The sequence below is a fragment of the Gossypium arboreum genome, chromosome 5 (assembly GCF_025698485.1).
Source record: "Gossypium arboreum isolate Shixiya-1 chromosome 5, ASM2569848v2, whole genome shotgun sequence".
Classification (NCBI taxonomy): Eukaryota; Viridiplantae; Streptophyta; class Magnoliopsida; order Malvales; family Malvaceae; genus Gossypium; species Gossypium arboreum.
Genome location: NC_069074.1, coordinates 42,626,843 through 42,698,931, shown reverse-complemented (window position 1 = coordinate 42,698,931; position 72,089 = coordinate 42,626,843). Strand labels below are relative to the sequence as shown.

The following is a 72,089-nucleotide window of genomic DNA, read 5'->3' as shown; positions in this document are numbered from 1 at the left end:
ATGAATAAATTGATAAATTGAAATGACTACTGTTAATATATGATAAAATGTTTATGTTATATTATTTTACTTAAAGTATTCAGATTATAAAAATACCACTAAGTTTATACTCAGCGTATGGTTTGTTATCCGTGCACGGGTAGGTACTTAAGTGTGATCGTTGATCCAGCATTCATCAACGATCATCAACGATATCGAACTCAAATGTGGTGATATATGTCTTTTTTGTATCGGCATGTATCTAGGGCATCTAAATGTTAACCATTTTGTGTATGGATTGTAGATAAGAATATAAATTAATATTGGTTGCTTATATATATAAGTATATGTTTTATGTTAAAGTTATGGAATGGTATGTTTCATTTAGTGCATAAATGTTCATTAATTAGGTAAATGTTGATTGAACTAGGTAGGTTTAAAATATGAATTATATAGATGTTTTGATGGTTAGTTTTGATAATGCAATTGTAGTACCTTTGAGGGTATATTGGTTAGATATCTAGGCTAACTGTTTTGACATGTTTGAAATGTATTTGATTGTGTTTTGAATTGGTTGAACGAATGGTTTTTGAGTTGCTTGGTGTTCAAGATTGCAGGGTATGGTAAACTTGATATTTAAGGTTCATTTTGAGTCCACACGGCTAACGCATGGGCGTGTGGCTTGGCTGTGTGTTCCCTGCAACTTTAAAATTTAAAACAGAATGCTTAGGTATTTTCACACGGGTAGAGACATGGGCGTATGTTTTAGCCGTGTGTGATACACGGCCTAGCACACGGACGTGTGTCCCTTATTTCTTTGAAAATTTTTGATGTTTTCGAAAAAATTTCTTTAGTACCCGATTTAGTCCCGATTTACTTCTAACACATATTTTGGGCCTCGAAGACTCGTAAAAAGGACAATATGATTAATTTATTATATGTATGTTAATATGATATGTAATGTTCGTATTTGATCTGAAAAGTCCAGTAATGCTCTGTAACCCTGTTCCGGCGATGGATAAGGGTTAGGGATGTTACAATATTCCTATCATACGGTAGACCATAAAATAATATTAAAATAAATTTTCTTCCGGACTCGGATTTGTAGTCCCAAAACCATTGTTCCGATTTCACTAAAAATGGGGCTATTACAACTCTCCCCCTTAAAAAATTTTAGTCCTCAAAAATCTTACCAGTAAAAAGGTTCGGATATTGTTTTCTCTTTGTTTCCTCAGGTTCCTATGTAGCCTCTTTTATACCGTGTCGTTGCTAGAGGACTTTTACTAAAGCTTCCTTTTTATTTCTCAATTTTTTTTACTTCACGTGCAAGAATTTTGATCGGTTTTTCACTGTATAACATGTCAGGCTGAATTTCAACATCTGTTGGAGAAATAACGTGTGAAGGGTCTGACCTATATTGTATTGACACATGAAAAACATTGTGAATTCTGTCAAGCTCTGGGGGTAGAGCCAATCGATATGCAACAGATCCGATTCTTTCAGTGATCTCATATGGCCCGATAAATCATGGACTCAGTTTTCTTTTACGACCAAACCGAAGAACTTTCTTCCAAGGCGAAACTTTCAGGAATACTTGTCACCAACTTGAAATTCTATTTCTTTCCGTTTAAGATCCGCATAGGATTTCTGACAATCAGAAGCTGCTTTCAAGCTGTCTCAAATCACTTTTACTTTTTCTTCGGCTTCACGGATCAAATTAACTCCATGTATCTTTTTCTCACTAAGCTCATTCCAATACAATGGAGTTCTACATTTATGACCATACAGAGCTTCTACGGTGCATTTTAATGCTTGATTGGTAGCTACTATTATATGTGAATTCGACTAATGGCAAATATTTTTCCCAGTTGCCTTCGAAATAAAAAATACAGTACCAAACCATATCTTCAAGAATCTGAATCACACGTCTGAGGGTGCACTGAAATGCAATTGAGTACCTAAAGCTTCTTGCAAAATGTTTTAGAATTGGGAAGTGAACAGTGGATCTCTATCAAAAATAATGGAGACTGGCACTCCATGTAATCTGAAAATCTCAGAAATATATAATTCTTCCAATCTGTCCAGAGAGCAATCCATACGTACCAGAATAAAATGTACAGATTTTGTCAAATGGTCGACGATTACCCAAATAACATCTTTCTCTTTTGGAGATAGGGGTAATCTTGACACAAAATCCATAGTAACTCTTTCTCATTTTCATTCCGGTATCGTGACTGGCTGTAAAAATCTTGAAAGTACCTGATGTTCAACGTTAACTTGCTAACATATCAAACATGTAGATAAGAAATCAGAAATGTCACGTTTCATCCCTGGCCACCAGTACATCTTTTTCAGAGCATTATACATTTTATTACTGTCCGAACGAACAGACATAGTACCATTATGAACATCATATAAAATCTTCTGTGCAAGTTATGAATTCTTTAGTACACAGACTCTGCCTCGAAATAATAGACAATCATCAGGTCCAATCTAAAATTCTAAATCAGAAGTCGATTCACACTGTACCCTTTTAGCTTGTAACTCATTATCACTTTTCTCAGCTTCGCAGATCTGCTGTAGAAATGTCGGCTTAGCTTTTAACTCAGCTAAGACTGAACCATCATCAGACAATGAATTCGGGTATTCATCACTCATAATGTAAACAAAAATTTTCTACTCAAAGCATCAGCAACTTGTAATGCCCCCACGCCCGAAACCGTCACCGGAGTCGAGCTTGAGGGGTTACCGAACATAATTTATCAAATTAAGAACTTCAAATCATTTGTTTCTACATTCACAGCTTTCTAACTACCCCCGTCACAGTTACAAGAAAAATCATATCTCGAGTTACGAAACTCGAAATCAAGATCCGTAAATTTTTCCTAAATCTAGACTCATATATCTATTTACTAATTTTTTTTCTAGAATTTTTTGTTGTGCCAGTTAATACAGTTTATTAGTTAAAATCTCCCCTGTTTCAGGGTTAGACTGCTCTGACCTCTGTGTATTACGAATCAGATATTTCTCTATACAGAAATTAAATGACTATGAGGTTTGTTTCTCCTAAAACTAGACTCAATAAGAAATCTGTACATATAAATAATAACTTATAATTATTTTTGTAAAATTTATTATGAATTTTTAAAGTCAGAATAGGGGATCTAAAAATCACTCTGGCCCTGTTTCACAAAAGTTTAAATATCTCATAAAATATAATTTATATGCCTGTTTTGTTCAATCCACATGAAAATAGACTCATTAAGCTTAAATTTCATAACTTATTCATCATTCAGTTCCATTTATACTATTTTTAGTGATTTTTCAAATTCATGTCATTGCTACAGCAATATTCTATTTTAAGGCAAGTTTCATCTTTCCATGAATTTTTATGAACTAGATAACCTATTAAACTTCCATAATATCAAACATGATCTAAATTAGCCATCACCATGACTTATCAATATCAAACATTTTCTCAACCAAACATGGCCATATCATAAAATTATTTACACAAAATAAGTATATTGCTATACATGCCATACTTAAGTTTTACAAGCCATTTACCCAAATGAAAGTCATTTGGATAGTGTGATCGAACCTTGGACCCGTCCCGATTCCCGAGCTGGCTTGTTCAAAACTACAGTAAATAAAGAGGAGGGAGTAAGCATAAATGCTTAGTAAGTTCATATGTAAATAACAAGTAACATAACAATACAAATATACCAAACAACTTTAGCATGGTATCACCAAAACATATCTCACACTTCTAAACATCATTCATCATCTTACCACCTTATCGTTGTTGTATCTATTTTCAACCCGAGGGTTAAGAACATACCTGTCCAAAGTGTCCATTTCACAACACTTACCAAAACGTCGCTTGCATCTTAAGTGTTCTTCCATTTCACTAGAAATTTCACCCGTTGAACACATCGGAATACAACTCGGATACACGGATAATTTGCACATAAGTGCCTCATATGTAATCAAGAAATCATGTAACCCGCCCCTAAGTGAACTCAGACTCAACTCAATGAGCTCGGGCGTTCGCATCCATAAGTGAACTCGGACTCAACTCAACGAGTTCGGATGCTTAGTTACATCTCACGAACTCAGACTCAACTCAACGAGTTCGGACATTCGTATCCATAAGTGAACTCGGACTCAACTCAACGAGTTCGGATGCTCAACCATCCTAGTGACATGTCACTTGTATCCTAATCTATTCCTAAGGTTCAAACGGGATTTTCCTCGAACACATACCCTTGCCATCTTCCGTAAAATACCAAAACCAATACTCGGTAGTACTTTATATTTAACAATTAATACACATAATTTGCATTTTATTCGAAAATAACCACAAAGCATATATTTCATAATAAAAAATCAGCATATCATATAATTAACATCAATAACTTAAAAATAACAATTATGCTACATTATTTACACATGAACTTACCTTGGTACCAAAATATAAAGATTTTGCAATTTAGTCCACAATCTTTTCTTTTCCTCGATCGCGACTTGAATCTCGTTTCTCTTGATCTATAATGCCAAATTAATCTTATTTAATACATACATTCATCAAAACAGCATTTAATACGAACTTTGGAAAAATTACACTTTTGCCCCTAAACTTTTGCATAATTACACTTTTGCCCCTAGGCTCGGGAATTAAAATTTATTCCTTATTCTTATGTTTTATAACATGATGATCACTTTTCCCTTCTATGGCAACATCAAATTCTCTCTCTAACATATACTTGTGACTAAATTTTTGCCGATTAAGCCATTTTACTCGTTTTCACTCAAAACCGAGTAGCACAAGTTGTCTAACATAATTTAAAACCTCATATTCTATCATAAAACATCAAAATACACAAATTTAACCTATGGGTATTTTTCCAAATATGAACCCTAGGTTGAATTATTGCTAGCATAAGCTTAATCGAGCTATCGGGATTCTAAAAACGTAAAGAACATTAAAAACGGGGCTTGGAATCACTTACTATGGAGCTTGGAAGCTTGAAACAAACCCTAGCTATGGAGAACCCTTGAAATTTCGGCCTAATGAAGAAGATGGACAAAAATTGGCTTTTAATTTTGTTTTTATTTCATTTTAATAACTAAATGACCAAAATACCCTTACTACTAAACTTTCCAAAAATTCCTTCCATGTCCTAATTTTTTCCATGAACTTAAAATTGGTAAAATTTCTATTTAAGACCTCCTCATTAATATTCCAAAACAATTTCATACTAAAAACTTCTAGAATGCAAGTTTTGCAACTTATTCGATTTAGTCCCTACTTTCAATTTAAGCACTTTAGGCATAGAATTTCATCACGAAATTTTCACACAATCATGCAATCATATCATAATCATCAAAATAATTATAAAATAATTATTTCTATCTCGGATTTGTGGTCACGAAACCACTATTCCGATTAAGCCCTAATTCAAGATATTACACAACTATATTTACTTTTCTCGGATGATAGTTGATGACCAAATCATAGTCTTTTAGTAGTTCAAGCCACCTGTGTTGTCTCATATTCAAATATTTTTATGACATCAAGTACTTTAAACTTTCATGATCGATGAATATATAACACTTTTCACCAAACAAATAGTGTCACCAAATTTTCAATGCAAATACAATAGCTACTAATTAAAGATCATGTATCGGGTAATTCTTTTTATGTGGCTTAAGTTGTTTAGAAGTATAGGCTATTACTTTACCTTCTTGTATCAAAACACAACCTAAGCCAGTCAATGATGCATCACTGTAAATCACAAATTCCTTACCCGATTCAGGTTGAAGCAGAACTAGTGCTTTGGTCAACAGGGTTTTCAACCGATCAAAGCTTCGCTAGCATTTATCAGACCACTCAAATTTCACATCTTTTTGCAACAACCATGTCATCAGCGAAACTATAATTGAAAACCCTTATACAAATCTCCGATAGTAACCGGCTAATCCCAGAAATCTTCTGACTTCATACACATTTTTCGGTGGCTTCCACTAACAATAGTTGAAATTTTACTCGGATCAACTCTAATACCTTCAGTCGACACAACATGTCCCAAAAAACCAACTTCTCGAAGCCAGAATTCATACTTGCTAAATTTAGCATACAATTGTTTTTCACGCAGAGTTTGCAGAACAATTCTCAAATTGTTAGCATGCTCATTTTCATCTCAGGAATATACCAGAATATCATCAATGAATACAACAACAAATCTATCCAAATACGGTCTGAAAATTCTATTCATTAAATCCATAAATACCGTTGGTTCATTAGTCAAGCCAAACGGCATCACAATGAATTCATAATGCCCGTACCTGATTCTGAAGGCTGTTTTTGGTACATCCGAGTCTTTCACTCGTAACTGATAATAACCAGAACGGATATCAATCTTTGAAAACACTGTGGCACCTTTTAATTTATCAAACAAGTCATAAATACGAGGCAATGTCTTAATTGTGACTTTGTTGAGCTGTCGGTAATCAATACACAATCTCCACGATCCATCCTTTTTCTTAACAGATAGAACCGGTGCACCTCATGGTGAATAACTGGGTCGAGCAAAACCCCTATCAGTCAGCTCTTGCAAATGTGCTTTTAGCTCCTTTAATTCTGTCAGAGCCATTCTGTAGGGTGCTATAGATACCGGTGTAGTCCCTGGAATAAGATTTATAGAAAATTCAACCTCTTTGACCGGTGGTAATCTGGGTAACTCCTCTAGAAACACATCAGGATATTCACATGCCACTGACACTGATTTAATCTTAGATTTAGACACTTTAATGTCCAACACATAGGCAAGATAAGCATCATAATCTTTTCTGACATATTTCTGTGCTGACATGGCTGATATCACATTAGACAACCCATTCAAATTATCAGATTCAATACAGATCATTTCACCATTCTAACATTTCAACACAATATACTTTTGTTTGCAATTTACCACGGCATCATGCTAGGTTAACCAGTCCATACCCAAAATTACATCGAATTCATCAAACGGTAATAACATCAAATTGGCTAGGAAACAATAACCCCGTATCATTAAAGGACAATTCTTGCAAATTGTATCCACCATCACATACCGACTCAGGGGGTTCGATACTTTAACCACGAATTCAGTGGACTCAACAGGTAAATTTTTATTATTCACTAAATTCGTGCAAATATATGAATATGTCGAATCAGGATCAATTAAAGCAATTATATCAATATCAAAAAGTGGAAAAGTACCAGTGATAACATTTATTTATTTTTAGAGCTATTTATATGTTTTGATTATTTCATAAATAATTATTAATTTTTCACAAAATTATATTTGCTTAAATAAATTCTTTTTTTTACATTTCTAAATAGCAATAATGATATTAGCGGTTTAAATTCATCTTAAATCAATTTTGGTTTAAAATAACAAAATATAAAAGTTTAATTTCCACGTAATTCAATTTAATCATAAAAGTTAATATAATAATTTTATTCAATTTGAGCTATTAAAAATCGAAATTGAAATTTAATAAGGTTGAATCACTTTAAACTTATATAATCTCAACCTAAAATATTTCATTCACAAACTCCAATAATTTAATTTAGAAGTAATTCAAACATAAAATCAACCTTAATTAAATTTAAAATACTCAAATTTTGGAAAAAAAATTAGTCAACCAAAATTAATCCCAAGCAATTCTAGATCAAACGTGTAATTAGGATGGATGGTAGAAACCTTATTTTTCCGAATATTACCATCAAATGTAATTACACAAGGCTCAAACCATCGTATAAGTTTTCGTATCAAGAGTTAGATTGTATTTTATCTTTATACTTAAAAAATATGTAAATTAATCCCTATATATTAGATTAAAAAGCAGGTTGATTCTTCCTGTTAAAAATTTTGTCCATTTAACTGTGTCATGTGTACTTTATGTTGACGTATACAAACTAGATTTGTCCATAGGCCGAGCCACTTGATTTGGCCCAAAGGCTCACCCGAAATATAGGATGATTGGATAAAAATATAAGTTCAAAAAATTAACTTGAATTTAAGAATGAGGGCCTTTTTAAAAATGGGTCAGTTTTTAGTAAAGGAATTTTCAGCTCGGGTTTGGCCTAGTCTGGCCCGATTTTATTAACTCCAAATTTTACCCTTGTTCCCCACTTCCCAGCAGACCTAGTCCTGATATTCTTTCCTTTCCCTTTACAATCCCTATTTCCCCTTAATCCTTAAATTTTTCCTTGCTTCTTTGTCATTGCCACCACTGTTGCTTCTCTTCATTTTGTTGTTTTTCGCTGATTTTAATTTCTTTATTTTTGCAGAAAATATTGATCTTTTACCTACTGTTCCTTTCATTTCCTTTTCACGATCATTCCTTTCCCTTTAGATCTACGCTTCCTTATTTGAACCCAATTTTGTTCCCTTTTTACTACTTTCAAAAGTTTGGGTTTTTTTTGGTTGCTTTGCTTTTTATTAATTTTGATTCCATTTGAATTCAATTCGATCAAGGGAAAAATCATTTTGATTCTCTCTTTCGATACTCTAAACTTGTTATTTTCGATTGAATCGGAAAAAAGAAGAAGAAACAAAAGTTGATTAAAGTGGATTGATGAAATTAGGATAAAAAAAAGTCAAACCTGGATTTAACATATATAATATGGGCTGGATTTGAATAAAAATATCAACCCATTTTTTTGGGCCAGCCCAAGCCTACCAATTGGGACTGAAATTTTTATTGGGCCTAGTCTGAACCCAGCCCATTAATACTTCTAATACAAACTAATTTTTAATAATAAAAATATATAAAATTTTTAATATAACGATAGATTTACAAGAGCTTACTATTTTTATCGGTATTTGCTATTTGCCAATAATAACAACAATTAGGCGCGGCGCGTTTTTGCTTCAAACTGCAACTCTCTCCTCAGCTCGATATATATGTTTTTTCCTTTTCTACCTTTCCCTTTTTAATATTGTAGTAGGGCTTCCCTTCTTTACCTACCTTCAAACATCCGGAGGAGACGTTCAGTCAGCCGGCCCTCGACAGGTGAGGTGAGCCACTTTCGCTTTCAGAAGGCACTTACTCTTTTTTTTTTTTGGGGGGGGGGTGATACGACCAAAAAGCTCATGCTTTTTAGCCGTTCGGTGAAATGCCTAAACCAGAATTTTCGCTGAACCCCGATTTGAAGACAGGTTTACTTTAATTTACTTGAATATTATTTTTTCACTGGGCAGAAGAAATGGACAGCTTACGCCAGGAGAAAGTACAGAAATTCGAAGAATTTGTCGATCGCCGCCTTAAACCTGATCTTGTTCATGCTATTGCTGAACGGTATGAATTGACAACGTTCCCATTTTTCCTGTACTAATATTTAGCCTGCTTTTTTTTATTTATATATTTGAACACCAAAAGGAAAAGGAATAACGACATTGCTAATCATATTTTCCCCATATTTTTGCAGCGACAAAATCTTTGACCAGCAAAAAATTTTGTATCCTTTTATTTAGAGATGAATTTGTTCCTTTTTGAGTAACAGGGACACACTTTAAGAATTTTCAATGCAAATTTTGTTTTTTTTCCCTCGATGGATTTTCTTTTTTGTTGCTGAAAGATTAGAGCTTTGTATCTGTTTACTTTGACACTTTTTCATGTAGCTCTGATTTGCGGAAGAACATAGAAAATTTAGAGAAAAACAGTGTAACTAGTCTTCGGACCTTGGTTAATCTCGGGTCTGAAGTGTACATGCAAGCAGAAGTGTAAGTCTTCTATGTCTATCGTTTTTGGTTTATCATACACCTATTTTTAGTTTTACTTTTGTACTAATGTTCACTCCATTTTCCTTTTCAGAATTAAAAAAAAATACTGCAATTTATGCATTTATGTCGTGATTTCCACATTGTCATGGTATCATGAAATAGGATTATTCATGTTTTATATGCCCTTTACTTGTTTTTGGTTCAAGGGTGAACTTGTATGTAATGTAGGTTAAAACTTAAGACTACTGTTGAACTTTGTGATTGCAATTGGATTTTGACTTAAGAATTTGCTCATCCCATGTTTAATCCGTTATTATTATAATTAAATTTTCTTGGATTTGTGTGTGCTTGTGGTTTTTCGGGGGCTTCCTCTTTTGATGTTTACAGGCCAGATACCCAACGTATATTTGTGGATGTCGGACTCGGGTTTCATGTGGAGTTCACCTGGTCAGAAGCATTAAAGTTTATCTCATTGAGGGAGGAAAAACTGGAAAGGTATATGGTTTTCTTCAATTGATCAAGAAGCCCTGTTTGGAACTTCTGTAGGTCTTACTTGCTTATAGCCTCAAGCACAAAAGAACTGCTCATAACCTACTTCTTTCTAACCAGTCAGATAGAATTGTATATAAATGCTATGTACAATTCAGTCATTGCAAACTCTATCATGTTATGCAAGGATATATTGGTTTAATATCATCATGGGATCCACCAATGTCACTATAAAGTAGTATGAAACTTAAAACTTTATCCATCTTTTCCTATATTCCGGTACAACTCGAGAAGCTGGTTTTGCTGATCTTGACCTTTTTTTTATTTTTCATCATCACTTATGTTAGGTGTAACTTTGGCCTTGACCATCAACATAGGTCCATAGGTGAGGTTAAAGATCAAAGAAGTGTTGTCAAGACATGTGCCTTGGTGCGCATGTGCCTTAGCACTAGACAACAAAAGTCAGACCCTTCCGGACGAGGCCCATTTAATTAGATGCATGCCTGGTGCACCTAGGTGTGCTTTTTTGTAAAGCTTTAGGCATAAAAAAAGCTTGCTTGATTGAAGTTCTGTTTAATTTTTTTTTTTTTTTTCTATTTTCCACTTATCTCTATAGCTATACTTTTACTAGTAAGAAAACTAATATCAGAGTGTATACTTTTCAGTATTTCAACATTCATCTATAGACATGGACCATAAGGAAATCATACATACATATATATAATTTATATTTGATGAAATCATGCATATTGACTAATGAAATATTTTCTTGTTTTCTAGATAACCTAGACCAGACTCTAGAGTTCCATGATATGTTTAGGCTTTATATATAAATATATATAGACGCAAACAAAAACTCAAACATATACATGCTGCGATTTACTTAGGGTAGCTCTTTTTCTTTTTGGTGCCTTACGCCTGAGTTAGCACCTAGAATGTGTCTTATGCGCTTGACAACGTTGGAAGGAACACAATCAGTCTTTGGCCTCTGCAATAGGATGTATTAAGCTTAAATTCACTTAACGTAACACACTCAGTTGTATAGTTTCTTCTTGGTTCTTTTCCTCTCTCAAGTTTTTTTTTTTTTTTTTTTAATTGTCAATTGTACCATGCAGGCAAATAGAAGAGTATACTCGCTTAATTGCATCAATCAAAGCACAAATTAAATTGGTATGTTTGTACATGTCATGTCCCATTGAAAGTTCTCTGTACATGGGTGATCATTTTGTTTTGGTTGGCATCAACAATGAATTGCATACCCTTGCTACAGGTTTGTGAAGGAATTCGAGAGTTGCTTCAGATCCCAGAAGAGAAAACCGTAGAAGGGCGCGTTTTTTAGCGTTTACAACAAGTATACCTATGACTTCTGTTACTTGGCCTTATGACTAACATTGTTTGTGAGAGATGATGAAATAGAGCACAATCAAATGGAACTTTTCTCACTTGATCCCATTTTGCACTGCTGCTACCTTTGCAATGGGAATTTCATTATTAAAAAAAAAAATAGCGAAGGAATAGAATGTGATGATTTTGATAAAGGTTAAAATATGCTACAAGAAATATTACTCCTCTTACATTTGGAATTTAATTTATGTACTTTTATTTTTATGAATTTAGACTTTTACTTTATAAATTTTAAAATTCAGGTTCTAATGTAAATACTGTTAAAATTATTTTGTTAAATTTGTAGTTGTAACATTTTAAAACAAATTGGTAGTAAAGGTGTCTATGAGTTGGGTCAAAATTTAATTCTAAAATATTTTTCAAGCCCTTTTTTACTTGGCTTGCCCCACAAAAAAAAGTCTGTTTTATTATTAAAAAAGTAATAAAATATTAAGAATATATTTTAGTTGTTATTTGATATATTTTTATAAAAAAATAATTTAAAAATAAATTTTATTATTTAAATTTGGGCTGAATTGGGCCTAACTTAGCAAAAATTATTGTTCAAGTTAGGCCCTAGTCAGGACGGGATTATCAGGCCGGGCAAGTTATTTGATTCTTGGACAAGTCTACTTGGAAATTATATAGTAAGAAAAAAAAGATGTAATAAATTTGAATTTAATAAAATAATTTAATGATTTTAAGAACTAGACTTACAGTTTGAAAATTTGAAAAGCAAAGAAATTAAATTCATTGAAATAAAAATAAATGATAAAATTCTAAATAAACAAAAAATGTAGGGACTTGAACCATATATTCACCAACTATAAATGCATATCTCATTGTCATCCATTTACAATGGTGGGATTTAGCTGGGTTTGGATTTAGAACTTCAAAAAAAAAAAATTAACTTTTGATAGTCAAACTTAAAAGAAAATTAATAAAATTTTCAACCATATTGTAGAGGAAAGAAATTGTTAGATAAAACAAAGGATAGGCCTTCAACTGTAGAAAAAAGTTTGATACATGTTTTAAATAATAAAACAAAATTATAGCAACTTCTGAGATTTCCTTATCCAGCTACATGATGGGTGAAAATATTGGTAGGATTGATTAAATTTGGTAAACGTTGAAAGGGAATTTAGACAAAAGATTCGGTATGTACAACGATAAAGGGATCAAAGCTGTACTTTTAGTATGTACATTCACAATAATAAAAGGTTTAGGATGGATGATTTAAAGACCCCAAGTGTAATTTGGGGGATCATCAAAACCAGAGACTGGGAATGAGGTGAAGCTTTGGGTTTGCTTGATACTCCAACCTTATCTGAGAGAGAGAGAGAGAAAAGACCCTTCGTTTTGTAAGAGATGAATGAAACATCAATCAATGTGAAATAGGATACCGACACAAGGAATCATCACCCACCATCAACTCACTTCCCTCCCATTTTCTTTCATTATTTTACTTCATACCCTAGCCCATTTCTTCTATGTCCCAACCCTTCAATGGAACCTTCCTTCTAGGTTATGCGACATAAATTTTGATACCTTTTTAAACAAAATTTTCTATGAAGTTGAGTATGGGTGATATTGGTTTGGTTTGATTTTTTTTTAATATAAATTTTATATTATTTGGTTTCATAAAATGTAGAATTTAATTCAACTTCTAGTGAATTTATATTTTATAAATTGTCTAAATACTTTAATTCAGGTTATTTTTAATTAATTAATTTTTCTCAATTATGAGGACTTTTATCTCTTATTTAGAGATTTAATTTAACATGATTTAATCCGGATTAAAGGTATAGTCAACCGAAAAAAAAAGAAGGGTTTTGGTCTTACTTTAATCAATGTTTTATTTTATTATTAGGTGAAAAATATTTTTCAAAAACATTAATAAACAAATAGCTTTTTAAACGATATTTTAATCTAAGTTAAAAAATAACTTTTAGTTTAAAAATATATTTCTCAATAAAATTATTTTGTAACCTAATGTTTAAAATGATGATTTATCTTTTAAAAATATTTTTATAATAATTATAAACACCATCAACCTTTTCAAAAATAATTTAACATTTTTAAAAACAACTTGTATAACTAAAACTTTAATCCTCGTAATAATCAATAATAATTTAATTTTTGTGAATTTCTATTGACACTTTTGTTAATTAATAATCGAATTCAATCTTCTTTAACCTCTTCGTTAAATAAACAAATATATTTTTATCCCATCAAAATTTAAAAATTAATTTAAATTATTTTAATATAATATATACTTTTAATCTTTTCAATTTTCAATTTTAAAATTTAAATTTAATTGTTAAGGTTGATAAAATTATTTTATTAAATTTAAATTCATTATAATATTATTTTATTTAATTACATTACTACTAAATAAATATTTTTATTTTAAAATGTTGATTAAAATTTAAATTTAAATTTGTGAAACATTTTTAAAAATTTGATAGAAAAACAGAAAACCTGAGAAAGGAGAGAGATAAAGGATGAAGCACGTGTGACATAGTGAGGTAAGAGAGGAACCCCTTATCAGTGTGTATAACCCATGTTTGGTTCAGAGTAGCAGAGTCCTTTCTGTCTCTACTTTAACCCCTTTTCTCAGACAAAACGCAATGTCCAAAGTCAGACTTCACTCCCCTTTTTCTCCTTGCCTTTTCTTTTGTTTTTCTTTTTCTCTCTCAAAAGCTGACTTGGTTTCGTAGTATTTTTTGGACCCTTTTTCCCAACCCTATTCTATTTATCATCATTTCATAAATAATATTTACCAAATATTCATTACAGTATTCTTCTTACCACTCATTTACTCACTCACTTCTTTTTGCTTAAATCATTAATGATTTTAGCTCACTTCAACTAATCCACGTGCTGTCTGCAGTGATTCTGGATATGAATATTTCATGTTTAAACCAACCAAAGAATTTTCATGGGAAGAAAAAAAGTCAACAATATGGAATTTAAGATTTGTCACTTTGCTGCTATGATAATTGTACAACTATTTGCATGACCAAATCCAAGCTCTACCACTTGTAATCACATGAAACTTCGCAATTTGGCTATAAATTCATCCACTACTTTTACATGTGATTGTGAGGATCATATAGTTTTAGCAGTAGAACATGAGTTTCTTAATATTCTCGCTTAGTTTCGGTAATGGTGTTGCCTTCGGAGGAGCTGGACGTGAAATTGTGGGAGAACTTCTCATACAAGCAATGGATTCTGATCGCTCGAGGTAAAGCCTCCCTCTATATGCTGCCAGGTGCGCGTAGTACGCAGGCGGCACCAAAGACACAGGCTTGGTGCATCTTACGAACGTGTAACATAGGTTGTAAACCAGCTTCTGCAGTTCGTCGGAAGTGAAATGGTTTTCATCCCATAACACATGGTAATGAGTCGGGCGGCTAGTACCCTTCACCCCCCAATGACTGCAAAGATAGAAATCAAATTCCTTTGGATGTGTTATCACGGTATCCACTACGGTTCCGGGGGGAATATTTTCATCAAAAGGTTGGTTTTGCATGGAAGAAGGATCGATTTCGAATGGGAACAACCTTGTGTGATGCCTCTTTTGTACTACTGCAAAAGTAATGGGAGGTTTATAACCCGGAAATCTTGCACAAGCTTCTTTAACAGCTTGCAGCTCCTCTTTAAGCACTTTGTAGAATTGAGTTTCGCTTACACCATCTCTGAAGAAGATGATTCTCTTGGGCAGTTTGTTTACTTCCTGGTAAAAGTCATCAAGTAACTCCCCTACCATTGCAGCGAGGTCTTGAATAATTTCTTGTCGATGCGTTTGAGACCTCATTCTAGATACATACTTGTTTGCTGCAGGCCAGTTCATGCTACCAACCACGGCGGCAACTGATGGGCTGAAATCATCGAGCGGGTGAGGATGTGTCACATCGGCACCCATAAAGATCACAGGCTCATTGAGCCGGAGAAGACGTGGAATCTGAGATGGCAACGAGTTGTACAAAGCAACTGTGCAACCTCCAACTTTGGCATTGATCTTCAGGGCCAAATTTGCAAGAAACTGTGAACTGAGTTTCCCAAGGTTCGGATACAAGCAGCACTGGCTCACAACTCCCACACTTGTCTCCGCTATTCGTTTCAAATCCGCATAGCCTTTGTGCTTTTTCTCCATTACACATATGAGCAGCTGGAGATTGTTGGAAGCAGCTCTGTGGATCTTCTTGAGCTTAGATTCCAAAAGATACACATTACTAAGCACCTGTGTTGATTCAAATTGAGGGCTGACGATTGTCCTTTTGTTAAGAAAGATCCCCAGCTGCTCACACCTTTGAGAAAGCTGGTTTATGAATTTGGGGATGTTAGACTTTTGATCAGGGGTGCCCCCAAAACTTATAAGCGCCCACCGTTCTATTCTCGTTCCTTGAAATACATGGCTGTCCAAAAGGTTCCATTGGCGATCGCGGCGGGAAGGAGTGATATCTCTTATGTGTCCACCATCACCAAGCTTGAGCTTGGGAGGTTGAAGAATCCTCCCGTTCAACCGAGTCATTTCTCTCGAAACTTGGAGTTTGAATTCTTCTGCCTGGTTGCCACTGCCAAGAAAAAGTGCAAATCCTTAAGTTTTACTTGCAATCAAATATAATCAAGTAAATTCTTCATAGTGTTGTATAACATTACCTTGTAGGCCCTACTGGTCCTCTCATGATTCCATCAATTATGGCTTTTCGTTCTTTCGGTCTCTGGCAGCCCATTTTAAGGATCCTTGCAGTCTGATCATCTGAAAGCTTCCCAAGAAACTTTTGGCCTTCACAAATCATACAAAGCTCCATGGGAAGATAGCATGGTTTGCTCCTACTGATTTGCAAGCATGGCAAGTTCCTGAACTGTATGTCATAATTGTAGTGATCCTTAAAGTAATCAACAAGCCTCAAATTCTTACCACCCCGGTCAGGGAAGTAAAGATTTTCGGTAGCTTCTTCAGTTAAGCCATGAACACGGTACCGTTGAACTGTTTCTCGATGGCAAACGAAAACTCTGATATTTCTCAATGCCTTCTCCACTTCTTTCCTCTCTTCATCGCTCAAACTCCTTGTCTTTCTTTGAGAAAGGTCTCGGAGAAAGTCCAGCCGCTTTTGCAAGTAAAGGATAACTCCAATACTCTCATGGAAGGCACTGATGGAGAAATCAACATTGAGCGCTAATCCTTGTTGCGTTGGTCGAAGGCTCTGAAAGAAACCTCTCCATCCAATAGCTCCCCCTCCGATTTCCTTAGTACCTCCCATTGAACTCGAATAAAACGACCTCCCTACCGGTATACACTTCTCCATTGGACCCTCCCTAAGAACAACATCCAAAGCATGGAGATAATCCTGAGGGAGTGGGATCCAATCATCACCTTCCTTGCTCAAGTAACTTCTCAAATCCTTTCCATCAAACTTTGAAACATGTCGGATATTGATTCGAAACACTTTGAGCTGATTCTGCTTCTGTGGGAAGCAATTCAATTCCCCAAAAGGTAAACCTGACTTGGTGGTGGGTATTGGGAGACTAATAAAGAACTCAAGCTTATCATTTTGGAACTCGACAGGGCTGTATATATTCTTTCTACCATCATAAGCTGGATGAGCACCTGAGAGTAAACCTGAGTTGTTTTCCACCAGTTTCTGTTTGATCATCCTAGCAACCTCCTTGGAGGGACTAGGAGATATTTCAACATTGTAATGGTAAATTTTAAGAGAGGGGTCAAATTTCACTACAAAATGGTTGGCAAGGAGAGTGATTACTGGCCCTTCAACACCACCAGAATCTGGTCTCCTAGCAGCCACCAGTGCTTCCTTTGTATCACTACTCCTCACCTTCCTTCCTTTATATGGAAAACTTGTTCTCCCATGAAGCCCCTCTGGAGCTGATTGGTTCATTGAACGAGAAAAAAAAAGTTAAGAACTTGAATACAACCACTTGGATAGATAAAAGTTCCCAACAAAAATCAATCAAGTCCAGTAGTTTCAAATATAAGAATTAACAGGGTACATATCATTTATAGGCTCTAGCTATAAATTTATCATTTTTTGCATATAACTAAAGATTGGAACAAAAGGATATAACAAAGATCCTATTTTTAATCAGTTTTGTTGAAGAAAAATAAACCATGACCTTAAAATGATGATACATGCAGATGAAATAAGAAGAACAAATATAAATATTGGGGGGTCACCTGGTGTCATTGTTAGAACTGGGACTTGTGTATCAGGGACGGAAGAGGTGGCAAGTGGAGGAGAATCATTAACCTTACATGGAAGTTTCTGCAAGTGGGTTTTAGTTTGAAAGTTTTGGTTTTGAGAGAGAGGTGGGGTTAAAGCCAGCTGCAAAGGTATTGGAGGGGGTAAAGGGAGCAAAGCAGGGTAGTAAGAGTAACTTTGGAACTGGTTCTGGTTAAACAATCCAAAGTGGCTTGAATATTGCAACAATGGGTGCTGGTAATGATGCTTATGAGGATTATTATTCCCGCCCTTGAAAGTCCTGGTTTTGGTAGTGCATTTCTTGTTCACATGGTGGTGCTCTTCAGTTTCTTCCATTGCAAAAAAAAAAAAAAAGAGAGAAAAAAAGAAAAAAAAAAAGCTAACCTTTTTGTGTAAAAAGGAAAAATATGGGGGCTAATACTATGAGCATAAAAGGGAAAGACCACTCAAGAGAGATATTGACAACTCAAAGGAAAAACAAAAAAGAAAAAAAAAAGATTGGGTTTTTATTTGCTGAGGTTCTTTGTGTCTGGTTCTAACTTCTTACTCATAAGGAGGTTAAGAAGGTGAAGGAATTCAAAGGCAAAAAAGTAGAAGGGGGGGCTGCCATGGCTTGCCTTATAAAAGAAAGTGAAAAGGGTAGCATCAAAGAAAAAGGGTATAATCTGTAATTGTAAGAGTATTTGGCATTTTGCTGCACTGTGTGAAAGAGCATTGCAGATGTTAGGCTTCTGATACATATACCCTTTAATGATCCAATTGACTACCTGTCAAACACATATGCCTACTCTAGCCTTTTCAGTTTTCCCCCACCTTCCAATCTCTTTTTATTTTTCATTCATATAGTTTTTAAAGTCAAATGCAGTGAAAATGTGTATTCTATTAAAAATGAAATTGGGGTATAGTTGATAGTGATTGGACTTTGGATTAGTGATTGGGTCAAATTCTTGTTTTTTAGGCTTATGATTTATTAATGTTGTTGAATATTTCATAGCATCATTTGGTTAATCATGGTCATCATTTCCACTAGACTCTCTTTTTCTGAATATCAATGTATAAAAAGGTCATTTTTTTTCAAACATTTAATTTAGGCCAAAGTTCTATATGATGAACCATAGGAAATAGGTCAAATAAATAAAGTTTTTTTTCCTTTTGCAAACTATCATATGTTGATTAACTGTCCCATTACTTTTTTCACTTTATTAAATCCTATCAGATTTTATTTTTTATATATTTGAGTTACACTCTGTTCGAAATTTTATTTTATATTATTATAATATTGGAGAAAAAAAAGATAATAGGTGTTAAACTTAATAGAAATAAAAACATTATTAATTAATATTATTTTAATTAAAAATATAAAATAAAATTTCACTAAATGGGCGGAATTAATCAAGTTGTCCACTAACAAGTGAAAACTTTTTACTATTTGAGCTGACTTAATCATGAAAAACTTTTTCTTTTATGAAATTCATAATTTATAAATAAAATTGATACTGATATATTAGGCTAAATGTATTTAATCGGTTCTTGTATTATAATGATTGAATTAAAATAGTAAATAGATTAATTTAATCTCTATATTATTAAAAAAAATAAGGTCAAATTTCAATGTAATTAAAATTTAGAGTAAATTATTCCTTTAATCACCCTAAAATATGATTATTCCTATTTTGATCATTTTAATTAAATTTATCAATTTAGTCACAGTCAATAGATAATTTGCTCAAAATGAACAATCTAAACCGAAAGACGATTGGGTATGCCACGTATATATTAAAGGATTCTAAATAAAAAAGAATAAAATCAAAACTACACATAAGCTTTGGTCTAATATGCAATTTGATACATGAATTTTGATTTGGTGTAATTATACAAATGAAACTTTGATTTTGATTCAATTGTATGCATTTAAGAAATAAATACATTAAGTTATTTTCATATTATATTAATATAATTATTTGTGTATGCAATATATAAACATAAAATGGTGCTATATTAATAGTTTTATTACTAGTTTGTGAAAATTGAATCAAATTAAAATTCATGTATAAAATTGCACAAAATCAAAGTTCATGTATAACATTGTGCCATAAGGTTAGAACTTTAGTCTGGCAAATCGCGCGGCCTTAGGCGATTTCTTGGGTTCAAATCCATCTAAGTCGGTCTTTTATTCGAAAAATCAGAATTCTTATAGAATTTCTCTAAGGCACCAAAACAAAGCGAAAGCAAACTAAAAAAATACAAAAGGGCTTGAATCGAACAGAAAAGCCATAAAAAATAGCCCACACTATTAGAGATAGTTAGACTGGTACAACTGACTTTGTTATTAGTTAATAGAAGTTACTTCCTCTTGTATGTGTATATATTCTCTTCTCATGTACTCTATTCACTCAAGCATTAATCACAAGATTATTTAGAAAGTTTAGTATAGTCATTCTTTTACTAATTTGTAAAAGTTTTTTTCATGGTATCAATCGCCAGTTCACGGGCTAACTTCTGCTGTGTTCAATGGCTTCCATTTCCCCCGATGTGTTCGCAAATGAAGCAATGTCCCTGATGACCTTCACTCCTGTTCCTAGCTACTCTTCACTATGCTTTCTTGATGGTAAACGAATCTGTCAAGTGGTGCAATCCTTTCCTAGACACAAAATAATAAAACTTAAGGAAGAAACTTTCGTTCAATGGCAACACCAGTTGAAGCTCATCATAGATGGCTATGGTCTTATCGGTTATATCTATGAAACGATTCCAATTCCACCTTGGTTTGTGCCGGACCCCGAAGGGAAGTTGGTTTCTAATCTTGAATTCGTTTCTTTTCATCAGCAAGATAAACTTTTTGCTTTGTGGTTCTTATCCATAATCAGTGGCAAAATCTTGTCATGATTTACAGGTACCGCTATGACCCATGAAGTCTGGAGCCAGGCCTATTGGTTGTTCGTAATGGCGTCTGGTGTTAAGGTGTCTTAAGTTGAAACACGATTCACATTCACTAAAGAAAGGGCATTTATTAGTGAAAGATTACCTAGCTAAGATCAAGAACTTGTATGGTTTGCTAACTGCTTCAGGTTATCCTGTGTCAAATAATGAGCAAGTTGACATCATTTTTGCTGGGTTTTCAACCGATTTTGAGGTTGTGGTCACTGTTACCTCGTTTGTGCTGAAGTCGTTGAAATTGAATCAACTGACTGATATCCTCTTTGAATGTAAAAGTAGACAACGGAGGTTTGTGACTGAGACACTGGTGTAGGCTAATCTAGTGCATTACTCCTCTATTTCATCTACTTCGATCTCTTATTTCGATTCTATTCCTGATTTTTGTTCGGTGGCTTCCAGTTCATGGGGTAGTCGTACCTTTTTCCATGGTCGTGGACAGAGTCTGAGGGGTCATTTCCAATGCCAGATCTGTGGTTGCCTTGGCGACCTTACTTAACATTGTTTTTTTCGCTTTGACCGAAGTTTTGCTGGTGGTTTTCCGGAGTTTTCCTCTTTTTTCGGGTATTGGAATGAATTCTCAGTGGCTGTAGTAAATAGGACATTTTCAAACCCTAATTTCTCATCTAATCCATCTTATGGTTCTGCTATTGGCCTACTTCAACCACTTGGGTCTATAGCCCAAGTTCATCATTTTTCTTTTCTACAGAAAACAATATGTTATAGGCTTTTTGCTTCGGTTCTGCTTGAGAAAAGTCTATTTCGACCTCCTGTTGCTGTTGCTGCATGCCCCACTACTTGGCCCATCACTGTTGCATCTTTGGTTTTGCATATCATTACTGCTGTTGGGTTTGTATAGCCAAATGTGGACCGGCTAGTAGGCCTTTGCTGCCGGATGTGTCCATCATGTCATCCAATATTTTACAAAGTAGGTCTGCTGGGATGAATAGGTCTACTTGGTCTGTCATGGCTAATAATAAGCTAGGTTTCTTGATGGACTATCCAACCCACCTATGCCTTTGTCCTCTACTTCAAATGGGTTGTTTATTTGGTACCTCTACTCAGGTGCTACCCATCACATCTATCAATAGGCTTCATTATTGGATACCTCAAGTGTTTATTCAGGTACAACTCATTTGCTTATTGGGTGATGGTACGTTGCTCATATTGCACATTTAAGACAAAGCATAATTTTTACTTCCCGTAAATTGTTGTATTTAACAAATTTATTACATGTACTTAAGATTTAGAAAAATTTGCTCTCGGTCTCTCAATTTGCTTAGGATAATAATGTATTTTTTGAATTTCACCCGTTTCATTATCTTGTAAAGGATATGTAGGCTTAGGAAATTTTGCTCTGAGGCCACACACATTAAATGTTGTATCGATTTTTCCTGGTACCATCTTTCATCAATGTGGGATCCGTTCAAGAAGCTGAGATGTCTCTTTATAATACAGAGTTAGGCCCTAACTCGTTCTTGACTTCTAAGTCCAGTTTGTTTGAGTTGTGGCATTGCCGACTTGGACATCTGTCATCAAATATTGTTAGTTCTGGTTTAAAGACTTGTAATGTAATTATTGATACTAATAAATTACAACATGTGTGCTCTGCTAGTCAATAAGGGAAGTCACACAAGTTACTATTTTTGGCTTCCACCATTGCCTATCATAGTCCATTTGATTTAGTTGTTTCTAATCTATAGGGACCTGCTGTTGTTAATTTTGGGAGTAATTAGTATAATGTTTCATTTGTTGATGTTTGTAGCTAGTTTACATGGTTGTTTCTTATTCAAAAGAAGTCTCAAGCTATTTACTATTTTGTTCATTTTCAGAAGTTGATTAAAGTTTAGTTTAGCAAATATATTAAGCAATTTCAGAGTGATAGGGGTGGTGAATTTCGTTCTTTTTCTTCTTTGTTGGCTCAGCATGGAATTCTTCATCATGTTACGTGCCTACATACATCCGAGCAAAATGACATTGTTGAAAGAAAGCATCGTCATATAGTTGAAGTTGGGAAAGCATTGTCATATAGTTGAAGTTGGGCTCACACTTCTTGCTCAAGCCCATTTACCAATGAAGTATTAGTGGTTTACCTTTTCATGTACGGTTCAATTGCTCAATCAGTTGCCCACTCTGGTTCTTTAAAATCAGTCCTCGTATTTGGTTCTTTATGGTATTCCACTAGAATATGATCACCTTCGTGTTTTCAGGTGTTGTTGCTATCCGTATCTTTAACCATTTAATCAACACAAGTTGGAGTTTTGATCGCAACTGTGCAATGTTATTGGCTTTAGTTCTGAGCACAAAGGTTACTAATATCTTGCTTCGGATGGCAGGGTTTTTATTTCTCGACATGTGATATTTGACAAAGATTATTTTTGTTTCCTCCTAATGCTTCGTCTATTTCTTCGGTAGTCGACTGAGTCACCACCTCTCTTCCTTTTGTGTAGTCCACTTCGCCATGCATGATACCCTTGAGTGCTGCTCATTTGGATCATTCACCGACTTCTACTATTGAACCTGCTCCGGATGACAATGATATCGTTAGCTTGGATCATGACTCTAACACCTCCTCTCTTACACCAAAAATTCCTATTGCTCCGGTTGATTCTCCACTACGACTTGGTAATACTCACTCTATGGTCACTCGATTAGAGGTGTTCATGGGCCGAGCCGATCCGGGTTCGAGTCGGGCTCAACTAAAAAATCATGCCCATAAGGGATAGCTGTCCATACATTGATAAGGGATGTATGGATTATCGAGAAGAGAGGAGCCGTGGTGGTCCCCCCCGGACCGCCCAGATCCCACGAGTGAATAGAAAGTTGGATCTACATTGGATCTCACCTGAATCGCCCCATCTATCCTCCTGAGGAGAAGTTTGGTTTCAAACCCCGGTTCGAACAGGAGAAGTACGCCATGCTAATGTGCCTTGGATGATCCACATCTCAGGGCCCAAAAAATTGGCCTAAAATTTTGCCCAAGCTCGACCCGGATAAAAATACTAAAATCCGGGCTGGCCCTACCTACCAGATTAATTTTTATATCATTTTAAATATATATAATACATCAAAAATACTAAAACCATTAAAATAAATATTTTCCAACAAATTAAAAATAAATTTTAAAAATATGTAAACTTAAATAACATTAAGATAAATGCAACTTAACAAGCAAATGCTTCTAAAATAATAAAAAAATTAACAAATGCCTTTAAAATAATAAGAAAATTAACAATAAAATAAATTTTATACCATATCGAAACAATAACAACAAAATAGTAGTAACATAATAGTAAAATGGTAGCAAAATAGGAGAAAACAACAAAAAATAACATTCAAAAATAAAAAAATACAGATTTTTTTGTCTTTTAGTGAATTCGGGCCGGGCCCGGGCTAAAAATAATTTACTCGAGGCCCGGCCTATTTTTTAAACGGGCCTTATTTTTTTGTCCAAGCCTATATTTCGGGCCTATATTTTTCCCAAACATTCCCACATTTCGGGCGGGCCTTTGAGCCGAGCCGGGTAGCCCAGCCCATGCACACATCTACACTCAATCGAAGGCTAGAATTTTTAAACCAAATGTGCTAACAGTTGAGTTCAATAAACAAGAGTCGCAAACTGTTGAAGAAGCCTTCGCTAGTGAAGAATGGAAGATGGCTGCTTAGGAAGAATATGATGCCTTAATTCGCAACCACACTTGGATTTTAGTTTCCTTACCTCCGGGTCAAAAGGCGATTGGTTGTAAATGGGTTTTTAAAATCAAATGGAATCCTAATGGTACAGTGGCTCTGTAACACCCCTTAACCCCAAACCGTAGCCGGAACAGGATTACGGAGCATTACTGAACCATCAGACAATTTACATAAAATACCTATGTTCAACCATTCTAAACACATTTAAATATACTCAAAACTTGCTAAATTTACACTTTTTATATATTATCCAATACTCAATTCTAATTACTTATCAAATATTATCAAATAAATCAAATTCATACTAAATTAGTCAAGTCCTATTATATACCATTACCAAAATTTAAATATAATTATTTCACTTTTACATTCACCATTCAAAATGACACACATAAGACACCCTAGGTACATGCCATTATCAACAATTAACACGCTTTACCTCGTTGAATTCGGGATCGGCCTGGGATGCTGATTCGACATTCTCACTTTAACTTAACCTGCGCACAAAAATAAACCGTACACTGAGTATGGGTATACTCAGTGGTATTTCTATAATCCAAACACTTAATAAAATAAAAATATAACAAACACTTAAAATCATATAACAATCATAACTATTCAATTATTTAATTCATAGATAAATTTATTGTAACTTATTTCATTCTTTTCACTTACTAACCTATATAGCTTTCCACGATTTATTCGCAAGTCATTAAACAATTATAATATTTACTTTGATCCAATCCAGAGCTACATAATTCATTTGTCTCAATCATACTTTAGTTCACTGTTTAATATCGATAAACTATATTCAACTGTTCACTTTTTAATCAGTGTTCTGTACATATCCATTTCAATAACAGTCATTACCATTCATATAAAATCAACTTGCTACCCCAGATAGCTTTCATTGTATAATACGATTCGTGTGTTTCAGTTTACATTTCAATTCTTCATTTAGTATCAATCTGATCCCTGTTATATTTAATAACCCTTATTAACATGACTCGGACTCAGACGGATACACGAATCCAACCAAACACACCAGAATGGCACTCAATGCCTCATCAGATAGTTCGAAGCAATATAGTGACACCCAGTGTCTCATTGGCCTAGCCGAAGTAAAGTGGTACCCAGTACCTCATCAAATCTATCCGAAGTAATAGTATGACACCCAGTGTCTCATCGACTCGAGGTTGAAGTATCCCTGAACATTTCCAATCCTATAGCATGCCAACTATATCCGACCTAGCCCGATACTGTTAATAAGGTTTCCAATTCACTTTCCAGTTTCCAATCATTATACGCTTCAACAATCAGATTTATTCCCAATTCAATATAACTCAATTCACTTTTCAATAACAAATATTCAATTTCACAATAATCACATTTTTCTATCAATCTCATCACACTTCCAACTACATATATTTTCCAATATAATAAATATTTATTATTCAATTTCCACATCAATATTCATTTCAATTCAAACATTCACATATATTCATAAATCAATTCAATATAATTAATATTCAATCCAATTCAAATAATCATCTCAAAACACCTACTATATATATATTAAATAATAAATCCAACAATTTAAGTATTAAGTTCGGATTATAAAAATACAAATCGTAATTTCCGAGCTAACTCCCGTTGTCTTTGTCTTTTTCCTTGCTTAGCCGAGATTTCCCGAGACAACATTAGCTACGGGAATTTAAATAATTATACCATTAATTTTCAGCACTCATTATAACAAATAATTGAATTTCTATTCAATTTACACCTTATTTTCAAATAGGTCCTAACTAATTCATTCACTTTACTAACTTAATTCATACTCAATTTCTATTCAAGTTCCATCCAAACTCAAATTTAACTACTAAATTTTCAGCTTATTTCACTAGTTTCGAAATTTCCTCAAATTAGCCCTTCAACATAAAGCTTATGAATTACTTTACAATTTAATCCTTATTTCATTTCTAACTTGAATTTCTATCAATTTAACCCTTATTTCATCATTTTACTCAACATGAACATTATCTAGAAATCTAATAACTTTCAAAATATCAACTTAATTTCATCAAAATTTTGTTCCAAAGCTTCTAAAACATCAAAATTAAGTAAAAATGGCTAAATTGACTTACCTATTAAACTTTAAAGCTTCAAATCTTCAATTTTCCTTTTTTTTTCTTTCTTTTCTCCTTTCTTTCTTTCCATCCCCTGTTTCACATTTGCCTATCCTGTTTCTTTTCTTTCTTTTTTGTTTTGTTTTATATCTATATATAATATAACATTATTTATACTTAGATAATAGGTAATATTTATTTATTAATTACACATGTGTATATTATTAGTACATATGTATTCACTTATCACCATACATTTGTCATACCTTTATTTATTTATTTCATAAAAATATTATAATATAATTATTTAATTAATAAATATCTTTTATAAATAATAAATATCTACTAATAATTAAATATACATATTACAAATGTATGTATTCAATTTATTACACATGTATTTTATAATTACCACACATTTGTCACTATTTTAATTTATTTCATAATATAATATAATATTAATAATAATTAATAATTATAACAATAATTTGATATTTAAATAAATATCTATTTATTATCAAATACTTGTATTACAAATGTGTATATTTTTTATACACTTATATCAAACCATTTTCAAACACTTGTTTTTCTTTTATTTATTTCATTTATTTTATTTACCAAACAATTGTCAAAATAATATTATAATATAATTAACATAATTTACAATAAAAATAATATAATCTAAAAAATCTAGGATTTTATCATGCTATGCCGCCTCATCTAATGAGATAGACATAATTGCCTATTTGGTCCTTTTTATTTTCTATTAATCTATAATTTAACTTTTACCCCTTATTCAATTTAGTCCTTTTTCTTAGTTACTCTTAATTAAGCTAAATTCACTCAATTAAATTCTAATTAACCACTCGACTAACTTCATAAATATTTTTAATAATTATTTACTAATCCATTTTTTAGAAACGGAGACCCGAAAATATATTTTTCTAATAACCTTAAAATTCAGGTTGTTACATTTCTCCCCCTTTTTATAAATTTCGTCCTCGAAATTTACCTGAGAGAGGTGTGGGTATAAGTAAAAAGGTCTCGCTGTTTCTCTCGGTTCCCGTATTGCTTCCTCAATATTATGACATTACCGCTCAGGCTAGTATCTCAACCGGCTCTTTTTCATACTATAGATTACATCAAATCTCAATATCCTTTGTCGATATAACATGCAAGAGATCTGATCTATATCATCTTCGGAGCTTCAAATCATGAAAAATTATCATAAAATTTCTGTAACTTTAGAAGCAAAACCAAACAATATTTTACCGGTCCAACTTTTCTACAACTTCATATACCCCAACAGAACAAGAACTCAATTTCTCTTTCAACCCGATCTTCAAAATCTTCTTCCAAGGTGAATCTTTAAGAAATACCATATCACTAACAAAATACTCAATATCCCAATGTTTCAAGTCTATATATGATTTCTGTCTGTCAAAACTACTTTCAGTCTATCTTAAATCACTTCCACTTTTCTTCAATTTCACAAATCAAATAGCTCCGCATATTCTTTTTCTCACTGTATTCAATCAGATTCCATGCAGTTTTACATTCATAATCATTCAGAACTTCATACAGTGTTGAAAACTATTATCGCACACCTAGAACTTCTTGTACTTGCTCTAGATTCAGAACGTAAACTATGTATCTTAATCAGAAATAACAGAAACTGGCATACCATATGATCTAACAATCTTAGAAACCCATATTTCATACCATTATTAAGTAATAAAATTATTCATACCAGATTAGAATATACAGACTTCACCATACCTTTTATGATTACTCAAATATCATCTTTTTTTTTCAAAAATAGAGATAATTCCAACTTAGATTCCATAAAAATTCTATCACATTTCCATTCTGATGTCACCACTGGTTGTAACAGTTCTGAAGACATCTGTATCTGATATAAACATTTATATGCAAATTCAAAGTATTGCTTTTCTTTTCCCAGTCTTCAATACATCTGTTTCAAATCACTGTACATCTTATTCTTCCAGAATGCATAGTGTAACACCCTTATAACCCGTATCCGTCGCCGGAATGGGTTATGAAGTGTTACCAACCCAAAATACCACATTTGTACAGTCACATTAATATAAGAACATTAAAATGTATATGCATTTAAAAAAAAACTTTATACAAACATTCAAAAGATGCCATATTCGCATGGCTTATATACAACAACATTCCAAAATATCATTCATTTAAGTCTATTCTATACATGCCATACTAGCTCCCAAAACATAGTAGTACCAAAATGACAGATAGTGTGATGAGTTACTGACGATTCCTTCCCTGAGCAGGTGACTGAAATCAACAATCTATAAAACAGAGAAACATAACAAACGGAGTAAGCTTTTATAAGCTTAGTAAGTTTTAAGCAATGCAACAAATAAACTCAATTATACATCAATTATTCAATTTCTCAAGAGGTCATTTTCTAAATATATTACCATTTGGCCGTATATACACAAGCACATAATGCACAATTAGCATTCTAATTTCACTTAATCTGAATTCATATAGCATAAATAAATCGAATATTTTCGCATACTTTCACACCTTGACCGAATATATCATGATCATAAATATAGATATAACATTTATTCACATATGTATCACATTATACATTTATGATTCAATTCAAATCATACTCACATATAAGTATATAATACGTACCTGGCCAACTTATCGTATTGAACGTATTCATTTGTCGTTCTAACAAGAGGTATCTTAATTTTAGACATTTATCAAATCACCGGCTTTCAGCCTGCTAGGTTTTAAACCCGAATTCATTCACCAGCATTTCGCCTGCTAGGCTCGAAGCCCGATATCAATTCACCGGCATTATAGCCTACTAGGCTCGAAGGCCCGAATAGTATATCACTGGCATTATAACCTACTAGGCTCGAAGGCCCGAATAGTATATCACCGGCATTATAGCCTGCTAGGCTCAAAGGCCCGAATAGTATATCACCGGTATTATAGCCTGCTAGGCTCAAAGGCCCGAATAGTATTGTACGATATTCAATTCAACAAGTTTCATATAACACAATCACACCAATTTAGGTACAACATCATTCGAATATATCATCCTACATTTTATTCACTTTTATTTCATTTCATCACTCACATTTATCATTTGATAGTTTACACATAACATCTCATTCATATTCATCTAACATTATCATTTGATCGTAAAAGCATATCACATTTTACTTTCCATTACAATTGTCATTCGACCATATACATATATGACAAGTAATACTTAATTCTCATAGTATGTCATGTCATTATCAAATATTATTTATATTTAACTACTTAAAACTTACCTCAAATATTTTCGAACAGTTTCGGATCGGCTATTCAACTATTTTCTCTTTTCCCCTGTCCAACCTTGGTTCTCTATGCTCTTGAGCTAATTCAAACAAAATTTAAGTTATTAAGGTCCTATCAAGCTAGCTTATAGTCAAATATTCATTGTATACTTAGCTCACATACACAAACACAAAACTCATAAGGTTTATCATATTTTCATATATATATATATATATATATATTATATAGCTCATCAATTAGGTATTTATTTACGTTTCCATTTTAACACATATTGATCAACTAGACCATGCATTAGCCATTGACACATTCAGTCATTAAAGTAATAACCTGTTAACATTCAAGCATTTTATACCAAAATTCTCCCAAAGCCGAATTCATCTACAACCTTTAGTACATATACAAAGTTTATATTAATTTATATACACAAAATTAACCTAGTATCAATTAACTAAGTACTTTAAAATTTTCTTTAACTAAGTAACTTATTCGGAAATAATAAGGGCAAATTTAATCGGAAATATTAAGAGCAAATTTAATCGGAAATATTAAGAGCAAATTTAACCGGAATTATTAAGAACAAATTTAACCGGAATTATTAAGAACAAATTTAACCGGAATTATTAAGAACAATTTAACAAGCTTAACTAAGCAAATATTCGGCAATGACAATGGCAATTTAACAAACCTTAAATCCAACTTATAATTGTGCATATCACATTCAAAGCATCCACTCCATTCTATCATTTTAAAACACAAACATTACTCAAATATTATCTAAGTTCACATTTGGCAAATTTCACAAATACACAAGCCGATTTTCCTATCATCTAAACTACCTATATGAATATTAAACTATCTCAAATATCACCCATTCACAATTATTCATTAAAAAATAGAAACAACAACCATTCCCTTCAAAATCTTCTATAGCCGAATACTCAAATCACCACCCAATTCAAAATTTTGACATGGGCTAAGTAAGGGACTTAGTAACTAGCTTAAAATATGCTACAATTTCAAAAACTAACATGAATTTCTTACCTTAATTCCAACTCAAAAGTAACAGAATGTAGTTTGAGTTTCTTTTCCTCTCCTAATTTCGGCTATGAAGAACAAAGATGAACAAGCTTTTTCTTTTACCTCATTTTTGTTATTTTATTTATCTTTATTTTATGATAATAAAGCCATCAAATTTAATAATGCTAATTTAAAAATCATATTTTATTTATCACCATCATTATGGCCGGCCACTACTCATTAAAGTGGGAAATTTGACATGAAATCCACTTATCTAACACCATAAATTATTTGGCCACTACAAAATTAACCTATCACATTTTCAAAATTTTTTCACACAAGTCCTATTTAATAATTTCACTCACAAATGACAAAATCAAAGCATGAAATTTTCACACATGCACTTTCACTTATAATAAGCATAGAATATAACATCTAATTATTTTTATGACTCGATTTTGTGGTCCCGAAACCACTTTTCGACTAGGGTCAAATTAGGGCTGTCACACATTGACATAGTACTACTATAATTTCATGCAAATTCTCCTGTATAAGTTCTGAATCGCTCTGTTAAGCTTTTATTTCTAAATAGCAAACAACCATCATATCCAATCCAAAATGTTTAATCAGAAATCATTTGTACACTATACCCATTTAACCGATAACTCATTACCACATTTCTGAGCTTCGCAGATCTGCTGTAAAGAAGTCGGTTTAACTTTTATCTCTACCAAAATTGATCCATCTTTATATGATAACAATTAGATATTCACAACTTGTAACACAAAACAAAACTTGCTAAATTTACACATTTTATATTTTATCCAATACTCAATTCTAATTACTTATCAAATATTATCAAATAAATCAAATTCATACTAAATTAGTCTTTTCTAGCCCAGGCCTATCATGATGTACAGACCATCTTCCTCATCCTCTACTTTTCCTACTGCTTATCTTGTTACTCCAAACCTCAATCCAGAGTTCCCTCCTGAAGTGATGACTTTGATTGAACAAGGAACCTTTCATTCAAAGACAAAGGACATGATGTTTGAATACCAGATCCAACAATAATTATAAAATAATTTAATATTTAAATAAATATCTATTTATTATTAAATACTTGTATTACAAATGTGTATATTTTTGTTTATACACTTATATCAAATCATTTTCATACACTTGTCTTTCTTTTATTTATTTCATTTATTTTATTTACCATGCAATTGTCAAAATAATATTATAATATAATTAACATAATTTACAATAAAATAATAATATAATCTAAAAAAATCTAGGATTTTATAATGCTATGTCGCCTCATCTAATGAGATAGGCATACTTGCCTCTTTGGTCCTTTTTATTTTCTATTAATCTATAATTTAACTTTTACCTCTTATTTAATTTAGTCCTTTTTCTTAGTTACTCTTAATTAAGCTAAATTCACTCAATTAAACTCTAATTAACCACTCGACTAACTTCATAAATATTTTTAATAATTATTTACTAATCCATTTTTCAGAAACGGAGACCCAAAAATACATTTTTCTGATAACCTTAAAATTCGGGTCGTTACAGGCTCGATGAAAATGAAGGTTTGTTGGAAAAGGGTGTTCATAAGTCCATAGGTGTGACTTTCGTGAAACATTCAGTCCCGTCGTCAAATTTGTTACAATTTGCACCATTCTATCCATTGTTGTCACCAAACGATGGTCATTATGGCAAGTTGATGTTAATAATGCCTTTCTAAATGGTGATTTGATTGAAGAGGTACACATGCAACAACCTCCTAGTTACATTCAAACCGATGCAAATGGGCAACCCCTTGTATGTTGGCTAAACAAATTGTTGTATGGTCTTCGACAAGCTTCGAGGGCATGGTTTGATAAGTTGAAGGCATTTCTTATCTCTGTTGGTTTTGTGCTTTCCAAGTCCAATACCTCTTTATTCATTCATATAACTAATGAGTCTCGTATGTATGTCTTGGTTTATGTTGATGACATCATTAATATAGGTGACTCCCTTGTCAAGATTGATACGTTTGTTCACCAGATTCACACTGATTTTTCACTCAAAGACATAGGCTCTCTTCACTATTATTTAGGTGTTGAGGTGACTCATTCATCAACTAGTGGCCTCCATCTTTGTCAAAGGAAATACATTCTTAACTTATTTGATCATTGTCATATGGACAAGGCTAAAGGCATCCATACACCCATGATTAGTTTGTGTTCTCTATCCAAACATGTGGGAACTCCACTTGATGATTCTCGTGAATATCAGAGTATTGTTGGAGCATTACAGTATGTGGTTCTCACTCGACTCGACATCACATATGTTGTTAATCATATATGTTAGTTTATGCACGTTTCAATTGATGTCTATTTTGTTGCAATAAAACACATCATACGTTACCTCTGTGCCACTATTGACTATGGATTGTAGATTCGACCTCTCGAAAGGTTATCTCTAGTTGGGTACGTTGATACAAATTGGGGTTTAGATGTTGACAACTGTCGATCCACCATAGGGTATTGTGTGTACTTTGGTGGAAATCTCATCTCTTGGAGCTCTAAAAAATAAGTTGTTTCTAGATTGACGGTTGAGGTAAAGTATCACAGTCAACTGTTACAGTTGAAGACATCACGTGACTTAAATCATTACTACGAGAACTTCAACCACCTTCTGATGATCCACTGACCATTTGGAGCGAAAACTCTAGTGTTGTGGATGTTGCGGCCAATCTCGTCTTTCATTTAAAGTTCAAGCATGTTGAGCTCAATTTTTTCTTTGTTCAAGAGAAGGTTGCTGATGGATCTCTCGTTGTTGGCTAGGTATCCGCATGTGATCAAGTTATCGATATCTTCACCAAACCATTGCCTTCTTTTCATTTTTGTCGTTTTCGAAAGTAACTTCAGGTCTCGAATTTGTTGTAATTGGGTGAATGTTAGAGATAGTTAGACTATTACAACTGACTTTGTTATTAGTTAGTTGCAACTAGTTCTTCTTGTATGTGTATATATTCTCTTCTCATATACTCTATTCACTCAAGCATTAATCATAAGATTATTCAGAAATAAGATTCTTTCACACACTAAATGTTTGAGTAAATGCTCTCAAAAGTATTCTATTACTTTGAGTGTTTACAATTGAGTGATTATAAATTAAGGGAAATACCTTAATTTACTGTTGATCTCCCCCAAATCCAATGATACAGATTGATTTATATCGACGATCAAGATTAGAGTCTATCTAAAAATGAGAGTCTTAAGGACACTATACATCTTTATCCTTTAAGATTTACATTAATTACCTTGCTAACTCTAGTTTTACTGGATTATTTCACTAGGCCACCAAGGCTTTAAATAGATGGGCTTCTTCGTGTGCTCCATGAATTGGGCTAGTTTAAGTGGGTCGAGTGAGCTCCATTTCATCTGTAGACCTCCATGGAACATTCCATACACCATGGTCATGAGCTTTGATCCGCGGCATATGAAAGTTGCACATTGGATGAAAGTTCATATATATTTTAATATTTATCCCAAATAAAAATAAAAATAAAAATATGATTTATTAAGGTTTTTTAAGAAAGCATAAAGGGTTTGAACCCCAAACATGTAATGACTCGACTTTTGTTGGTGTCAAAAAACTGAGTTCAAGGCCAAATTTTCTAAATCAAGCCATCAAAAAATTGATAATTGAAAAGTTATAAGGAAAACACGAGGATTAGAATTAGTAATCGAATTGATTATTGTCAAATTTAAGTGTCGATAATGGTAATATGGAACGATCCTAAAGTAATAGAAAAGAAAACTAAAACACATAAATTTTACGTGATTTGGGAAAAAAAAACTACGGGCAAAAAAGAAGAAATTCACTAACATTGAAAATTGAATAATACAATAGGAGTTTTAACTACATCTATTTAAAGGTTGAAAAACCTTATTCTAATCAATGTCAAATAGAAGAAGTGTAGTTCTATATGGATTCTACTTATGCAGCATGGTCCGTACCACGAGGGCTTCTAACAATCTCCACCTTAACACAAATTCTCAACAAACAAATTCTTTACCGCGAACTATCAACGAACAAGTTCTCCACCTCTTCCATGAAACCTCTAAAAGGGTATTCTTCAATAATCAGCATCAACCAAGGCTAAGCAATGCTCAAACTTGGTTATAGGAAGTGACTTAGTTATCATATCTATAGGATTATCGTGAGTACTAACTTTGCTCACAACAATATCACAATGAGCAATAATATCATGTACAAAATGATATCGAACATCAATGTACTTTGTTCTCTCATGAAACTTTTGATCCTTCGTAAGAAAGACAGTACTTTGACTATCACAAAACACTGTACCGATCTGAAGGTCTTTATTGAGTTCACCAAAGAGTCCCTTTAACCAAATAACTTCTTTACAAGTCTCAATAATCGCAATGTACTCAGCTTCAGTAGTAGACAAAGCACAAATTAAGTGTTTATTTGATGTATGAATGTTTTAAATGATTGAGAAATTGGAGAATTGAAATATATGCATGTTTGAATTGACTTATGCAGGTTGGTAATGTGCTTACAAGCACAAATTAAGTTTGAGATAGTTTGGTCATGGAAAATGGACCAAATGTAGGATATTTTTTCTACATATTTGGCACTGAGGTATCAATACATTAAATGAAGTATTGACACAATGTATTTTTCAATCACTTTTTCAAAACATCGAATGTCAAAATGGTATCAATACTAGACCAAAGTATCAATACTTCATATCAAAGTAGCGATACTATACAAAGGTGCCAATACAATTGAACTTTTATTTTAAATTGTTGCAAAATAGAATGCTAAAATCATATCTATACTAAGGTAATGTATTGGTACCTAAAGACAAGTACTAGTACTATAAGTTTACTATCATCACCTTTTGATTTAAATTAATTTTCTGAACATTGAAGCTTGAAATGGTATTGATACCTAGAAAGAGTATTGATACATGTTCTAAAATTTTGAAAGCTTTGCAATTTGGTCTCAATTCATGTTTGAATTTAGTATTCAAGCTTTCGTAAGCTCGATCAAGTCACGGAAAAGATTGCATAATGTAATTATGAAATGTTTTGATTATGAATGCTTGTATTATGGTGTAATTTGATTATTAAATGTTGTAACTGTTTTGGTATCGACTTTAGCATCCTATAACTCAGACCCGGCGATCGGGTTAGGGGAGGGGTGTTACAATGTGGCATGCTCGATTATCTTTCCATTTAGGAGAAAATGCACATGATCTTTTTGGGTAATTTATTTAACGATAGTGACTAAATTAACAAATTTTTTTTGAGTGATCAAAATAGGAACAACCATATTTTAGGGTGACTAACGGGGTAGTTTACCCTAACATTTATGGTTAAAAAGTCATTTTTGTTTACGAGTTATATTTGAAAGTTTCATAATTTTGTAGATACTTTTATTTAGATTTGAATTGTAAATGAAAATAATAATTTTCATGTAATTTTTAAATGATAAATGTTCACTATGTTTTAAAAAAATAATAATAAAGAGACTAAATTAATCCATTTAATTCAAGGAAAGATTTTGTAAATACATTCACCAATATATTAGTATAATAAAATGAAATTACAATTATCAAAGCTTTATATTAAAAGTGATAGACAAATAATGAAATTTTAAAATTTTTACATTTCAGTCTCATCATATATGATAGAAAAGTGTTCGAATCGCCATGAGATTTGATAAAACAAATTATTTACTCGGAAAATACTTACCCTTCAACTTTGATGAAAATTTCATTATCCTTCAAGTTTATTTATTAAATTAAATTTAAGCAAAACACAATTTTACCATTTTAATTAATTATTATATTTCTTTTATTATTCTAAATAGTAAAAATCTAATTAACTATACAAAAATTTTAGTTGTTATTAAATTAAATTATAAATTCTAATAGAATCATACACTAAACATAATGTATATTTAATTAATATTTGTAATTTTTATTGAAATTTACACGTATAATCACAATTGTAATTACAAATAATATATTTGATTAACTATAATTAGATTTAATTATTATAAAGGGAATTAAACTGATAAACTGAAAATGCATTTTCAATTAATATATGTATATTTTTTTATTGAAAGTTATACAGAAAATTATAATTATAAAGAATAAATCCAAATAACTATAATCGGATTTAATCATTACAAAGCACAACCAGAATGATAACTAGAATATATCTAAACATATATCAAAATAAATTTGTAACGTTCCATATATGGTAAGACATAAATCAAAATAAATATAGATTTGAGAACCCACACATGATTTATACAGATCTTAAAATCCCTAAAGCGTTACTATTAAATTAAGGCCTCATTAGTTGCTAGTATATTTTTCAAAAATTGTTAACAATAATAATTAATTTCTTTTGTCTTCTCTTCTCCTTTATTTTTTATTTTAATAATTTTTATATAAAATTTAAATTTAATATAATTACTATATTAACTTTGAGACAAACTTTTTTTAATCAATTTCTTTTTCATTGGAACATTTTAAATAATGGTAACTAATTATACTTATAAGAATAATTTTATGAAGGTTAACCTATAACTAAATTAAATATAAATTTAAAATATTTAATATTTAATTGAAATTAAATATAATTTTTTATTAAAATGAGTCAAATATATATAATTTTATAGTACTTCAATATATAATTAAAATTTCATTATTTTTTAATTTAAAATAGAAAATATATAGATAAATAATACTGAAGGTATAACTGTTGTTTTATTTAAAAATTATGTGGTAAATAGATTTAATTTAAGTTCCACCATATACGCGACTTATTATTTTTATATTCAAGTATAAATATACTTTGATGCTTAATCCGATTATAATCATCATTATTATCTGAATTAGTTTAATCTGCTAAACTAATAAAAAGTTAACTTTATATCCCTTCCTTTAGATAAATTTTATATTTTCATAAACCAAACAAACTCTTAACCTTTTATTTGCATCTATATAGTTTATTTTGGTATAATAAAAATATAGCTACCTATTTAAAACATATAATTAATAAGCTTTTTAGTATTTTATTCATTTTCTAGAATTCTGTATAGAAAAAGTGAAAAAGTAAAATAATTTACAATCAATCACCAAAACTTAAAATAAAATTTTTTCCATTACTTAATTAAAATAAAATAAATAATTTAATCTGAATTATTAAATTAAAAAATGTATTAAGAAAATTATTTTCTCCACTTAACAAGTTAAAAACCCCCATAAATACAATTAAAATATTACCATGTGTTCTTACATAATATTAAAAAGAAGGTATAATGAAAATCATTAATATGATAATTCATATGTATTTTATGTTGACATTATCCTATTTATTTTTGTTGGAAATTGTAGATTGTAAATTCATTAGATATTATTATGGATCACTTAGAGCTAGTTTAGTATAGCTTTTAAAAAGTGCTTTTGAGAAGTACTTTTCAAAAGTTTGGTTTAAGATTTGAGTGTTTAACATTATTGTCAAAAATATTTTGAAAAATAAAATTTCTATTTTAGACATGATATTATCAAATAACAAATATGCATTTAAATAATGTTCAAATTAATTAATATTATTATATTTTAGTAAGAATATAAAAATAATTTATTATAACTTGTTAATATTTTAATATATGAAATATAAATTTTAAATATTTTAAGCAATAAATATTAATTATTTATAAATTAATATATAAACTATATTTTAAATAATTAAATATAACCATTAAATATTTATAATTAGATATTAATACATTTATATTATTCAAAATAATAATTTTAATATATTTGTAATTAACCACCAAAAATAAAAAAGAAAAAAGAAAAGTACCATGTTGTTGAAGGGGTGAAAAATAATTAAGTACTAAAAGTGTTTTTGGTAGAGGAAAAGCTAAATATTTTAGCTTCTCATTTTCAAAAGTGCTTTTGAAAAATTAAAAATTTAAGTAAAAACAGCTTGTTTAGCATAGTTTTTCTTCTAAAAATGTTTTTAAAAAAAAAATACTAAACAAGGCCTTAGTGTGATTCATGAGCACTTATCCGGATTAGAAAGTGATGATTCATTCATCCAATGGATACAATTGATTTTCATGGAACATGTTTCTTCTAAGAAGTATATTCAATACGAAGAGTTGTAGCTCTTCAATAGTATCCATTGAGTGCATATAAATAGAGAGATTATGGTGCTCAAATTTTAATTAATTGCAATCAATCCAATTCCAGAAATTAGAGTAAGAGTTAAAAATTCCTCAATTTTGCTAATCAAATGAAATAAAAAAACTTCGTTATATTTCGAAAGAACTTTTATCTTAACTCTCCAACAATTTTGTGAAGGAAAAAATTATTCTCTTTTAAAAAAAATTACCCACACCTCAAAGTCTACTATTTTAATTCCGCTTCATCTCTGAATCTGTGGTCTCCACTCAAATTCTTCAATAATTTTATATCTTAGTTGTAGAAAATTTGTGGGTAAGAAATATATAATAAGAGATTGAAAAGTAGGGGCTTTAGTAGATGCTTTAAAACCAAACAAACTTTTAGCTTGGAAATCATCCAACCCTGACAGTTGACCTACATTTCTGTAAGTTGGAGTCTTTTCTTTATTCTCCATGTCTTCAACCTTAGAGAACTTTTTTATTTAGTTAATTTTAAATAAGTGTGTATTTCAAATATATATAATACAAAATTTTAAGAGTATTTCATATATATTTAAATATAGTTTAATAATTATCGATTAATATGAGTATTATTATCAATTTAGAAGGATGTAGATTTAAGTGTAGTGAAGCACATTATCCCATTATTTATAGATTGAGAGAATTTATGAATAGTTTTAAAAATTATATGGATATTTAATGCTACAATAAATTGGGATAATGAACTACAATCTTATGTTTCCATTCCTTGTTTAGAGATAATTATAAGCAAATAGTGAAGCAGTTTTGTGGTAGAGTTAGGAGGCTCTTGTTTTAATTTTATTCTTTCGTAAACAGAAGAAAAGAAAAACACAAACTTATGTATAATCAGTTACATTAAATATATAATTTATTAGTTTCTTAAGTTTAATAATCGTATTTAATAGGATTAAAGGTTAGAAAAGTCAAGAAAAATATTAAATAAATATGCATTGGGAGGGGACATTTTGAGTAAATTTCATCCTAAGTCCTTCGTTGTTTATCATTTTATAATTTAGTCTCTATTTTGTTCAATTTTATGTAATTTCAACTTAGTAATTAAATAACACATAAATTTTCTTTTTACTTTTTTTATTATTTGTAATATTTTACCCAAAACCAATATCACTATTTTTTTTGTTGCTTAAATTAAATTATATATAGTGTAAAATGTTCCAAATTAAAAAAAAAAACCCTCTGTAAATATATACTATGTTGATGGTATGTTTTTGATGATTTCTCTTATGTTTTGAGTCTTTTAATAACAAGCAAAGGTAATAGGATGTATGTGTAAGAAACAAAAAGTAAAATATATGATATTGATATAATACATTTTAATTAATATATCTAATTAAATTTGTGCATTGTAGGGGATAAAAAAAAAAAAAAAAAGTAGTAGAAGCCTTTTAGTCACTAGACTTTCACTTTTGCTACATCTTTTTTGGACATGAATTACGATGGTATCATAAAACTAGGGAAGTCTTGCAGTTGAGGAAGAGGTGGATTTCCATTTAAATTAAAATTATATATAAAAATCCTAATGTTGGGATGTGATGAAATTGGAACACTATGATTGATGTGGAGCCTTTGAATGTCGTTTTTAGATTTTGGACGCACCTCATTCCCACTCATTTTCCTCCACTGCTTCTACCATCATCCTTCCATTTTTGTTTAATATGATTATTTTAATTTTAATTTTTTTATATCTACAACATATCATATGCCGAGTTCAATGTATGTTATCACCAACCAGATTAATTACTATGGTGAATATTCAATTATTTGAATCAATTTATAATATAAATGAATTAATATCAACTTTAATCCTCTCATTTTTACAATATTTAGTTTAAATCCTAATTGAATAAAAATTCTACTTTTAACCTTTAAATTTTTATTTTGATACCCAAAAAATTTTTGATTTCGCTCCTAATTATCAGAATATAAATGTTTTTTTCCCCTAAAATCAAGCCTATGTGATGTTGAAGAAAGTTGTTGTTATTTTGTAATGGGTTTTTTTTTTTATTATTCCATTCCCTCACTTCCACTGTGAGCAATAGCTGCATAAACGAGTTTGAAGAAAAGGAAGAAGCAAGAAAGAGTGAAATTAAAAGTTGATCATATTCACATCATTCTTTTGCTCTTTTTCCTTTTAAAATGGAAACGAATCCAGGTATTTGTATTATTTCGTATTCTTTTAATTCAAACAATTATATTACAAGAATGAGTTGCATTTATTTATGATTTTTACGTTTATTAAATATTTTTCGAAACCAATTTGTTAAATATTATTATTTGCTTTGATGTGTGGATTGGAGATTTGTGGTGGTAAATATGATAGGCCAAAATCAAAAGTATGGAAGGGGTCATTCACATCATCCTACTTTTATTATTCACATAGGAAGAGCCTAATAGATGAATTAAAGACAACAAAGAAAAGGTCATCTCTTAGTGATGTATGTGACATAGGCCATTTTAATTATAATGGATATATATATATAAATAAAAGATAAAGCCAAAAGGAATCAAAATGAGTACGTAAGTGAAGAAGTGGAGCATCCAAAGGTCATGTAATCCAAACACAAATCCATCCTACTTTTGTTATTATCTTTTAGGGAAAATATATCCCAATTTCACAAGTAAAATTAATAAATTCACCTATATTTTATACGAGTATAATATAAATATTAATATTTATTATTCTAAAGTAGTCTTAAAAATTATTATGTATTTTTTCTAAAATATTTATTTATTTTTAATATTTTACTATACTTTTATAGGATACTTTTCAATTCTCTAACTCGGTTTATGAAGTCTAAAAACTCCACTAACAAATGTACCAAATATTATTTCATTGTAGAATATTAAAAATATATTTTAAAAAAGGGACGATGCTAATTTTAAGGCAATTTGTGAAATAAAAAAATATACTACTAGTAGTGTACCAAAAACTCACCCTATCTTTTAATAAATATATAAAGTGAAAATATTTGATACACTGTTAGTGGAATTTTTAGACCTCATAAGTAGTGTTAGGGTGATGATAAGTGTCCTATAAAGTATAGTAAAATGGTTAGTATTTTATATACTGCCAATGTATTTTTTTATTCCATAAGTAGCTTTAAAAAATTACTGTGTTTCTCTTTTGTTTAAATATTTATTTTCCTAATGTTTTACTATATCTTTATAGGACACTTGTTAATCTCGAATCTTGCTTGTAAAGTCTAAAAATTTTATTGGCAGTGTACCAAATATATACTCATAATGAAACATTTTAAAAATAAATAAAGAAAAAGAAAACATGACATATTTTTAAATTTATTTGTAAAGTGAAAAATTGTTGAAAGTATGTACTAAATGCAACCCATATATAAAATGTATTTTATTTTATTAATTATGATTTTCTTTATATTCATTAAGATTGGAGATAAATATGTTTTATATACAAATAAAAGAATAGAATATTGATAGATATTTTTATTTAAATTTTGACATATTGATAATATGGTGTTTATATTATTATTTCATGTTATATTATATTTTAATATTTTTATACAGTATATATAATCCTTTAGTGGTTAAACTTATCCAATAATAACCACATCAATACTGAAACTCTTAAAATTATGATGAATGGCTGACAACTTCAATACATCATAAAACAAAGTAATGAAAGACCATTCAAAATTTTGCATCCTACCATCAACAGTAATATTATAGCAGTGGAAAATTATATAAAATTTGTTTCAAACATTTCAAAGTAATTGGATGAAAATATAATTATTAGGGTAATAGTTTTATTTTTTTATAATTATCGGAATTATAATTCTCTAAACATATTTAGTTAATAGAATGTAATTACATCGTAATTCTATATATAATGCTTGGCAAGATAAGTAGTAATTACAAAATTACAAAATTACAAAATTTATATTTTTAAAAATATTAATTATTATAAAGAAGTATCAATAATACTTGAGAAAACTTTCTATGTAACGGCCCAAGTTTTTAAATAAGTTTCTGTAATTTATTAACATAAAGTGTGTATCTACTTTAGTGGTTAAATGTTCTAAGTGTGTGTATGAGGTTTTAAGTTCAAGTCAAGTCTTTGGCAAATTTTGAGTTTTCCCTGAATGAAAGCCTTAACCTTGCTCAATAGGCTTATGTTTAATTATTGGTAATTTTATATTAGAATGGGCTTGCTAGTCTGGTGGTTAAGGTGTGTGTTGGAGTGTGGGAGTTTTGGAGTTCAAGTCACAGTGAAAGTAAGGGAATTATTTTTGGTTCGTTCCTGAGAGAAAGTTTTGATTGAGTTAAAACTCTTGGTAGTGGATGTATGGAATTAAGGGGATTGGATTTGAAGGTTATTAGAATTTCTGTTTACCGTTTTTTTTCTTTTTGCAATTTTTGGTTTCCTTCTCCTGTCTTCCTACTCTCTACCGACTTTCTGTTTCCCTTTCTCTGCTGAATTTTTGCTTGGATTTTTCGCCTCTCTGCTTTGTTTTCTCTATAACCTATCCTCCCTATTAATTTCTTATACGTTGTCGCACTTTAGCGGGTTTGGTAATTCTTTCTTGTCTTCTCTGTCATGGATTGATAACGATTATTAGTAATGTGGTTATTTTTCTATTAACGACATAGAAGGAGGCTGTGGACGGTAAATCGAGTGTCTCATGTCATAGCATCGTTAACGGAGGGTGATTCTGGGAGGTAAGTTGAGACTCTATTCATTTCTTGTTTATCAATTCGCTTTTAAATCCGCTAAATTGATGTTGGGTATCACGATTTTAGGCGTTGGAGTGCTCAAGAGTGTTTTTGCAACGAATTAAAACCATATGTGTACCCGAAAACACAGAAAACGAGAAGTAGTAAAAGTCGAAAAATGAATCTATCGATGCCACACGGGCGTGTAGTCACTCGTGTGATAGGCCGTGTGACAGTACATGGGCGTGTGATCGACGAGCCAGGCCGTGCGTAAAAGACACGAGCGCATGACACAGCCGTGTGTGATACACGGGCTCGACCTATTGGGCCTTGTGGGCTACACTGGCGTGTAGGCCCACAGGGGTAAACCACACGGGCGTATGGGATTTTGAGCTAGACCGTGTGGGCTATATGGGTGTGTGGGCCCACACGAGCAGGCCATATGGGTGTGTGAGCCTAATTCTCTAAAATAATCTGTAAGGTTGCACAGGTCACCCAAGTCGACTGTGACCTACTGGAGGGTTGGTAAGCATTACTTAGACCCCTGATTCTGTGATCTTACTATGAAATGTATGTATTAAGCATGTTACTCTTAGCATGTATATCTGATCGATTGTATGATCTGTTAAGTTGCATTATAGCATGTCATATTGGTATGTTGCATTGCATCGGGGATTGGGTTGATGATATTTTAGAGGAAGTGTCTGAAAGGCTTTAAGCCTGTTATCTGGCAGCTCAGCTGTATTATTCTGTTTATGTGTCGTATTTCGGTACAGTACGATGTGTAGGGTTGGGTGGGTTGATTATATCCCTACATGGTGTATAGGGCTGGACGGAGATGGTGTGTAGAGGTTGGTGGGTAGGATTCTGATATTCCGTTCTGCATCTGTATCTGATTGGGCTAAAGCCTTAAATTATATCTGATTATGCATCTGAATAGACTAAGGCCCGTACAAATTTTTATAATAGGCTCCGGCCCCATATTGTCTTTTTCTGACTTCTGATGATTATTCTATATGTTTGATATCTGTGGAGATTACACACTGAGTTGTGAAACTCACTCTTTTCTATTTAATCTGTTCAAGTAATCCCCAGTATTAGCGGATCGGTGTAGCGGAGGACTCGACGATGGCCACACGTAATAATTTTAAACTATTTTCGTTGGCTTTTTCGGTTTTGGATTTCTTATTTATTTTGGGTCTTGTTGTAATTTTTGGACTTTGAACTTTTTGGCTTTTAATTTTGGCTTTTGAGCTGTTGATGATTTTATTACTGCTAAGCACGATTGAAGTCCAGTTTTCTCTAAAGTAAATAGTTTTCCTAAAATAGAAGACCTTCTAAAGCTTCCGCGTAGGAGAGATATGTTTTAAAGCAAATCAGTGAAAACACGTTTTTTGGACTAACTAAAAGATAATAACTGAAACGATTTTAATGTATCAAAGCATTTTCAAAAACACTCTCATGTGATATCGCCAGATTCAGCCATAACGTCCAAGCCGAGTTTAAGGTGTTACATTTAGTAGTATCAAAGCCAGGTTGTAAAACTCGACTGTGGATTGGGTTTTAAACTTGGTTTTAAAAGAATGATTTTTAATAGGTTGAAATATTTTTGACTGAGAATGTGGTACACCGAGTGAGTCTCTGACACCGATCCTATAAGTTTTTTGAATTTTGTATTGTTTATTTTGCAATACTGTAGATAGTATAATCTGAAACTACTATAGGTAGCAAACGGTATTGCAAACACTCTAGTTAGTGTATACTGAAACCTGCAGTGAGACTGCGACTTACGAAAACAAACTCTGAACTTCTGATACTATTTTGCATAAAAAATCTGTTAATAAATACTGAAACTGTAACTGATCCATAAAATTTGTAATATAGATAAATTCAATTAGACAATGAGTGCACGAGGTATCCACGGACGTGGTACTAGAGGCCGAGGTAGAAACCATAGAGAGGCTCGAGCTGAGTCTTTCTCCATGGATAATATACTGAATTTGGACACTAGTGAGACGTCAGTGTCATCTGCTACTGAGACTGGGTCTAGTGATCGCATGGCTGGGGACGACGCGTTGTCCCAGGCTATGCTCACGATTTTGGAAAGGGTCGCTAGGCCCAATGCTGGTTCTAAGGGCCACACGGCCTGGCCTAGAATTCCATATGCCCGTGTGGCCCCTTAAGCCTGTGTAACCCATATGACCCAAATTGGTTTAGCCCGTGTGTCACACAAGGCCTACCTGGCCATCACACGGTTGTGTCATGCACGCATAGCCTGGCTCGTCGATCACACCCCCGTGTTCCATCACACCGCCTACCACACGGGCGACCACACGCCCGTGTGGCGTCGACAGTAAGCCTTTTCGACTTTTCATCGGACTCTATTTCCTGCGTTTCGGGTATACACCTATATCAAATTGATGTAAAAGTAATTCTCGAGCCTTCCAGAAACCTAAAAACATAATACCCATCATCAAATTAACGATTGATTTCAGAATTCAACCAAAGAAATAACATGGTACCGATTTACCACCGTCGAGCAACCTTCGTCAATTCTTATTAAGCCGAAGCAACGAGCTCACCGCTCTTGACCTTCATCTACACCATCAATTGAAGCAAAAATCATATTCTAAAATGATTATTACACCCACTACAACGAATTGAAAAAGAAAACTTACCTATTCTCACACGCGTAACAACCCTTTGCTAAACGAAAAGAAGAAGTAGGGAACAAAAGAAAAATAAAAGAGAAAATAGGAAAGTCCAAGGGAGAGATTTGGCAAAATAGCTGAGAATTAATTCAGAAATTTTGGAAAAAGGAACGAAATTTTGAAAAAGGAAAAGATGATGGAGATAATTCCCATAACTTCCCTGTATCCCTCAAATCTCTCCACTAAACCGACTACTTAGAATCCCCATGCAACCGAAACACTATCCTAAAGCCAAGCAAAAAGTTTAATAGTACGCTCACACAGAGTTTCGAACACAAGAGCTCCAGTATATTAACACACCACTTAACGACCAGACCAGCAAGCCCATTCTAATATAAGCTTATCAATAATTAAACTTAAGTCCTTTAGGCCAGGTTAATGCTTTTCTCAGGAAAATACAAAACTTTCCCCAAAACAAGGCTTGAACTTGGGACCTCCCACACACGACCAAAATACATAACCACAAAAGAAAATACACAATTGTGTCAATCAATTGCAGAAGCAGAAATATAAAATTTGGGGCATCACATGTTTTGCCATGTCTAGTTAACTATGTCAAGCTTAATAGCTTATTGTATCTAACTGAAAGATAATGTAAGTTTTTGTTTAATTGCCTATGAACTTACTAAGCATTTTATATGCTTACCTAATTGTTTTTCCTTTTTCTTGTAGATCGTTACCTTGCGGAACACATCAAGTTGGATCGTTCGGAAGGTCACACTATCCTATCACTGAATTGGTAGCTTTTTGAGAATTTTGAATCAAAGAATTGTGGCATGTATATAAGTGTTTTGGTATATACTTTAATGTATAATAGTCTTGTTGATTTGGGAACTTGTGATGAGTTTGAATGTTGTTTTGATATATGGTTTGAAATGTATGATTTGGCAATGGTTAATGCCTAGTGGTGATGGTATATTTTGATTGACATGTTTGAGATATGTATGGTATTGAAATGGCATACTTGAGGTAGAAAAATTGAATTGGTAACTTGGTTAATAAGTGATTGAGATGAAATTGAGTTTGAATGCTTATAATTTTAGGTATGCTTATAAAATGTAGCCTAAATTGGATAGTTAATAGTTATGCATAAGACTTATAAGTCATAGCTATATACATGTATTTATAAGTGCTTATATTGAAAGTAAAAGGTCATGTTCTTAATGTGGTTTCGTATAGGTAAAGTTGGTGTTTGAATGTTTGAAGTATTTGATATGTCTTAATTTGTTGCAAATCAAGTAGATGTAGTAATTGACTGATAAAGCATTGTAGTCCATGTGTATTGTATGATTTGGCTAGAAATATGGTTAGAATTCATGCATAAGTTAACTTGAAATTGTAGGTAAGTGTGCATAAGTTAACTTGAAATAGTAGGTAAGTGTTTCATTTGGAAAAATTGTAAAAAATTGGAAAAATTGTAAAAAAATTATAGGTATGTGTCGCGATGAGTTTTGAACTTCAAGCCACGGTGTGACGAGGAACCCCATCGCCTCGACGAGGCTTACTCAGTATGTTCTATCACGACGAGGAACCCCTCACTTTGCGATGTCGAGATGATATTTTGAAACTTTTGCGATTAGGTCATTTTTTATCTCAGGTTAGCATTATAACATTTGTAAGCTCGTGTAAGACCCGAGAATGGTTAAATATCATATTTATCGCATATAATGCTTGTATTTACTTGTTTAATGATTCAAATTGAATGTCAAGTAATTAAATTTACTCCACCAATAAAAATAGCATTCTATAACTCGGACCTAACGATTAGATCAAACAAGGGTGCTACAAAACCACTTAGTCTAATGCAAATGTACAACCAATATCATTTTCGATGGAAAATAAGTTTAAATCTGTTGTGCAAACTGGGGTTTAAAAAAGCTTTATATATCCATTCACTGGTTGAGAAGAGCGATCCAAATTCGACCAACCAAATGAAAGCTTGAAGTTGTCATGATTGAAAAAATAATAATAAAATATATAAAGAGTTTGACTGAAACAGGAATTTGGGTTTTTTATTTTTTATTTGATAAGCAGCTCTTGAGTTGAGATTTGGATATTTGCTTATTTTGGTGGATATTAACTGTTAAAAGTATTTAGGGTTTGATTTTTTTATACATAATTTGAGATTTAAAAAAAAAAAAAGCTTTACTAAAATGATGTAGTATGAGTAAAGCTGAAATTGGATGATTTCTTGCCTCAGAAATCGATTGTTGAGTTTTCATAGGACTTTGGAGTGGGGATTTTTGAGAGGAAAAGCTATTGGATTTGATAGAATTTGAGTTTTCATATCAAAGAAATATGACATGGAAATTATTATTTATACATGAAAAAATTCTATATGTGTTGAAATATGATTGGGTTTTAAATTTTTTATTTAACCTCGTAGATATAATAAAAGAAAAATTTAGACACTAACAAGGAAAAAAAATATCAATATGAGAAAATGAGTATAATTTAAGGATTAAATTATGAATAAAACCAAATTAAAATAATAACAATTGATCCCATCATATTTATCTAATGTTCTATAAATTAAATAAAAGTACCAAAAAAAGTAAAAATATTCTTAAAATAATACTGGATTTATGATACATATATACTTATTGAAAATTCATATAAAATGAAATGATATTTTGATTGCAATGATAAAATCAAAGGTTTGATATATATCGTATATAATTTACTTTATAAAAAATAGACTTTAATATAATAGAGATTTCTTGTTTTATAAAACAATAAATTATTAATTTCGAACTAAATTAAGAATGGTTGATGGATGATAATAATTTAATTAAATCTATAATAATAATAATAATAATAATATCAAATGTCGATTCCTTTTATAAAACAATAAATATGATTTTGAGGATAATTTTATCCTTTATAAATTAATAATTCAACTTAAGTCGGTTGTTGAAAGAAATAATTTTTGTAATCCACCCTTTTAAAATTTAATAATTAAATTTAAGTTGTTTTTAATATAAAATTTGAACTTTGCAGTTGCCGCTTTGAGAGCAACAAAATTTTTATTATAAGACAGTAAAACTTACTATTTCTGATTTAGCAGTTAATTAAATGCTACTATATTTTATTTTATTTTTTAAATAATTTCATTATATATTTTTATTATATTTATCTTTTGATACAATGTCTAGAATTATCTATAGTCTCTCTCAATTCATAAATATAAGGATAATGTGCTTCAGCATATTTGAACCCACGTACTCTACATTGACAACAATACTAGTACCAATCAAAGTAAGACTCAATTGAGTTTTTTTTATTACTTTTTTAATAGTGAACAAAAAGTTTTAGGGTGATCTTCTTACTCTATTATGAAAAAAACACATCTTGATATGCATCTCGATTGTGCATATTTACAAAATGAATTTTTAAGTTACAAGACGATTATATAACAATTTACTCTTTGATCATGCAAGACCATATATATGTCTAATTATGGTTTCAGCCCTGTATTTTTTTTTATATTTAAAATTTAATCTCTTTTTATTTATTTAAGGAATTTAATTATTCTCTATTTTAAAAATTAAAATCCAATGATAATTATTGGATTTTAATTTTTTAAATTAGGTAAATAGAGGCACTAAATTTGAAAATTCAAGGACTAAGACATATTTAAACCACACAGAAAATATTATATTATTAAAAGAAACAATTATAGCAGCAAGTTACATGTGTAGAAACATATATAATTAAACAATGAGAAAAATGGAATTGGATGGTCGGAAAAACAATAAAGTAATTAAAAGTGCAAATAATAAAAAGTAAATAGAAACATGTTTTAGCCGGTGGATAAGGGGAACATGAAATTGGGGTAAATTTCTTTTGAAGATTTGCACTGAAAAGAGGACAAATCATGAATAATTGTGTTATAGAAATTGGGGTTCATGATCTTTATTAAAATCCTAATTATATAAAGCTAGCAAATTAAAAGACTAAGAAATCTAGAAATTAAGAGAATCTTGACCAAATTGAGTTCGTATCTTGACTAAAAACTCTTCAGATGTTAGATCTTAATCATGATTTTGGACCAAAATTAAGACAGAATCATTGTTCTTCTACTTGTGTGTTTTTTCTTTTTAATTAATTAAGACATACGGATGTTGTCATGTTTTACAACACTACTTGGATACTTCTTTTGATTTGTTTAATGAAATTTATGTCCAATTATGAACTTAGATTCAAATTCATTTCCATCTATAGGTAATAGGGAAACAACTTAACTCATAAAGTGGGTCATTAATTAATTATGCTCATAAAGCTATGAGCCTATGACCAGTTGCTCTATAGGTTGATAAATCATGAATGATTTTTTTTTTTTTTTTTTTGAAATTTTGTGCCCTTTAATATGTATACAATATATGAATATTTTGTTAAAAGGGTCTCAAAATTAATAGGCGTTAATTAAGGATGGTCAAAATATGGATGAGATATACGTAACTTAGTTCCTTAATTGTAAATTGGACCAATCTTGGGTAATTAATATGAAGTTGTTACATATAACAAAACATAATATACTTGAAATTGATCAAGTCATACATATTAATAATTACCTAAAGCCAAAATGCAAGCAATAATCCAAGTCTATTAATTAATTAAATGCAACTATCATATGGTACAATGGTTGCTTAGGGCATAATTAGCAACCTGAAAAAGAAGTAGATGCCTTTCTCAATGCTTAATTTGAAAAAGAGATGGGTTGGGTGGGTTTGCGGTTTTTATGTTGTTCTTTTGCTTCTTTGAAATTACCACCCCATTAACGTGGTTTATGTATACGAGGCCGAATCCAATGGCATTGTTTCCCTTTCTTATATTTATATTTTTGGTAGTAAATTTGCAGTTTACAAAACAAAATTTAAAAATTACCATGCTCATCCTTTACATCTACTTGTCATTGCCTCACCCCTAAAAAGTAAATCCCTCCTATAGTCACTCTTATTAGGGTTTATTCTTATTTTGGTAATTTTATTCTTTTATTAATTTGATCTTTCTAAATAAAAATTGATCACTTAATGGTAATGGAAGATTAACCGTGTTTTTGCACGAAAAAATTTCACGATGACCAAAAAAAGAACAAATCCTATTTAGAGTGATTGACGGATAATTTACCTTAATATTAGAGTGAATGACGAGAAAATACACCATTAATCTTTTATTTCCATTTAACAGTAGCGTGATCAATTTTTTTGAATGTGTAGATTTAAAATATCAATTTCAAACCTATATATACATAAGTATATGTGGTGGGGATGAGCTAGTAATGATAATTGTGCTGCAGGGACATAACTTGATGTCCATCTTTACTTTGTGTTGATACAATGGTGATATCAGGACAGCACCGTAACTCTTGTTCAATGTTAGCTTGACATTACACATTCAAGTAGATTTGGATTTAATGTTTGAAATATTCAATTAGCCGACCTATAAAAAGAAATCATAAAAATGAACATACAAATATAGTTAGAATTGAAGGAAATGTTTAATGGCTCAAAAGGCGCCAAATTATGCGGGTTTACTTATGAGCTAGATGTTGGTTTAGTACAATTATGGAGGACACAGGGAAGCAGACATAATTAGTACACTATACTATATGCATAAGAAATGGCAGTAAATCATACATATTGTTAGGAGTTAGGTCAATAAACGATAAAAAAAACAATCATTACCCTAAATTAATGGTACAACATTAGTACTCAGTAGAAGGTGATGTAAGAGGAGGAAGAGCTTTTAAGACAGGCAGGATTTGGAGAGAACTGAAATGGTAACAGTGGTGACAGGCAGTCAGTATGGTATTGATGCTGGAACTGTAGCTTATTGTAGGATAATGTATGTCTTCACTGTTTCTATCTTTATCAAAGAAATCTGCAATCCATGTCCACCTCTTAAAAAGACACAAGATTTTGATTCTTGTGTGGGACACGGTCAGTATTTGATGATGCATCGCATGCTAATATATATAAGTTTATTATTATTCACCAAATGCAACTCAATCTTCTTTGCTTTTTTCTGCAATTCCTATATATACCTGTCTTATTTCCATCATCTGGTTAGAATTGAATTGGATTTCCTCTTTAATAAAATAAAATCGGTGAATCCTATCTTTTCAGGCTTTTGGATGCAAGTTTAAGACGATCATAAACGTTGTTGCAACATTTAGACCCAAATATGTTAATGCCACCTCTGAGTTGACAAAACACAACCGCTGTTGTTCTCATATGAATTCAAACATGAATAGGAAAGATTAAGCATGGTCAAAACTCCAATATAAAATTTGTTTTTTTCTGGGGTCCAACTATGATCCTTCTTTTGTTTTACAAGCTTAAATGAGCTTCTTTTTCTCAAAGAAGGTCTTCAAGTGCCAAAATTGTATTCCAGCTACTGACAAGCAAAGAAAAAGAGAAAGGAACGACAACCAGAACATCTTGGAGGTAGTAGCTTGGTTCAGCGCCTGCATTTCTTCTTCTCTGTTTAAAAGAAAAAATCAAAAGCGGAACGGAGTAAGATCCCTCGAGGCGGTAAAAACCAGGTAATGTTATACATTAGATGGGTTTAAGCGACAACAATGCTTCCTTACCTTTCTCGCAGATAAAACATTTCCTCGTGGATGGAGGTAACCGTATCATACAACTTCTTCAGTTCCAGTTCCATCACCTGGAATTTACAGTAAAAGTAACAAAAAGACATGAGACTTTCCGGATATAAACAGTCCAAGGCCAGGCATATCTAAAGAGAATTAAACAATACAAACAGGCCTAGTCTTTATCCCAAGACTAATAGTGGGACAATTTCGGTCGGCAGGATTCATTCAGCAATGACTGCAACAAGATTTAAAAGCCACCCTAGTGCTGATTGCCTGTTCTGGTGGGCTTTCATACAAGGATTTGAACCATAGCTAAGCATATAACTTGCCTACATAAATTATGTTTCGTAGTGTATGTAGTTCAAAGATGGAAATAAATATCCCTATATTCAATTAATCTTATGAAACCAAGGGGCAAAGCGATCAGCATCTCATGCCACAAATGAAGGCTGCAAATATGCTGAAAAGAAAGAAGATAACAGAGCTCAAGTCTGATGAAAAAGCAGAAATCCCAATAGAAGAATGAATCCCTTTAGTTCAGCTCAGCAGTAGGGAGAGGTATTGATAACCAAGACCGACTCTATTGATCATTAGAAGAAAAGAAATCTAATTTTAAACTTTGATCAACAAGTCCAGTGGAAGTATAAGCCGCTTCATCCACATTTTCCCACCCTTTTTCTTTCTCTTAAAATATATGGTAGATAACAATTCTATCTGCGTATAGATTTTTTCCTCCCTTAACCTTCCTTCTATACATTAATCCATTTTCTCGACAGGAAAGAGCTATCCTCTCTTCTAACAGAAATGTGTAAATTGTAAAGCAAAGCAAAACTTGGAGCAAATCATCTATATAAGAAGGAAACATAGAACCTTTTGGACTTGTAGCACGAGAGGAAGACAACCGCTTTAACTATAATAGCAAACCTTCTGCCTAAGCCTAACTCTTAGCTGATGAAATGAAAGATATTCAATGAATTTCAACAAGTTGTAAACCCTCAACAGCAAGCAAAATCTTAACAGAACTGAAATTTCAACTAGGTTACGAACATAATAACGTTTAAACATATTGTGCATGCTAAACTTAGGGGTATGGCCCTTTCCACCAGCAAAACAAATATAAACCCTTAGCCCTAAACTTCAAATAGTAAAAACCCTATGTATCCAAGCTACCACTAGTCGTTTGATATTTTATTATTTTGTGAGACATGCCAATCATGTTGATTGCAGGACTTATTAATAAGCTAAAACAGAAGAGACTTACATCGACCTGGCCTTTCTTGGCAACATTAGACCAGTCCTTTGCTTGAACTCCACTCCTCCAATCAAAATCAACGGTCATAATAATCTGCGGCGAATGATCCTCCGCCCAAAAGCACGCCATGTAATCTCCTTCCTCCACCGCCGTGAACGCAAACTGCCCTGTCTCCACTTTCTCCGCCGTGTGCAAACTATTCCCTTGCGGCGACGTTACCTTCATTCATTCAGTCAAGTAACCAACCCCCCAACGAAGGAAAAAACGAAGCAAGCTTCAATCTTATTATTCGCAAAGTTCATCATAAAATAATTTTAAAAACCCAAAATAAAATAGAATACCCTGACAGCGAACTTGAGAGAATCGGGCAAAGGGTAAGCTTCGTTTGGGTTGACAACGTGGTACTTTCCGACCGTCATGGAATTGCTTTTGATGTCTTCGGAGATGCACTTGGTGTGTCCCGATTGCAGCTCGAATCGCAATGCTTGCGACGCAGAGGATAAAATCCCCACAACCACAACCACCATTATGACCGACCGGAGAATCATAGTCGACCACTCAACTTTCAATTCAACTGCTAGAAACGCAAAAGACAGTTACAGACAGATTCTTTGTTTTTGTTTTTTTTAAGTGCTGTTGTGAGTAAATCAGTTCGAGTCGCAAGGATGTGGAAGACGAAGGAAATTAGGGAAAAGAAAATCTGAAAATTACTGCACGACGTGGTGAGATATAACTGAAGCTAAATACGATTAGGGCTGTTCTGTCCTAAAATCTCAGATCTGACTGTTTTACTGTTATTACAATAAAAACCTTAATTTAAAATAAAACTTAGAGCCAAAAACTGTAATGGAATAGTCATAGATGTAATGGGATTAGGAATAACAGTAATTTAGTTGGATAGAATGAAATAAATATTGTAATAGTATTCACGTATTTAGTATAAAAGAATAGGTATGTAATAGTTAAAAAAAAACTCAAATGATGAATATATCCTTTAATAAATTAAATTATGTTTTTATTTTTTTATAAATATATTAAAAAATAAAAGCATTAAATGTTAAAATGACAATTTTATCCTTAAACTAAAATTTATATTGTTATTTAATTTAATTAAAAGATAATTCTTTACTCGTCCTGTAACGAGAATGAAGAAAAGACTTTTAAGAAGGACCAATTTTGTCCAGTCTCGCCGAATCTTGACTTTTTAGTGCTCATCTTCTTAAAATAATATCGTTCTAACTTACTGCAACTTTAGAGAGATAAGGTTAGTAGCTTTAATCTGCTCCACTGCAACTTCAGGGAGATAAAATTCATTATTTTTAATTTTCTCCACTACAACTTCAGAGAGATAAGACTTGTAATTTGTAGTTTTAATCTGTTCCACTGCAATTTCAGGGAAATAAGATTCGTTATCTTCAACCTGCTCCACTGCAACTTCAGAGAGATAAGGTTAGTGGCTTCAATCTGCTCCACTGCAACTTCAGGGAGATAAGATTCGTTATAATAACTTCAATCTGTCCCACTACAACTTCAGGGGTATGAGATTTGTAACTTTAATCTATTCTACTGCATCTTTAGAGAGATAAGATTTGTTATTTTTAACCTGCTCCACTGCAACTTAAGGGAAATAAGATTAGCATCTTCAATCTGCTCTACTACAGCTTCAGGGAGATAAGATTTATAGCTTGTAGCTTTAATCTGTTTCACTGTGACTTCAGGAAAATAAGACTAGCATCTTCAATCTGCTCTATGCAACTTTAGGAAGATAAGATTTTTAGCTTGTAGCTTTAATCTGTTCCACTGTGACTTTAGGGAAATAAGATTAACATCTTCAATCTGCTCCACTGCAACTTCAGGAAGATAAGATTTGTGGCTTTAATCTTCTCCACTGCAACTTCAGAGAGATAAGATTCATCACGATGACTTCAATCCATCCCATTGTAACTTCAAGGCCATAGGATTTATGGTTTCACTGATCTGTTACATCGTTCTCTAGGGAACATGACCTGTAGAATCCATTTCATAGGCCTATCTTTATGCCTAGTGATTAGGATGTTATGATCAGAATGAATCAAATACTCCTAACTAGATATGTATGAATGATGTTTACATGAATGCAGAATGTCATTTTTTTTAGAATGATCCTCTTTTAATGCTTAGGTTGACACTGCTCGTTGTTCACCAAGGTTCTATCACTAACGTATTACCTTGGCCTCTTGTTCAGCTGGTATCTTTAATAGAGCACTCGAAGAACTAGTCATAATTTGGGCTATTCATTCCCAAACCTTTCCAACTCTTAGATTTGGTTAGTTCTGACTAGTGGTCCTGTTTCAAATCCTTACACTATTTAGAAAACATTCAGAGCAATATGCAAGAAATCCTTTTACTTCAATATTATTAGTATGAAAAATACTTGAAAAAGATTATCACAATGGACAAAAGGGATTTTATTGAGGGCAAAGCTTGAAATGGATAAATTAATCAAAGATAGCAAACATTGCTAAAATACAAAATGAATAAGATGAAAATAGGTGCCCCAAATATCGCAGCATGAGCTTCCTCACACTAACTTCTCGAAGACCCTTTTGGAGTTGATATGTGTTTCGGAGATCCAAAATACTTTGTTGATGCCCTAAGACGTAGCATCTCTCCTCCTTGTTCATTCAGGGATAACAAGACTACCACATGCCCCATCTTTGATCAAAATTTGAATTGCTCTTTTCTTGGGTTTTCAATTCAAAACCCTTTTAGTCTCAAGACGCCCTTTGCAGGTTTTCGCCTCGGCCTCTCCCTTTTTTTTTTAGGTGAAGTATCTTTTAACTGAATCTGAATTCACAGGGTTGGGCAAATCTCTGCCATTCATCTCGGTCAAAATTAATGCTCCTCCAGAAAAGACCTTATTTACCACATAAGGTCCTTCCCAATTCGGCATCCATTTCCCTCTAAAATCCTTTTGCATGGGCAGGATCTTTTTCAATACTAGGTCCCCCTCATGGAATTCTCTAGGACGAACATTTTTGTTGTAAGCTCGTATCATTTGTTTTTGGTACATCTGACTATGACGGATGGCTTTCAATCTTTTCTCTTCAATCAAGTTTAGTTGATCATATCGGGATTGGATCCATTCTGTTTCATCCAACTTCAATTCTGCCAAAACTCGAAGAGAAGGAATCTTGACTTCAATGGGTAAAACTGTCTCCATTCCATAAACCGAAGAGAAAGATGTTGCCCCGGTGGAGGTCCTAACAGACGTTCGATAAGCATATAGAGCAAATGGTAACTTCTCATTCCAATCTTTATAGGTCTCAGTCATTTTCCCCACGATCTTCTTGATATTCTTATTAGTTACCTTCACTGCACCATTCATATTTGGGCGATATGGAGACGAGTTATGGTGTTTGATCTTGAATTGACTACAGACCTTTGCTATCGTACTGTTGTTCAAGTTCAATGCATTGTCAGAGATGATCCTTTCTGGCATTCCATACCGACATATGATTTCTTTTTTCAAGAATTTGCTAACTCCGACTTCGTGACGTTGGCGTAAGAAGTGGCTTCTTCCCACTTGGTGAAGTAATCGATGACCACAAAGATGAATCGATGCCCATTAAAAGATTTTGGTGATATCGGCACAATAACATCCATGCCCCACATAGAGAAAGGCCATGGAGAAGTCATGACATAAAGAGGTGAATGAGGCACATGAATTTTGTCTCTATAAATTTGGCACTTATGACATCTCTTGGCGTAATTAATACAATCCCCTTCTATGGTGGACCAATAATACCTAAATCTTATGATTTGTCTGGCCATTGTAAAACCATTAGCATGCATTCCGCAGACACCCTCATGTACTTCTTCCAAGATTTTCTTAGCTTTAACAGTGCCCACATATCTTAGTATCACTTGATCCTTTCTTCTCTTGTATAGGATCTCTCCATCTAAAACATAGTCACTGGCCAGTCTTCTTAACGTTCTTTTATTATTCTCATTTACTTGGTCAGGGTATTCATGATTCTTCACATATCATAGTATATTGTGGTACCAAGGGTGATCATCCTTTTCTTCTTCTTCTTCGATGTTGTAACAATGAGTCGGAGTCTCATAAATACTTATCTGGATAGGTTTTACATTCTCTTGTTTATTCACTTTGACCATGGAAACTAAGGTAGCCAAGGCATCAGCCATTTCATTTTCATCTCGTGGGAGATAGCAGAAGGTGATGTCATCAAACTCTTCAATCAGCTCTAGAACCAGCCTACAATAATTAATCAATTTGGGGTCTCTTGTCTCTTATTCACCTTTGAGTTGATAGATCACTAATGCAGAATCCCCATATACCTCTAGTACTTTGATGTTACGTTATATGGCTGCACGGATACACATGATGCATGCTTTGTATTCTACCATATTGTTCGTGTAATTAAAATACAATTTACTAGTGAATGGATAATAATCTCCATCTTGGGATACTAGGACTACCCCAATTCTATTATTCACAGCATTTGAGGCTCCGTCAAAGTTTAGTTTCCAAGGATAGCCTTATTGAGAGTCTTCTTTAGTGGTTGCAACATACATTGCTCCAGAACCAGCCTACAATAATTAATCAATTTGGGGTCTCTTGTCTCCCATTCACCTTTGAGTTGATAGATCACTAATACAGAATCTCCATATACCTTTAGTACTTTAATGTTACATTTTATGGCTGCACGGATACCCATGATGCATGCTTCGTATTCTACCATATTGTTCGTGTAGTTAAAATCCAATTTACTAGTGAATGGATGATGATCTCCATCTTGGGATACCAGGACTACCCCAATCTCCGTCAAAGTTTAGTTTCCAAGGATAGTCTTCTTGAGTGGTTGCAACATACATTAGATCTTTATTTGGGAAATCAAAATTTAAAGGCTCGTAATCTTCTAGAGCTCTACTGGCCAGAAAATTTGCTATTGCGTTCTCTTTTATAACCTTCTGATTCACATAAACTATATCAAATTTGAAAAGCAGAATTTTCCACTGGGCCATTCTTCCATTCAAAGTAGTCAACTCCATCATATACTTAAGAGGGTCTATTTTTTAGATGAGCCGAGTTGTGTGGTACAACATGTACTATCTCAGTTTTTGGTTGTCCAGATTAAGGCGCAACACAACTTCTCGATTGACGAATATCTTGTTTTACATTTAGTGAATTTCTTACTAAGATAGTATATCGCTCTTTTTTTCCTTTCTGACTCATCATGTTAACCAAGCACGCATCCCATGGAATTCCTGAATACTGCCAAGTATAGTATCAGCGGCTTATCTAGGTTGGGAGGTATCAACACTGGGGCATTGGATAGGTAATTTTTGACCTTGTCGAAAGTCTTTTGGCATTCTTCATCCCAAACACCTGAATTGTGTTTTTTAAGGAGACGGAATATGGGGTCGCATTTCTCAGTTAGTTGTGAAATGAACCGGGCGATGTAATTTAGTTTTCTTAGGAAACTTCAAACTTCTTTTTGAGTGCTTGGCGGAGGCAACTCCTGTATAGCCTTTACTTTATCTAGGTCGATCTCGATCCCCTTTTCACTAACTACAAATCCTAGAAATTTTCCTGACCTAGCCCCGAAGATACATTTTGCTGGATTGAGTTTTAGTTGGAATTTTCTCAATCTTAAGAACAACTTTCTTAAGACTTGCGCATGCTTTTTTTCTGTTCTAGATTTTAAAATCATGTCGTCTACATAAACTTCAATTTCTTTGTGTATCACGTCATGAAACAAGGTTGCCATGGCTCTTTGATATGTGGTTTCGCATTTTTCAGTCCAAATAGCATCACCTTATAGCAAAATGTTCCTCACATGGTTATGAATGTAGTCTTCTCCATGTCTTTAGGTTCTATCTTTATCTAGTTGTATCCCTAGAAACCATCCATACAGAGAGTAACCTGTCGTGTTGTCTACTAAAGCATCGATATGAGACAATAGAAAATTGTCCTTCGGCCTGGCTTTTTTCAAATCTTTGTAGTCTACGCACATTCATACTTTCCCATTTTTTTTAGAGACAGGGACGATATTGGCTACCCATTCTGAGTATTTAACCACTTGTAAGAAACTAGCATCGAATTACTTTTTGACTTTCTTTTTTTATTTTCAGTAAAACATCAGGCCTCATCCTTCAGACCTTTTGTTGAACTGGCTTGCACTATTCCTTTATGGGGAGCCAGTGTACCACGATATCAGTACTTAATCCAGGCATGTTTTGATATGACCACGTGAAGACATCCTTGAATTCCTGGAGTAACTTAATGAGATCTCGCTTTGTCTCTGCGGCAATGCAAGTTCCAATCTTCACCTCTTTTTCCCTTCCTAAGCTCACAATTTCTACTGACTCTTTGCAAGGTAGGATTTGTTTATCATCTTGTTCTACCATCCTCAACAAAGTATAAGATAGGCTACAGTCTCGATCATCTTCAAAATCCTGAGAATCCTCCATACACATATCTTGCTTAAAAGGAGATTCTGAATCAGTAGCAACGTTACTCATATCATTGATATCTAAAGACCTGTAATAGGGATGGATAAAAAATCAAAGAACAAAAGAATCTAAGAATAATTATCTGTATGGTATGATTATGAATGAAATGGAAAGGATAAAAGAATATTTATTCAAGATGATACGCAAAGATGTATTTTATTGAAATAAAAATGTTGGACATAAACCTATTTCACAAAAGGATTCTTATTACTCCTAGGTTTAGAGCAATAAGTGTATTTTGAACATTACTCTAAATTAGCTTTAAAAACTACAGAAATTTCTTCTGCAGTCTAATTGTTCAAAACATTTCCAGGTACATAGGGCAGATGCCTGATAAATTTTCTCCCCCAATTTTGCTTCGAATATGGTGTTGATGTTCAGATTTCCCAACATTTCTTCTGCGATCTCTTTTCTTGATATCTTCTGTTTAGGGTGAATAGTTTCTCCTGACATAAAAGTCCTAGATATATGGAGAAAGGTCATCGGTTCCCACTTGACCTCTTCCTAACTCAATCGCGCTCTTCTCATTTCTTACTTTTTCTCTAGCTCTCTCTTCTTTTGCCTCGCATCTGACTTGTATCCTAAGCCAAAGCGGTCTCGTTTGTCCATGAGTATGGGTGTTTCGACCCTCCCTTGAAGGTATTTTTCAAGTCTTCTTCCCTATAAGGCTCATTTCTCAACCGTCAGTTGCAGGCCCATCCTTATTATTTTGGAGATTTTGGGCATCGGGATCTTGTTCCCTTCGACAATGAAGGTTGCATTAAAAAATTCCAGTGATCGAAAGGAATATTCTATCTCTTCATCATCTGCCCCTATGTATGGCGCGTCACTGGTTATAGATACAATAATGTCTTCTTCCGCATTTATCACTACCAGTCGAGCATCAGTTACCAACTTTAGCTTTTGGTGTAGTGATGACAGCACTGCTTCAGTCGAGTGAATCTAAGGCCTCCCCAACAAGCAATTATAAGAAGGCTTGATGTCTATCACCAAGAAATTTACTTCATACGTGTTTGGACCAATCAAAAGGGGTATCTCAATCCTTCCCATCACCCTCATTTTGATACAATCGAATGCTCTCACTATGTATTGACAGGTCTTCATATGAGAGTTATCCTCAGGCAACTTATTCAGTGTGGATAGGGGCAAGACATTTAGTGCAGATCCATTATCAAGTAACACCCCTAGTAATGTATATCCTTTACAGTGGGTGGTGATGTGCAGAGCCTTTGTAGATCTTATGCCCCTTGGCGGTATTTCGTCATCATTAAAAAAGATGAAGTTTTCGGCACTTATATTGTTAACTAGGCAGTCCAGCTTGTTTACAGAGATATTGTTAGCGACATAAGTTTCATTTAGCGCTTTCATCAATGCGCTATGATGCGTCTCCGAACTTAAAAGTAAAGCTAGCACTAATATGCGAGCTGGTTGTTTTTGTAGCTATTCTACAACACTATACTCGCTATGTTTTAAGAATTTCAAGAATTCTTTAGCCTCTTTCTCGGTTACCAGCTCATTAACGGGTGATTCAAGTCTGACCGTCTGTTTTTTCTTTTGTTCAATCGCTAAGGCTTTTCCAGGTTAAGCTCCTGCATTTGATGAATCATAGCGCCTTCCACTGCGCGTGTAAAAACTGACAACCTGGCCTTCTTTTGAAGTGCTAATTGGGTTCTCTTCTCCTTGGATCGTCACGTTGCAGTCATAATTCCAAGGAACCCTCTTGCTATCCTTGTAGAGAAAAGGCTACAGGTTTCTTAATTATGACCCTTGGTGCAATTTGTACCCTGGCTTCATTGCTTCTAGGTCATGAAATAATAACCACTAGATGGTTGACCTTATGAACCTTTTCCCGTTGATTTTTCCTATGAGGTGCATATATCTCCTTCTCCTTAGCTCTTGGTATATTCAAAAAATTCTAGCTCCTTATTATCCATCAGATTTTGCACTAAGCCCTGAATTTAACGCATCCCTAGATGTCATGACCCTCTTTAGCGTAGAACTCATAATAGTTCCTCATCCCTTTGGATCTCTCCTCTGAATCCTGTTTAATTAATCCTCCCATTACCATTTTCTTCCAAACCCATCTCAGTGGGGTTTTTACTTCCGCTACAACCATCTTGATTCTCTTCCCTCCATTCTCAATTATCGCGTTTACCCCTTTATCAAAATGATTGGGTAACGAATTTCCTGCCACATTAGGTCCCGATGGATCATCGAACTTCACAATACCCATCTTGATGACCCTTTTAATCAACTTTTTAAAAGCGGTGCAGTTATCTATTGAGTGTCACGTAATTCTCGAGTGGTATTTGCATTGGGCATTCGCGTCGTACCATTTGGGGAATAGAGGTTGCATAGGTTTCAGGTAGAAGAGGGACAATACATTTGCATCAAACAAACTCTGATATAGCTCCTTATATGTCATCAGGATGGGTGTGAACTAGAGCCTTTCTGTATTTGGCCTTGAGTTAGATTCTTGCCTTGGGGGGCCCTGATGGCTAGTACTTACTGTCCTCGACGGGCCTATAGTGATTGGTTTTGAATAACCCTTATTATATATGCTTGCATTGTTCACTTCATATTCCTTCTTCCTCGAGGCTAATCTTTTGGCGCTTTCCCCCGCGTCTATCTTACCACTTCTCACTACATTTTCAATCATTTCACTGGAAATCACTATATTCGAGAAACTTTTAGTAGCGCTTCCCAACATATGGTTAATGAATGGGGCTTTTAAAGTATTGATAAATAGCATTGTGGTTTCTTTCTCCAGAAGAGGTGGCTGGACTTGCATTGCTACCTCTCTCCATCTTTGGGCATATTTTCCAAAGCTCTCACTTTGCTTCATTTTCATATTCTGCAACGTGATTCTGTTGGGTGTCATGTCCGTCACATGACTATACTGCTTTATAAAGGCTTATGCCAAGTCTTTCCATGAACTAATTTTTGTACGACTCAGTTGGTTGTACCATTTAGCTGCTGGTCCAATCAGACTATCTTGAAAGCAGTGGATTAACATTTGATCATTATTGACGTATCCTGTCATCCTTCGATAGAACATAATGATATGAGATTTAGGACAACTAGTCCCATTATACTTTTCAAACTCTGGATTTTTCAACTTTGGTAGGAGTACTAAATCGGGGACCAAACTCAAATCCTTAGCATCAGCTCCGCAGTGGTAGTCAGCATTTTCTATTGCTCAGAATTTTTCTTCTAACCATCTGCATCGATCCTGAAGTTGCTTTTTCCATTTCTTCCATATCATCAGATCAGGAACAACGAGATTAGTTGGATTATCCCCCAAATTGGATTTTGAACCCTTCGGGTAGTTCGTTGGTGCTAAGGCACCGACTTGATACTATTGCAGTCTGATAGTAACGGGTACCCTTCGTGGGTACGCATTTGGTTGTACCTAGACGTTTATTGAGGTAAAACCCGAGGGGTAAATAGGATCATCATTATCATCTCCTGAGTTGATCGCAATGCTCTTTCCCTTTTTAAGTCCTCCAGTTATCAACTACGTCAATTGGCTTATCATACATCTTTGGGATTCTTATATCTAATCCTTCATATCCTATTGTACTTTTGCTAACTGTTCTTGCAGTTGCGCTTGCAATTGATATTGCATATCTTTTTGAATCTGTTCTAGCCTTTCCAATCTTTGGTCTATTACTTTGGTTTTGGCGCAAGTATTGTAACGATGTTCGGTTGGTTGGCTCTTGTTCGTTTCTAAATTAATTGAAATAATTTCATTTAATTAGGGTCTTTTTATGAAATTTAATGCATATGATGCAATGTAATGCAAATGCATGAAATGAATGCAAAAAGAGACATTGACTCTAATTTAATTCTATTAGAAAAACTTCACTTGAAAAAAAAATTCTTTACATAAAATGGATTACATATATGGCTTTGCCCTAATACTTAAAGCCTTAACCTTCTTAAGAATTCAAGCTAACTCCTAACCCCGATTCGATTCTGATTCATATTTCAAGCTTAATAAGTTAGCCTGAACTGCTAGGGTTTGCAAATGATCAATCACCTCTCGTATTTGAGCTACAGCTTCACTCGTGATATGATCCTTATCCCTGATCTGACCTTAAGAATGGTGGAGTCGCTCTTTCCAATACTCATTGTTTGCTTCAAGGAGTTTAACTCAGAGTTCACAATTTTACAATGCGGTCTCAAGCTCTTCTATTTTCCTTTTTAGCTATTCAATCTTATTTAAGCTCGTTTTCGGCTCAATTGTGGAGTTGCGACTACGATACTGATGAAGTGACTTTTCTAGTTCTGCTACCCTGACTTTTAATTTGACCTTTTCATTTTGGCATTCCAATAGGTCTCTTTCTAGAGCATTTTCTCGAACTTGGGCATCTTAGAATTTCTTTTCCCACTAATCGGCTCTATTCTTTTCTTCTTTGATCTCTTGTCGCCAATGTTCTGATGTTTTTTCTAGCCTAGCAGTTCTCATCGACAAGCGCAGCTTCTTGTAATCTATTTTTAAACTGTCCAGATCTTTCTCGGCCTTGTTTTTTTCTTTTCTCAGTTTATCGACCTCTAGCTTTTAACGTCAACATCTAGTCCTAATTGCATCTTTACCTCTTCCAATTGCTCTATCTTCTTTCCTATCTCTAAATTTCTTTTTTCAAAATCCTACTTTACGATCTCTATCTCAGATGGGATCACTTGCAGGTATTCCTCCGTTGGTCAAGTGCCTTCTTAACTTAACCCAGGGATGTTGTCACTGGCTCTTTTACCCTACTACCATTATATTCAGGGGTCGTTACTGGGCCTGCAACACATCTTTTCATTCAGCGGGTTTGATTCCAAGCATTAGACATTTCTCAAACCTCTTTCTTGTAGTTATCACCCTTATACGAAAACTTGCACTAAGCCAACCCTTGTGTTGCTAGTATAAACTGCCTCGATATATACTATCTCAATACGAGCAAATGAGCATATCCGACAGCTCCCCAAATCCCAAGTAGAGGAACCCCGTTAAAATCCCCACATTGGTACAAAATCTCATTGGGGATCATCTAAGGGGCTCTCCATTCAACGTTCTCGTCTTGGAGATTCTAGAGGATCGTTATCCATTTTTCATCTAAAATGTCATCCCGCCTCGGTGTAGCCACTAATTCTTTCAATGGAGAGTAGTATTGGAGAATACTCGATAAGAAACTTTTTCTACTTTTTAGAAGTGGCTGTGAAACCAAGCTAGCAAGAGTTGAGCACATCCGATGAATCTTCCTTCACCCGCTCTCTGGCATACATTCAAAGATCTGAATGTTTCAGCCAAAATTGTCGGAACGGGTGTGACCCTTTTATCAAGCCAGTCAAACAAGTCTGAAATTGTTTCATCTACGTACCCTAGTGCTTTAAGGGAAACAACCAACCCGTAAATGCTCAAAGCGAAGACATTAACCCTTTTCTTCATATCTAGATGTGCCAAGATCTCACAAACTTTTCCAAGGGGATATTTATTATCCCCTTTTTACTTGATCCGGGCCGCGACCCATTTCTCACTCATCCCCACGATGCTCATTAGTTTCTTTAAAAAAGTCGGGACATTAACAGTTCTAGAGGAAGCTTTGTCAGTTTGAATCTTCAGGCATCGAAGCAAAGTTGTATACTCCTCCACAGTAGGTACCAAATCTATCTTCCTAAAGGTAAAATAGCTGTAGGCGAGATTCCAAAATTGAGCCAGAGCTCGAAACAAGTGCTTGTCCACTTTGATATCTAGTAGATAGGGTAAATCACCATAGTTACAATAAAATAGCTACTTGATTTCATCTTCCTATCGGTCTCATATTTCTTTTAACTCTTAGAGGCTATTCTGAGTCACGCTGATACGGGTGAAATCCCACAATTCTAACACATATCCATCCGTTAGACTATCACCCTTTTCTAATTGTGTTTCCTTGGACCATATTTGGACATCCACATTATTTTCCACTTTATCAAGAAATCCATTCTCTATGGCAAGCTCTCTATTTAGTAACTGAATGTGAATTTTTTATGATGAAAATCTCATGCAATCACAGTCAAAGCAAAACAAATTAAGTCAGTACATTTTCTACAAAGCTAAAATTTAAAGCAAGCAAGAAATAATAAATAAAACACCTATTTGGGTGACCACTAGGGGTTCGGTGCGATTCTACCTAGGGTAAGCTCTTAGGGCTCACTATATGTGGTTCGGTTCTAAACTAAGGGAACCTGAACCAACAAATTCCTCGACCCTCACCCATTATAGGCTCATACAGACCAAGTTCGGTTCAGGGGAATATGTTTCCCTATGGCTATACGGAGATGAAAATCTCACGAAGACATAGGTACGAATGTATCCCAAAAGTGATTTGCTATCCTATACGGAGGTGAAGACCTCACAAATGAATAGTTTCTCACTCCCACTTAAGAAGGGAAAAATTGAACGGTTATGCAAATGCAATATGAAAATATATTCCAAGAGACTTGAATCAAAAAAGCAAATATATCATTATGTAACACCGCAAAAATGAAGGATGAAATGCAACGAAGGGATCGTAAATTTAAACCAAATTATCAATTTTCGACAAAAAGACCAAAAGTAATCAACTAACTCTTTTTTTTTCCCTAGCGAAGTCGCCAAACTATTGAAATTATTTTTTTGAAATTTGACTTTTATATAAAAAAATGACAATGAAAGTCGCCACCAATCCTTTTTATGAGGTGTGATCGGATCACCTCGTAATTCGATCATTTTAATAAAAGGTTTGATTTACTAAAACAATATTTTTCGGTCTATAAAAATCTAGAAAATGGGTTTGGGAGTTGGTTACTCACGAGGAAGGATTAGTACCCTCGTAACGCCCAAAATTGGTACCTAGTTGATTAACTAATGTCTTAGTGTCGAAAGTTGAAAACTTGAAAATAGTTTAAAATACGATCCCTCTTTGTATTAATGTTAATTTTAATTAAAAATGTTTGAATAAATCGAAAACTATGTTGAAGACCCTCTCATCTCGAGGCAACAAAATGTCACATCCCGTAAGTTAGGACACGGCATTTCAAATCCTTGAGAATAAGTTTTCCTTTTTTTAATTTGAAATCTCATGTGTTTTAATTTTAAAAGGATATTCGGTTATTCGGGTCCAACAAGAAAAATCGAAACCCTGTAAGTTAGGGTACGACTTCTCGAATTTCCAAATACAAAACATTGCTTTATTTTGAAGATTTTTCCTTTTCTTGAATAATAACAAATATTATTTTTAAAATGATATGCGTTTTACTTATTCGGAATAATATAAACATGGATAAATGTTATAATAATAATGTAAATATGGGAATAATAGGATTATTAATTCATGGCATTAACAAAAATAGAATGCAATAAAAATAAAATAAAGTAATTTAAAGTAAACAAATAAAAATAAAATAAAAGGAAATATAAGTCATATCAAATTTAAATATAAAAATAAATAACTAAATAAATAAATAGGCAAAACAAATAATATTAAATTTAAGTATTTAAAAAAAGTAAAAGAATAAAAAAGAAATAAAGAAATAAAATAAATAATATTAAGTTTAAGTACATTAGAAATATACTAAAAAATAAAAATATAATGATAACAATATAAACAAGTAAAAGGAATATAAACAACAATTTTTAAATGCATGTGGAAGAATAAAGAAATAATAAACAAATAAATAAGTAAATAAATATAAAAGAAAACAGTTAAAAAATAAGGAACTAAATCAAATTTTAAATTAAATTAAGGGCATAAATTAAAAAAATTAAAAATTAAAAATAAAATAAACTAATAAGGACAAAAATAAAATGCGCGAAAAGAAACGGGGATTAAATAGGCAATTAACCAAAAAATTTGGACACGCGTCATTCCCTAGGGTCAGAGCTGAGTCAAAGGGACTAATTTGTAAGTAAACTAAAATTACAGAAAAATAATTAAAAGAGAATAGGACTAAATTGAAACAAGCCATAAAAGCAGGACCAAATTACCAAATAGACCCCTGCATAAAAAACACGCGGATCCTAAGGCGGGTCAGGTTGGATTTTGGGTTTGGCCAAAACGACGTTGTTTTGGCATCTAGGAGTCAAGCCTAAAACGACGTCGTTTTATATCCCTATAAATGCCAAAAAATCTCTAAAAAAAAATCATTTTAACCATCTTTCAAAAAAAAATTAGCCCTTTTTATTTTTCTCTCTAGCCCCTTTGGCCGGCCTTGGCTCCGGCCATCGGCCATCGTGGCGGCCGCCGGTCACTGGCAACGGCGCCACCATCCGCGGTGGTCGAAGAACACAATTTTTTTTTTGTTTTTAACTCCCCGTGTCCAAAAGGTGCCAATCTTTTATCGGAGATGGCAGTCCTCAGCCACTCACGGCGACTAGATACGAAAAGTCCGGTGAGTTTTCGACTTTCCCTTATTTTGTGTTTTTCTTTCGTTTTTTTTAAATAATGAAATATTTTAACAAAGAAATATAAAAAGACTACATTTTCATAAATTTTCTTGCTATTTTTCGATTGCTTTTTTTATATCTTCCTCTATTTTTTTTATTCCAAAAAAAAACTCCTTTCATCTTACAAAGATTCGGCTTTTATAGTCGTTTTCAGATTACAATATTTCTCCTTTTTCTTTTTTTATTTCTGCTTGGCTACTGTTTATCACTGTTTGTTGCTGCATTGTTTGGTTTCTGTGCTTTCACTCTTTTCTTGTAGGTGGCTTTGAAGTCAACGATGATGGCCGAGCAGTTGGTGGGGCAGGTGGCGGTAGAGGCTAGGGTGGCTAGTCTTTTTTTTGAGAAAAAAAAGTTTAGGTCATTGGGCCTATAATTGGGTATTAGGGTTTTTTAGTTTGGGCAATTGGGCCTAATATTGTAAATGGGCTTGATGGATTTGGACTTTTGTTATTTTTATTTATTTATTTTTTGTTTGGTTTTTGTCTGGATCAGGACAAATTGGACCTACTACAATAATAATATAAAATATTTATATAAAAATTAAAACATTATTATATAAATTATTATTTATTTATTTTATTCTTGCCCTCTCATTTAATCATTTTATAATTAATTTACTACTATTCTTTATTTAGTCTATATTAAAAATATAATGTATAAAAGTCATAATGACAAAATTAGCCTCAACGTGTGGGTGTTGGGTCACTTTGGCCCTAATGATTTTTTTTGGAGCACTTTCATATATAACCTTTGTTTTTTGGTCAAATTAGTCATTTTTTTACGGTCTTACCGACGTAGCCGTTAAGGGACTAATGGCGCTAACGTGAATTTTTTTTTCCCACCTAGGCACCACACATATTTAGATGTTAACGTGACATATAAGACAAAAATAATTACACATCAGCAAATGAATTTCAACTTAAAAAAATAATTAAAATTTAAAAAAATATTTAGAAAAATTTTGGGGTTTACCCACAATTAAAAAAATTGAAACAAATTAAACACTAACCAGAAAAGAGAAGTCTGATCGATCACAACAAAAAATTGAACCCTAACTTTTGAATCAGCTAATCAAAACAAAATAGTAGAATCTTAACTCGAGAAATGAAAAAATTGTGGTATGTTTTTTATAATTTTCACTTTCAAACTACTATATATGTTATTTCAGTTAATGTTTAGGGTTATTGGATTTGGGGATTTTTGTTTAGGATTCAAAATTTTGGGGATTTTTAGGGATTTTCGGGTTATGGGATTGTTGATTTTGGGGAATTTCGGGTTTAGGGTTCATTTATAACGTGTTTTCTCTTGGCTCTTTTGCAGTGAAGATTAGGGAAGGTTCATGCTCCAAATCACAGAGAAGAAAAGGTACAAACAAACAAACTGTTCTTCATTTTAATGTTTTGTTTTGTATGATTGTTTCTTTTTGTATTTGTTGAGATTTGCTTTTATTTTTTACTCTACTGCAACTTTTTCATGTATTTAGAGTTAAATAAATCTGTCTAAAGGAAGATTCCCTCAATAAATTAGTTTATGTAAGCTTTCCCCCCCAATTAACTTGTTTGTGTCTTGTCTTTTTGTACATTGAGGACTGACTAAAGGAAGATTCCCCTCGAGCTAATATGTTTAATATGAAACAATAAAACATCTTTGAAGTAAGAGAGAGGGAGAAGGAAAATCAATAAAAATTTGAAGCTTGAAATTTTTTGAAGCCTTTAGGTTTGAACATAGATATATCCTATTTGCTAGATTTTGTATTCCATCATTTTGCTTTGTGTTGCTGGTTGAAAATTTCATGAAATATAAAAGTAATATCACTAAAAACAATTTTATTTATTAATTGAAAAGATTTTGGGAATTTAAATTGAGCTTAAATTATAGGCCTCTCCATGTTTAGGTAGTGCGGCCTGAGCTTGGTGTATAAAGGCAGTTTTGTCTGCACTCTTGGCAGAGCTTTAAGGATAGATCCACTGGGGAATGGCCTGATATCCTAGGAAAAATTAAATAAATGAAAACCTAGTACTGTACTAGTTTCTTTATTTGTTCAAATATTATATGTCTTTCCATGGTTTTTAATTATCATTAACTAACAATTGGAGGAGTTGAATTATTATATTACTCTAAAGTTTAGTTATTATAATGGTATATAATTGAATAGCTTAACCATGTAAAAGTTTCTCCAATAATTTTAATAATTTAAAAACTATATTATATCGTGTTCCTTTTTCCTATTATTACTACAAACTTGGAGAGGTAATTAATTGACGAGTACTTGAGCCTTCACAATTGCTGTCAATTTATACTCACTTTACTAATATAATTACAATTTTGTTGAGCTAATAAAAAAGACTACTACTTCTTGTTTGGTTTAAGAATATTTTTTTATGTTTAGTAAATAATTTGTATTTTTTTAATTTAAATTGAATTCTATATGCAATTCCTTTTGCTAAGAAGTTTTTCTATTTGCTTTGCTAAACTAGAGATCCCATCTTTTGCAGGTTCAGTATTTGCAATGTTAACTCGTAGTTTCATTGGGTTTTGCATCCTTGGTATAGACAATTTTCCAATGACTGCTAATGTATTTGGCAAATATGTCTTATTCCTTCATCAATTATTTCCCTA

The 72,089-nt window shown here is 32.7% G+C and overlaps 3 protein-coding genes and 1 long non-coding RNA gene across 9 annotated transcripts; 1 reads left to right on the top strand and 3 right to left on the bottom strand.

Annotated features, from left to right (window-relative positions):
* The first annotated feature begins 8,827 nt into the window (after window positions 1-8,827).
* LOC108450616 (uncharacterized) lies at window positions 8,828-11,906 on the top strand. 6 transcript variants are annotated; one of them, XM_053029175.1, is made up of 7 exons: window positions 8,834-9,053; window positions 9,240-9,333; window positions 9,464-9,493; window positions 9,657-9,758; window positions 10,146-10,253; window positions 11,363-11,417; window positions 11,518-11,906. In XM_053029175.1, exons 2-7 carry the CDS (start codon window positions 9,242-9,244, stop codon window positions 11,584-11,586), a joined length of 456 nt encoding a protein of 151 aa, XP_052885135.1. In that variant the 5' UTR covers window positions 8,834-9,053; window positions 9,240-9,241; the 3' UTR covers window positions 11,587-11,906. The 6 variants fall into 6 exon arrangements, with proteins under 6 accessions (XP_052885134.1, XP_017603811.1, XP_017603810.1 ...); XM_017748323.2 differs by having other exon boundaries at window positions 8,835-9,053; window positions 9,237-9,333; XM_053029174.1 differs by lacking the exons at window positions 11,363-11,417; window positions 11,518-11,906 and adding an exon at window positions 10,595-10,951 and having other exon boundaries at window positions 8,828-9,048.
* A 2,660-nt stretch (window positions 11,907-14,566) lies between these two features.
* LOC108450031 (protein argonaute 7-like) lies at window positions 14,567-18,700 on the bottom strand. Its single transcript, XM_017747457.2, has 3 exons — window positions 17,833-18,700; window positions 16,296-17,523; window positions 14,567-16,210 (listed from the first exon to the last, which is right to left on the bottom strand). The coding sequence occupies exons 1-3, from the start codon at window positions 18,191-18,193 to the stop codon at window positions 14,752-14,754; spliced, it is 3,048 nt and encodes a 1,015-aa protein (XP_017602946.2). The 5' UTR covers window positions 18,194-18,700; the 3' UTR covers window positions 14,567-14,751.
* Window positions 18,701-24,720: 6,020 nt separating this feature from the next.
* LOC128292987 (uncharacterized) lies at window positions 24,721-26,755 on the bottom strand. Its single transcript, XR_008282996.1, has 2 exons — window positions 26,629-26,755; window positions 24,721-24,981 (listed from the first exon to the last, which is right to left on the bottom strand). It is a non-coding gene; the product is annotated as an uncharacterized LOC128292987 (long non-coding RNA).
* Window positions 26,756-52,849: 26,094 nt separating this feature from the next.
* Window positions 52,850-55,321, bottom strand: LOC108450569 (transmembrane emp24 domain-containing protein p24delta9-like). Its single transcript, XM_017748250.2, has 4 exons — window positions 54,838-55,321; window positions 54,506-54,715; window positions 53,239-53,315; window positions 52,850-53,128 (listed from the first exon to the last, which is right to left on the bottom strand). Exons 1-4 carry the CDS (start codon window positions 55,042-55,044, stop codon window positions 52,984-52,986), a joined length of 639 nt encoding a protein of 212 aa, XP_017603739.1. The 5' UTR covers window positions 55,045-55,321; the 3' UTR covers window positions 52,850-52,983.
* Window positions 55,322-72,089: the final 16,768 nt, after the last annotated feature.

Bases quoted from the DNA above. Each gene is read 5' to 3' on its own strand.
- LOC108450616 (XM_053029174.1), top strand. From the start codon at position 9,242: ATGGACAGCTTACGCCAGGAGAAAGTACAGAAATTCGAAGAATTTGTC. The intron at 9,494-9,656 runs GTATCCTTTTAT...TTTTTCATGTAG, and splicing joins TTTGACCAGCAAAAAATTTT to CTCTGATTTGCGGAAGAACA. The intron at 10,254-10,594 runs GTATATGGTTTT...CACTTATGTTAG, and splicing joins AGGGAGGAAAAACTGGAAAG to GTGTAACTTTGGCCTTGACC.
- LOC108450031 (XM_017747457.2), bottom strand. From the start codon at position 18,193: ATGGAAGAAACTGAAGAGCACCACCATGTGAACAAGAAATGCACTACC. The intron at 17,524-17,832 runs GTGACCCCCCAA...TGAACCAATCAG, and splicing joins AGTTCTAACAATGACACCAG to CTCCAGAGGGGCTTCATGGG. The intron at 16,211-16,295 runs GTAATGTTATAC...TTTTCTTGGCAG, and splicing joins GGACCAGTAGGGCCTACAAG to TGGCAACCAGGCAGAAGAAT.
- LOC108450569 (XM_017748250.2), bottom strand. From the start codon at position 55,044: ATGATTCTCCGGTCGGTCATAATGGTGGTTGTGGTTGTGGGGATTTTA. The intron at 53,316-54,505 runs GTAAGTCTCTTC...TGTAAATTCCAG, and splicing joins CCAAGAAAGGCCAGGTCGAT to GTGATGGAACTGGAACTGAA. The intron at 53,129-53,238 runs GTAAGGAAGCAT...TCTTTTAAACAG, and splicing joins ATGTTTTATCTGCGAGAAAG to AGAAGAAGAAATGCAGGCGC.